Below are 64,581 nucleotides of genomic sequence, written 5' to 3' on the forward strand. Positions count from 1 at the left end.
TTTATTGATTTTTGATGATTTTGGTTAGTTAAACTAACCTGGTTAGCTAAATCCTGGTTAAATCAGCTAACTAGGTTAAGTTTATTAAAGGGCAGCACTAACTGAGTCAGAAAACTCAGTTAGTGACTAACCCAGTTAGTCAAAGCTAACAGTTATAAAAAGAAGGGATTAAACCGCATTGAACGGGAATCGAACCCGGGTCAACGCCCTCTCAAACACGCGCATTAACCAGTTGAGCTGCAGCTTCACATCTGTTACGTCTTGACTCGAATTATACTTAACATCTAATTAATGCTCTGAATTTAAATCAGTAACCGCCCTTTCCTATTCATCTTCTCTTCGACCTTTGACATGTTACCGGAAATCGACCCTTCATGTCTGTAACTTATGGCCGACCATCACTTTATATAAACCCGATCAAACCTCTTCATCATTTTCGTTCACCCGTCGATCCCCGAAACTGAAACAAACCGATCGAAGCAAAAATCGAACCCGAAACCGTTCGTCGCCGGAACCACCTTCGCCGGAGTTCATAACCGCCGCACCACCACCATTCGCCGCCGTCTGCCGTCTCCGGTTACCCCGTCCGGTACGAGTTTCCGAACCCGTTTTCTTTCTTTTTTTTTATTTTACAGTTCCAGTTTTATTATTATTATTATTATTATTATTATTATTAATATTATTATTAATATTAGTATTATAAACAGATTATATTTATTATTAATATTAAACAGAAATGATAATATATTTTAAATTTTATAACAGAATTATCATTTCTGTTAATTCAGAATTTATTATTTACTTAAATCAGAATTTAATTTTATTTTAATCAAAATCTATATTATTTATTTTAAATCAGAATTTATATTTTGAAAATCAGAATTTTTATTTTTATTAAATCAGAATTAACATTTTATATATATATATAAATAATCAGAATTATTATTTAATTACTATTTAAATCAGAATGATTAGTTTAATAAATCAGAATTTATTATTTTATTTTATCTAAATCAGAATTATTATATAAATAGATTTACTATTTAGATTAGAACTATTATTTTATATAATAATCAGATTTATTATTTTAAATCAAAATTATTAATCTATAATAATTATATACATATCAAAATTTTTATTTATTTAATCCAACATCTTAGTAATAATATTTATAATACTTTGGTAAAATCAGTTATAATATTATTACATAACAATCAATATTTATTTTTACTCATTTATTTATAGGATGTCACATATTTCATTAGATATAAAAATATGGGACATATGATTGTTATTTAGAAATATTAATATTATTTTTGCCTTGATTATTTTAATAATCTCTAAATTCCCAATAATTAACAAACCTCAAAATTAATAGGGTAATTCTCTTGTGCACATCCTCTTGGGAAATCTATTATTCTTATATTCCAAGAAATACGCAACGCACTCTAAGGTAAGTATACTTGACCCATTTTCCATTTTACACTTTTGGGTGTAGTATGCATTTCCTATATAAAAAACACTATGTTAAACATTTTTGCACTATCTGTAACGCCCTGCGTTTTCAAACTTCCTACATTTAGAAACCTTACGTGAAATTCTATCTTTGGAAATCTTGTGTTCTTATAACCATTCTTTCATCGTAATCGTTGTAAAATACGGAACTTGCTTCGTAAATAAAACTTGTACATTACACTTTTTACCTAGTTAAATCATGTTTTATTTCATATTTCACCTTGTTACAAGTTAGGGGAAACATTATTGCATATTACTACACAACTTAATTAACAAAATTACTCATTATAATGTTAAAAAAAAAAAATAAATAAAGAAATATGGCAGCCCAATTCAGCAAAATTCAGCCCCATATAGTTGGGTTTTGTGGGCTAGTTTCAAGGTGTAACCCCTTCTAAACACTTCCAAAGCCCAACCCATTGAAACCCTAATCCTTCCCCCTATAAATACCACTTATAACCAGCCTCCCTACCACTTTTGCAACCCTAAAAACTCACAAAACATCCACCAAACCGTAGCTGAAAGCAAGGGTTCGAGTAGATTGACACCCCTTCACGAAAATGAGCATAACTCACTCAATTCTTATCCGATTCACTCGATTCTTTTTCCTACTTGCTTGTATAATCATGGGGTTCGATTCCTAGACTTCTCCTTGGAGAAATCAGACCTGGAAATGCCCCGAAATAGTCCATAAACTTTCTGTTTGTTTTTATGTTCATCAAAAACTTGTTTAAACCTATGCAACTTGTGTCCAACACATCTCATACCTATGTCCTAATGCTTACAACTTATCCCATGGTTGGTTAAGCTTAAAAACAAGGTTGAGACATTTAAAATCAGAGGATTAAACCTCATAAACTTGGTGTTTTGTTTAGGGTTTTTAACCCACAAGTCATGTCAAACTTTGTCTTTGATACATGAGTGATTATGGAACAACTTGGGTTGTCCAAACATACAATCCTCACATGATTTGATGATTTCTCTTAGTTAGTGTGTATATTTCTTATTCTTTATTGTATGTTCATGACCCTCCTTGGTTGTTTTTTTTACATCAAGTGTAGTGGTGAACACATAGAGGTGCCTAAATGGAAGACTTGATCTTCCTACCTCCTACATGACTTCTATGACATTTAGAGGTACCAAAATGAAGATTTTAATCTTCTACCTCATGCTTGAACTATTGGACATATATTATATAACCTAAATATATTATTCGAATAATCGAATCTTTGATGATGAACTAGTGTTCATATGTCGGGGTACTAGATTACATCATCCTAGACTATGATAACTTGTCACGATTCTAATGGAACCTTGTTCCATGAAAACATCTAAACTCCTTCGAGTTTCCTAGTGTCAAGAACAAGCATCATATGTACTAAATGATTATTTTCCATGTTATTCTCATATCTTATTTTTATGTTGTTTTAAACACCGAATCTCGACTCTAAACATACTTGAACCTTAACCCTTATACATTCGGACTCTAAATCTCTACTCGTCAACAATTGGATAATCGGAAAACATATGCAAACTTTGTGAGTATACTCGTATTTCCCCCTTTTTACTTTTACCACTTTTGGGGTGTAACATGTTTACCTATTAACTTACACATGAACACTTTATTAAACACATGAACGTTCCTATAACATGCTTGTATACGTGATGACTTGATACTTTAAACTTGGGTTATTCTTATGTGTTGAACTTATCATTAACTTCGTACGAGCCAAACCTTGACATATGTAGCGCTATAGGATTAACGACCCGCCCGTAAACTTGAGGTTATGTCTTGAGCATATTGCGTTTTCTTGGTTTGACATGTTAGACACATGCCATGTTTAAATGTTTATCTTGAATCACATGCTTGCTATGAGGAATTGTTCAAACTTATCTTTTGCTATGTACGTATCAAACTTGTATACTCGCCTTTGCTTTTGCATTGAACTTTATTTTAAACATGTTACAGGTTGAGGACGATGATGCTATGAAATGAAGTAGCGTTGATGCCTAGATACACATATAGACGTTAGGGTTTAAAATGTTGTATCAAAATTTTGTTATGTTATCATGTTGTTTTGTTAAACTTGTCGTATTTGAATATCTTGTAATGTTGACTATTTGAAGTTATGAAATGAAATGAAATTTGGATTTTCTAAATATTGTCACAAATAGCGTTATGATGTCTCTAGCAATCTTCACACTTCGTCTCATCCCGATGTTTCCGCCATTGGTTGGGGTGTGACAGATTGGTATCAGAGCCATAACTATAGGGAATTAGGAAAAGTAGGAATGCTTTCACTTAGTCTATAGTTTTAGAGCCTTATTCGTATGCTTTGCTTGGACTACTACATGATACCTTATTTGTTACTTATTTATGCTCTTTTAAACATGTATGTTACTCATGTGTAATATTTGACATGTTATTCGTACGCATTAAAGCTTGTTCTATTATGTGTTAACACTTGTTTTATCATTTCATTATTTAAGTACCATTCTTGATATGCTTTCTTATGTGTTTATACTTGCTTGTGTATTTCCTTCAACACACACTTCCCTCATGCATTTTACTTGATTATTCTAAATCCGACAACACTCATATTGTACAAATGAGACGAATTCACCAAAATAGGCGTGAAACCCACAATTTAGTGAACGACTCTCAATCTATCTATTCTTCTTTTTACACGAGATATCGCCATTGAGCTAGGAGTGAAATCCACATCTAAATGGCAAATCTCAAATTTCAAATTCTAGTGGACCCTCGTCAACATGTCGAAATTTAAATTTTGACCCGACGAGTACCAACCACACTTAGGATACGAAATCGTCAAGATAGGGGTGAAACCCGCACCTTGTCGACTAGTTCCACTCCTTGATTTTTTTCATAAATCCCGCCAAGTCTCGAAATTTCGATTGATTTGGGACATGTAGTAACCGGAAGGGTAAATACCGTTAACCGACTTGTCGGCGAGAGTATTTTACCTATTAGGCCAAAACATGCTCCTCAAATTCAAAAGACTTTTCGACCACTTTGGTTAGTCAAAGTTCCATTTGGAACACTCCAAACTTTGGTCAAGCATGTGTTTCTATTGTTCATTTTATACGATGCAATCTTTCAACCTCGAGTTTACCTTTGATTTCTCTTTTCACACGCACAACGTATCGAACCTTTTCGATACATTTATATATGCATGATTTTCATATAATTTAAATTCATATTCCTTGCAACAACTAGTGGAGAGGTATCATCGAGATTAGAGTGACTTCCTTACCTTGACGATTGACTCCACCCCTCTTCCCTTAAAACGACCTCACCAACGAGTTAGGGGTGATTCCCTTACTTAGGTGACCGTTACCCAAAACTTATCTTTCAAAATATTTTATTATGCAAACCCGATCATGTTTTATACCTAAATCATTTATCATTATTCAAAATACCTACTTATACCGATTTCAAAATACATTGGTTATCAAACGTACTTCTTATTCTACCATCCATTTTCACTCAAATCATATACACGAGATTCTTAATCATGTCTTTACCGTTTTACTACACGAATTTCCAAACCTTACGAAATGCTACCTATCAATTTAATCGGTCTAATGAATCTCTTGCCCATGAACTTCACATCTGATTTATTAACTGAAACACGTTCACATTATATCATCATACTAGAGACTTCCACTCTTAATCGAAATCAAACTAACCTTTCTCAATTACTTATAAGACCTCATAGATGTTATATAACCGTTTACCAAATACTCTTTCCAACATCAATAAATCCTTTGTTAAAATTATTTCTAAACAATCACTAAGTTCTTTTACTAAATTTCTTTTCTAAGGGTCGACGTTTTCACAAGAACTTTCAAAGTCCAAAATTTTCATGTTTTGATGCAAATGAAACAAACCCGTTATTTTTAAAAAAAAAAAAAAAAAAAAAAACCTTCTATACAACGCTTAACTCGTCATCCAAATTTCGAAACACGTGGGCTAGAAGACTTCATGGGGACCGACAATTTTCAACATACGTGAACTCCTTTTTTTTAAACAAAAGTAGCATTTCAATCATTACAAAATACGTTAAGCATGACCAATGAGTACTTTATGTTCCTTTACATATACAAACTATATTCTACCTTTCAAACCAAGCTCAATCTAATTTTGATTCGACAAACTCAACGTTTTGTTTAAACAACTATACATGCACATCATCATACACATTTTAGTCGATATCTCGCGATAACATCATTTATATCGTTCGTATCTACATACTTAACCTTTTTTTCTCTACAATGTCTCAACGTACACCATATACGCAATATTTATTTTTCATACCTACACCTATGTTCATACGTTTTATGCTTGTACCCATACACATACTACTTATACGTTTTACGCTTCTGCTTGTACACATACTACTTACACGTTTTATGTTTATGCTCATACATACATGCGTATTCATACTTAAACTTATGCTCATACTTTCATCCTTACTCATGATTCGTACATTCGTACCTATACGCGAGCGTAATCCGAGGGATTCGCTTACGTGGGTCCCATACATGCTTAAACATAAACATGCTTACATACGACATTCTTCTACGTACACATTCTTATTTTCAAATTCATGTATACCTTGATTCATACATAACTAGTACAAGCTATGTGGATCATGCGACGATCAGTATAATCGCGGGTGCACACGGGATTATAGTGATAGGCGTATGAGAACCATAGAGTGTACTACTGTGTATGGTAAGACACGGAACGTAACATGACCCCGAGTAACGAAACGGACGTAATGTGGTTAAAACATGGTGGATACGCCACTGGTACTTCTTATATATAAGTGTTTTCACCATGTTACCAAACTTTCGTAAAACGTGCCATGAGAAATTCAGTGTGTTGCAGACCTTTTGGACCTAATACAACTTCACGCAACTCACAAACGCATTATATCCGATTATTCATGACGAGACTTCATCCTTAACACACTACGTTCATCTATCCAACACTTATGCTATTCACATACTTGTACTCTTTAAGAGTCATTCGTTCATTCTATACTCGTATTATTTTATACAAAACTCGTTCGCAATCCAGCTTGTTTAAACATTTGAGTCCTAACTTACCTTGTTACCTATAAAATAGCCTCCCTATTCTTGATTCTTGTGAAACTATACTTAGTATACCTCTATTGCTTTATTTAAAGTAACAAACCTTTTCGTTCCTCTCAATAAACAGGTTTTACGAAAGTATGATTTTTTTTTATACTATCCTTAAAAACTTCCCCTTGCAAATCTACCTTGACGTTCTCCAAAATTTGGTACTTTTCAAAACTTTCAAACTTCCCAAGTTTCAATTCTTAATGATCACCTTTATGCCAAAAACTCTTTCAAGCCTTCCTCTTGAATAAATTTCGGGACGAAATTTCCTAAAGGAGGGGAGACTGTAACGCCCTGCGTTTTCAAACTTCCTACATTTAGAAACCTTACGTGAAATTCTATCTTTGGAAATCTTGTGTTCTTATAACCATTCTTTCATCGTAATCGTTGTAAAATACGGAACTTGCTTCGTAAATAAAACTTGTACATTACACTTTTTACCTAGTTAAATCATGTTTTATTTCATATTTCACCTTGTTACAAGTTAGGGGAAACATTATTGCATATTACTACACAACTTAATTAACAAAATTACTCATTATAATGTTAAAAAAAAAAAAAATAAATAAAGAAATATGGCAGCCCAATTCAGCAAAATTCAGCCCCATATAGTTGGGTTTTGTGGGCTAGTTTCAAGGTGTAACCCCTTCTAAACACTTCCAAAGCCCAACCCATTGAAACCCTAATCCTTCCCCCTATAAATACCACTTATAACCAGCCTCCCTACCACTTTTGCAACCCTAAAAACTCACAAAACATCCACCAAACCGTAGCTGAAAGCAAGGGTTCGAGTAGATTGACACCCCTTCACGAAAATGAGCATAACTCACTCAATTCTTATCCGATTCACTCGATTCTTTTTCCTACTTGCTTGTATAATCATGGGGTTCGATTCCTAGACTTCTCCTTGGAGAAATCAGACCTGGAAATGCCCCGAAATAGTCCATAAACTTTCTGTTTGTTTTTATGTTCATCAAAAACTTGTTTAAACCTATGCAACTTGTGTCCAACACATCTCATACCTATGTCCTAATGCTTACAACTTATCCCATGGTTGGTTAAGCTTAAAAACAAGGTTGAGACATTTAAAATCAGAGGATTAAACCTCATAAACTTGGTGTTTTGTTTAGGGTTTTTAACCCACAAGTCATGTCAAACTTTGTCTTTGATACATGAGTGATTATGGAACAACTTGGGTTGTCCAAACATACAATCCTCACATGATTTGATGATTTCTCTTAGTTAGTGTGTATATTTCTTATTCTTTATTGTATGTTCATGACCCTCCTTGGTTGTTTTTTTTACATCAAGTGTAGTGGTGAACACATAGAGGTGCCTAAATGGAAGACTTGATCTTCCTACCTCCTACATGACTTCTATGACATTTAGAGGTACCAAAATGAAGATTTTAATCTTCTACCTCATGCTTGAACTATTGGACATATATTATATAACCTAAATATATTATTCGAATAATCGAATCTTTGATGATGAACTAGTGTTCATATGTCGGGGTACTAGATTACATCATCCTAGACTATGATAACTTGTCACGATTCTAATGGAACCTTGTTCCATGAAAACATCTAAACTCCTTCGAGTTTCCTAGTGTCAAGAACAAGCATCATATGTACTAAATGATTATTTTCCATGTTATTCTCATATCTTATTTTTATGTTGTTTTAAACACCGAATCTCGACTCTAAACATACTTGAACCTTAACCCTTATACATTCGGACTCTAAATCTCTACTCGTCAACAATTGGATAATCGGAAAACATATGCAAACTTTGTGAGTATACTCGTATTTCCCCCTTTTTACTTTTACCACTTTTGGGGTGTAACATGTTTACCTATTAACTTACACATGAACACTTTATTAAACACATGAACGTTCCTATAACATGCTTGTATACGTGATGACTTGATACTTTAAACTTGGGTTATTCTTATGTGTTGAACTTATCATTAACTTCGTACGAGCCAAACCTTGACATATGTAGCGCTATAGGATTAACGACCCGCCCGTAAACTTGAGGTTATGTCTTGAGCATATTGCGTTTTCTTGGTTTGACATGTTAGACACATGCCATGTTTAAATGTTTATCTTGAATCACATGCTTGCTATGAGGAATTGTTCAAACTTATCTTTTGCTATGTACGTATCAAACTTGTATACTCGCCTTTGCTTTTGCATTGAACTTTATTTTAAACATGTTACAGGTTGAGGACGATGATGCTATGAAATGAAGTAGCGTTGATGCCTAGATACACATATAGACGTTAGGGTTTAAAATGTTGTATCAAAATTTTGTTATGTTATCATGTTGTTTTGTTAAACTTGTCGTATTTGAATATCTTGTAATGTTGACTATTTGAAGTTATGAAATGAAATGAAATTTGGATTTTCTAAATATTGTCACAAATAGCGTTATGATGTCTCTAGCAATCTTCACACTTCGTCTCATCCCGATGTTTCCGCCATTGGTTGGGGTGTGACACTATCTATCCACATTTCTTGTGAATCTATTTGACTCATGTTAATCATGTTATGCTAATGTTAAACATTTATGGCTGTGTGTTCATTAACTTTGCAAGCCTCCCCTAACAATGGCAGCGCTGTAGGTTGAGAAACGCCCCTCCCATAATATTATGGGTATTGTTAGGATTTTTATTCTATGTTACCACCCTTTCGAGGGTTAGGCTATGTTAATTGCGTTAAACTTTGGTTTGAACACATAGTTTCATCGTTACGAGTATAACTGTTAATATGAAATCAGGTGTTCACGTGGATTTGATCATGTTAAACTATTTTAAATCTATTATGCTGTATTCAAACTTGTATACTCGCCAACATGTGTTGTTGACTTTATTTTAAATGCATACTGCAGGATGAGGAAGTCAAGATTGAAGAATTGATTAGGATGGCTTAGAAACCCACCTAGAAATAAATCATGTATTATGTTGTTATTTCCTTTTGGGACATTATGTATGAACCTTTGAAAGTTTAATAAATGAAATTTTAATTATTGTCACATTTAGTGTTATGATGTCTTTGAACAGTTTGTACGTCTCATCCTGATGTTTCCGCCATCGGTTGGGGTGTGACACAAATTGTATGTAAATGAAATTGTTTCATTACATGGAATACCTTTATCAATTGTTTCTGATAGGGATAGCCGTTTTACCTCCCATTTTTGGTCAACTTTCCAAAAAGCAATGGGAACCAAGTTGAATCTAAGCACAGCTTATCATCCTCAAACGGACGGACAAAGCGAAAGGACAATTCAGACAATGGAGGACATGCTTAGAGCTTGTGTAATTGATTTCGGAGGTAATTGGGACGATCACTTACCTTTAATAGAATTTTCTTATAATAACAGTTATCACACAAGTATCAATGTTGCACCATTCGAAGCACTTTATGGACGAAAGTGCAGAACCCCAGTCTGTTGGGCAGAAATTGCGGAAAAGCAACTATCTGGACCTGAGATAGTGCAGGAAACAACTGATAAGATCATTCAAGTCAAGGAACGACTGAAAGCAGCACACGATCGACGGAAGAGCTATGCTGATAACAGATGTAAACCGTTAGAATTTCAAGTAGGTGATAAGGTATTGTTAAGAGTCTCTCCTTGGAAAGGAGTGGTAAGATTCATCAAAAGAGGAAAGCTAAGTCCCAGGTATATTGGACCTTTTGAGATTATTAGAAGAATAGGACCTGTAGCCTATCAGCTACAACTGCCAGAGGAAATGGCAGGAATACATGATGTATTTCATGTATCTAATCTCAAAAAGTGCCTAGCTGATAAATCATTTGTAGTACCTTTTAAGGATATAGAGGTAAATGAACAACTCAAGTTTGTAGAGAGGCCTCTACAAATTGAAGATGGGAAAATTAAGAATCTCAAGCATAAGAGATTAGTTCTGGTCAAAGTGAAGTGGGACTCCAAAAGAGGACCTGAGTACACATGGGAGCTTGAATCAGAAATGCAAAAGAAATATCTGCATTTGTTCCAGTAGATCTCGAGGACGAGCTCTAAAACAAGGTGGGGAGGATATAACAATCCTCAAGAACACCGACACCCTCGTAATTTTTCCGACGCCCTAAAAATATTTAAAATGTCCTAATATGTCTTTAAGTATACCCCGTATGTGAAAACCGAGCCCGAAATATAATATAGCATTAAAAATAAAATAAAAATCAAAATTTTAAGTTAAGGCGGGCCGCGTAAGCCTCACCTTAACCTTACGCGGGCCGCGAGAGCTTAAAACCTGGCACGACCCTGGGCCGCCACGTGGCCCAACACATGTCGAGCCTAGTTGGTGATCCGGATGGGCTACGCATTGACCTAGCTTTGACGCAGGCCGCGTAAGCCTTGTGCTTGTTTTACGCGGGCCGCGAGAGACCCAGTTTTCAGCCCTATATAAGGAGGCCTCGGGATTTCATTTCCGATCGTTCAAACTTTCTTTCTTTCTCTCAAAATTAAATAGCGGGCATTATACCCGAGTCTAATACCCCCCCTAAATAGCGAGGTTCTGCTACGATGTAAGTATTATAACCCCTGGAGACATATTAGATACTCTACCCGATTGATCTAGGGTTCCGTAACGGCTGTCGTGGTTCTGCCCGACGTAGTCGTTGGAATGCCGTCTCGGGGAGAGTATTACTAATGTCAAAATGGGTTATTATACTAACACACGTGCATTTGTGTAAATTATAGATTATTCCCAGGAAATCCTTACTGAAAACCCTAAAATAGAAATGTGAGTTGATCCACTTTTGAAAACCTTATATTTATTGTTTTTACAAAACCTTAAATACCTTTCCATGCGAATAACAGTTATTGAGTATTTGTAAGAATACAATTATCGTGGGTACATTGGGGTTTTGTATACAAAATTTGTTACCACCTGGTCAAGGAGTAACATTTCCACAAGTCAGGTCTGACAGTACCGACGGGTGATAATTGGTATAACTTGGAAACAAATGTAATTGCGAGATCGCCCTCAATAATGTACACTGTGAAAAGATTTTACTTAAATTTGATTAAACTGGGATTCACTCACCAGTATTTCCCACTGACAAAATGTTTTTAAAACGTGTTTCAGGTAACAATATGTAAAAGCCAAATAGAAGCTAGCTGGACAGCACTGAAGGCTTGGAAAAGTGGCAATAAAGTTACCTAAGAATAAAATAGATGTTTTGTTAAATAAAATAGGATTTATTCCTATAAAAGTGTGTATATTGAAAACTTGGGTTTTACCCATGTGTTTAATATTATAAAACGTGGTGGTTTACTCTGATAACCTATTTCCTAACTACGGTCCTGATGAAAATTTCCGCTGCCAAATTGGATAATAACATGATACCACCAAAACTGGCTCGCGGCCGCCCGTTCCCAGGGATTAGGGATCAGGGGTTGCGACAGATTCTACCGGTTTTGAGTGCATTGAGTGTAAAAGAACGAGAAAACTTGTGGTTATTTCTTTCAACTCTTTTATCCTTTTGAAAATGTTCAGATCTATGCGAGATCGTTGTGAAATCATGTGGAAATCCTTTAGATCTGAGTTATTCTTGATGGAATGAGGTCAAACCTTGAAGTTCATAAGAACTTCATGATGACGTCACCCTAGAATACCCCAAATCTTGATGATTTCACGGTTAAAAGTTGAGATTTAAAAGATAGAAAGGTGTAGGAGTACGTGTAGATTAGAAATTACAAAATTTAGGACGAGATCTTACCAGAATTGAGAGAAATCTGAGAAAAGGTGGAGAGTACGAGCTGGTCGGTCAGAGAGTTTCCAAAAGTGGAAATGATGACAATGACAGGGATATTTATAGAGTTCCAAAAGAGGAAAGTGCTGGCCGATCGGCCAGGCAGCTCGATCGGACAGCAGTCCGGCCGGACGGCTGGTCGATCGGCTGGGTGCCTGAGCGATCGGTCGCCTTAGTGGGGAGTTCGATGCGATGATTTTTGATATTTCGATTTCGATTGCGAACGATGCGAATGCGATAGAGTTTACTATTCAAATTACTTTTAATCCCAACCACTCATATCTCGCGCTGTCTCTTCGCCACTAATTATCATACTATATCAACATACAATCATCCTCATTTCGTATTCGTTTTGTGATTGCGATTCGATTGTTTACCACACAATACATAAATAAACATGCACAAGTAACACATAGGGCACACACACACACGTATAGCAATTACCAAAAATGCGGTATTCGAGTTGCGAGCGCGATGTTGATTAGATTAGTTCGATTGGCGTTTAATTGGCTTTATCGCATTGTTACTTCCTATTATTCACAGTCGTAAAGCGGTTCGTAGCGATAAATATTCGATTACTTCGATTGTAATTAATTACTCCACATAATACAATTAACGTAAAACATAAAATAGACTAACTACAGTCAAGGAAGTCAAAACAGGGATTGAGCAAGGAGTGACAGATCGCAATTAGCGATCTTTTCTTCCTTTGACTTCAATCTTGACTTTGACTTTCGAAACACTGGGGTGTTACACATATCATAAAAGAAACCATTTATGAGACACTTGTCACGTTGTGTGGAACTATCATTTTTGTTTTGTTGCCCATATTCCGTTCCGAGTTGTAGATTTTGTTAGAGCATTCACATCCTATCCATCATTTTCTACCCTATAATTAACTAAAAACAACTATCTTTTCTCTCTCCTTTCAACTAAATAATATTTTTTATAACTTTATCATTACATTTTCTCTCACTTCCACTCACAACCACTTTCAAAATATATTAAAAAATTATAGAGGGTGAACAGTGTCGCCTCAAATATACAGAAACAGTAACATTTTCTCTATCCTCCACTCACAATCACCTTTTATACCTTTTTATAATATGAAAACCTTTTCTCACATATTTTGATGGCTAGGATGTGAATGCTCTTACACACGGTCCTCCATATTTGTTGACCCGAATTTAAATGTCATTTAATACCTAAAATTTAGCCGTCATTCGTTTGTTTCATTTCACTCCAAAACCCTAAACAAACACTCCATGATCCCTCAATAGCGACTCCTTCAACAACACTGATTTTCTTCAAGGTGAGTTTATGCTTCCAACAATCTACACGACTGCATTTGATTTTGTAATATTCATCTTCTCCGTTCCTTTGTTACATTGTTCCTTTATAAACTTTAATATTATTGCCAAAATTCAGGGTACCGTACCGCTGGGCTTGAAGTGGGTATTAGGCTGCATCAAGCAGTGAGACTTGGAAACTGTAACAGTTATAAGGTTTTGATTCTACTTGATTGTTAGGTGTTAACGATTTAACTCAATTTATTTGATTCTTATGGGTTGATTTATGGTATATTTTATGTGATTGAAGTTCTCTTGCTTGAAGAAATTGGTGCAGAATTGATTCAATATCAAGGGAAAATCGAAAGTATCTCATATAGATGATAAGGGGAGGAGGGGTGGTCACTAGTGATACAATTCTATCACTACCAAGCACCAATCAACTCATGCCATGTCATCACCCAATATTCTATCACTAGTGATAGAAATGTAGTGGGGGTGGTATCACTAGTGATGGAATTCTATCACTCCCAAATTTTTTTAATTTTCATTTTAAAATTAGAAATTAAACACTAAATTATAAATTTCATTAATTTTTTTAATTTTTTATTTTAAATTAGAAATTAACAATAAAACACTAAAATTAAAAATTTCATTAAATTTAAAACATACTACTTCAATTTAACATACTAGAAACATACAATTAAAAAAAACCTACTCCTCGTCCGAACATGAAACTCCAAACCTAGGGAACCTACTAGTTCGATTAAATCGTATCAACCGAAAGTGAGTTTCTTCATTACGCAATTCTAGATGGGTATTTTGTGGAACTTGAACTTGTGTAGGAGGATCTGGCACCCAATCCGGGATATTGCACGTCCGTCTTCTTTGATCATCATATTGTGCAATATGATACATGCATACACTATGCTATGTATTGATTTCTTGTTCGTCGCACGAACCGGTCGGTGTAGTATACCCCATCTACCCTTTAAAACACCAAATGCCCTCTCAACATCTTTTCTTGCCGATTCTTGTAATTTTTTGAACGCGATTTTTTTAGGCTTGACACGAAATGAGGGAGCTTTCACAAAAACAGACCAAGACGGGTAGATACCATCCACAAGAAAAAAGCCTCGTCTGTAATGTCGACCGTTAACATAGAAAGGAGAGGAAGGTGCGGTACTGATGCGTGTGTAGTGTGTATATAATTTAGATGTATAATTAAGCCCTTTTTACACCTTTAGCCAAGTTTTAAATTTATAAAAACACGATATTCACTAACACTAAACACACATATGGGCAAGTGCACCCATCGTGGACGTAGTATAGTGTTGGTAAGATACCGAGGTCGTCCAAGGACACAAGAGCTTTTAATACCGGTTTATCCTCAACGTCTAATCAAATCAAAAAGTGAGAAAAATGTGTTTAAACTAAGAAAATAAAAACTAACTAAATGCTGAAAAATAAAATAAAAATAAAAACAGATAGACAAGATGAATCACTTGGATCCCGAGACGACTCACACACTCTACGATGGACAATGGATGATGGTGGTGGATGATGGTGTTATGGTGGTGGTGGGTGGTGGATGAAGTGTGAGAGAGGTGGTGTGCCAAGGGATGAGTTGAAATGAAGTCAAGCACTCCTATTTATAGGCTGAACAGAAGCCTGGGCACGGCCCCGTGTCCGCTGGACACGGCCCCGTGCCCGTCTGACACTCTCTCTCTTCATTAATTGTAATTCGCAATTACAATAAATGCACCTGCAGCACTCTGACCACGCCCCCGTGGTGGGCAATAGAAGCTTCTACCACTTTGTCTTTTGTGCCAGGGCTGACCATTCTAGACACTGCCCCGTGCTCGCTGAGCACAGCCCCGTGTTGAGCTGGACACGCCCCGTGTTCGCTGGACACAGCCCCGTGTTCAGCTGGGCACAGCCCTATGCTCAGCTGGGCACAGCCCCATGCTCAGCTTTCTTCTTGTTTTTGCTTTGGGAGATGCTGTCGAGGAGCCGGGCATGCCACGTGTCTTCCTTTTCTTTGTATTTATGTTGGATTTGGCTGTATTTTTGCTTCTTTTGTTCATTTAAGCTCTTTTAACCCTGAAAATACAAAAGGAAGACAAAAGCACACTTTTTCCAACATTAGTACTTAAAAAGGGTTAGTTTTATGCCTCATTTGATGTAATTTATATGTTGCATTTTACACACATCAAATACCCCCACACTTGAATCTTTGCTTGTCCTCAAGCAAAACTCTTTAATATGTGGCTTACACTCCCAAACGGAATGGGTAGAAGAGAAGGTTTTGGGCTTGTCTTGAGTGTCGGGAATCCAAGATCTTTATTGGGTTTTATTTTTATACTATTTACAATCCTATTCGTTATGATTTATTTAGAACGTTTCATAAGAGAAACTACTTATTTGGGCATAACATGCCTCTTTAAAATTTCATTTATATACAAGTTCACATACCTCACGGGAGAAATCACTCACACTCGGCCGAAGGTGTATTTTTTTAGTGAATCACTCGAGAGCGGCATGGAACTTATTTCTACCATAAGCTTGCCAAGCAATCAATCCTCCTCCTTTTTAACTTTATACCTTTGTAAATATCAAGAGGACTCTTTTTTTTTTTTTTTTTTTGTTTTTTGGGTGAAGGGTTAGGCTTGGGCTAAAGGTGGGTGGTTGGGTTAGTGGTTAGTAAAAGGGCGAAAAGCGTAAAAAGCGTCGGTTTTCGTAAGACTTTTTTTTTTAATGAAGCAATTTTTCAAACAAAGTTCTTTTTGATAACCTTGTTTGTTTATTTCTTTTGGCTTCATTATTATCATCATTTTTTTTTTGATAAGGAAGTCATAAGAAAAACCGCGCTTTGTTACTAAAATAAAGGGTTTAAAATGAAAAAGGGGTTTTGGTGGGAAAAAGGGTGTTTGTTTTGGGTTAAGAAATGAAAAGGTTTAGGCTCAAAGGGGTTAACTAGGGGGATTTTGGGTAGGTGGTAAAAAAAAGAAAAATAATGGTGTAGAAATAAAAAAGGGTTAGTCCTAATGCCTCCATCATTTACTTACTCGGGTTTAAGTTGGTAAGGACCGGGAATGTATCGTCGTGGCAAGTTCTAGAGTCGTAAGAAACCAAGCGGCTATTCACACAAGAAACGAAAAATGAGCATTTAGTTTAAAGATGTAAATTTATATGCTCAATAAAGGCCCAAAACTCACTTTTGTGGGAATGGGTTTTTATGTGATCGAGTATGTATAATCAAATTTTAACTAAGCTTGTCATGCCGTTTCATAATTTTCTTATGTTGGTTCTTGTTATCATTGACGCTCTCGGTTGTAAATTTGTAAAAATATAACCTTTTTAGAATTTTGAAATTCCCAAATTAAACCAAGACAAGTAAAGAAAAAAATGAAAAGTTTTTTTAAAAAAATTTGGGGTGTTTAGCGGTTCCAATAGAGCTTTGTGTAAGGCTTGTAATTAGGACTTACAAAATTCAAGGTTTTAGCATCCCCCCACACTTAAATTACACATTGTCCTCAATGTGTCCCAAAAATAAATTTTTAGGTTGATTGGATGTGTAAAAGTGGGTTAAAAACAAGATTTTATGTTACTGGGTAGCTGAACACGGGGTGGTGTTGGCTGAGCACGGCCCCATGTCTAGACTGCCAGTACCAAAAGTAAACAGAAGGTTGGGCACGGGGGCGTGATCAGTGAGCACGGCCCCATGTCCAGATACCTGAACTGGGCATTTCTGCAGAGTTTTGGGCACGGGGGCGTGTTGGGTGAGCACGACCCCGTGCTGAACTTGCTGCAATGAAGAAAACTTGTCGAGAGGCTCTGTTTTTGTGCATGGGGTGTTGGTTCAAGCTTCCCTTAGTATCCTTCACCATCCCAAGTGTGTTTTATTCCTGCAAATTAAAACTAAACTAGAAAGCATAAAAGTTAAACTAATCTAAAACTAAGGATAGTTCCGCGGAATGCCTCCGTGGTGCGCCACGTTTATAAGGGTCCTTGGCTAGACCCTCCTTATCGGGTGGTTCTGGCTCATCTTCAATTAGGGGGTCATTATTGCTAAAAGGATATTTCATTGAACGCTCAAGATCTATGCTCCTTTTGAATGCCCCTAACTGAAGAGGTAGATTGTTGAATTTCCGGTTTTTCAAAGCTTTATGAGTTTGTACAAAAGGTTTTCCCAAGACTAAAGGAGCGTCATCGAGGATGACAAAGTCGGTTGGAATAACCAATTGATTTGTTTGAACCAAGACATCCTCAACTACACCGATTGATTTTAGCACTTTCCGATCGGATAGAAAAATGGGTATTTGAAGTGGAGCAAAATCACTAATACTTAATTTTTCGAAAATGTAGTTAGGCATTATGTTAACACAAAGATCTTTATCAATGGTGATATTACTAATAAAGGAATTTTGAAAGAAACATGGAACCGGTGTAATGTTAATTTCAAAAGGGTATTCTTTTATTAGCGAAGTTTGATCATTAGTTAACTTAACACTTACCATTTCTTCAATTTTAGTGCTAGTGTTTAGCTCTTTTAAAAACTTAGCATGAGTGGTTACTAAACAATGATTTTCGAAAGAAGGTGACAAGAGATTAATTTCTTCAAAATTAGACTCTTCTTGAATTTTAACATTATCGGCCTCACCTTTTTCGTTGTTTAACTCATGTGTCGGTTTCTCACTTTCTTGTTCTTCCATTTTTACATTTTCAACTATCTCTACGTTATTATTACTATTTAACTCTTCTCTTGCGCGGGACTCCTCTTCCCTTGCGCGAGATTCTTTCATGTAACGTTCGATAGTTTTAATATGTTCTAATATCCTATTGGTCACTTCGGTGAGAGAAAACGAATTTGGATCCTCAAAGCTTGAATCCGGTTGTTCGATCCTTGGCTCCTCATAGTACTCATATGAAGTAGATGGTTCACACCATTGTTCTTCATTGTAAGTATATGATGGATAAGGGTCGAAACTTTGTTCTTCATAGTACTCATATGAGGTGGGTTGTTCACGCCATGGTTCCTCATAATAAGAGTATGAAGGTGGTGGCTCATATCTTGAATCTTCAAAGTATGAGTATGAAGGCTCATACCTTGGTTCATCAAAATATGAGTATGAGGGAAGAGGTTCATACCTTTGGTCTTCATAGGATGTATATGAAATTGATGGCTCGTACCTGGGTTCCTCATAATAGTTGTATGAATTGGATGGTTGATATGAAGTATTATATTGAACCGAGCGTGCGTTACGACAATTAGTGCAATAATTACCCCTATAATCATCCTCATCATAGGTGTAGTTGTAACCTCTTGAGTATTGATCCATAAGAATCACTCAACAGACCACAACTGAGTCTCGGGACCAGAAAACAAAAATAAGGACGGAAACAGAAGCTGGACACGGCCCCGTGTTGGGTGAACACGGCCGCGTGTTCAGGGTCTGTATCTGGGTGTTTTAATTAAAGTTACTGGTCACGTTGAGCATGGGGGCGTGTTTAGCGAGCACGGCCCCGTGGTCAGACTCTGTATCTGGGTATCTAACTAAAAATATGCAGCACGGGGGCGTGTTCAGTGAGCACGGCCCCGTGTTTAGGCTACTGTAAATGCAAACTAAACAAAAATGCAGAAAAATGTGCGCGCGTTTTGAAAAGGTTTTGAAAAACTGATTAGGCCGTCGATTTTAAGCTTTCTTAAAATCCTTGTGTCCCCGGCAACGGCGCCAAAAACTTGATGCGTGTGTAGTGTGTATATAATTTAGATGTATAATTAAGCCCTTTTTACACCTTTAGCCAAGTTTTAAATTTATAAAAACACGATATTCACTAACACTAAACACACATATGGGCAAGTGCACCCATCGTGGACGTAGTATAGTGTTGGTAAGATACCGAGGTCGTCCAAGGACACAAGAGCTTTTAATACCGGTTTATCCTCAACGTCTAATCAAATCAAAAAGTGAGAAAAATGTGTTTAAACTAAGAAAATAAAAACTAACTAAATGCTGAAAAATAAAATAAAAATAAAAACAGATAGACAAGATGAATCACTTGGATCCCGAGACGACTCACACACTCTACGATGGACAATGGATGATGGTGGTGGATGATGGTGTTATGGTGGTGGTGGGTGGTGGATGAAGTGTGAGAGAGGTGGTGTGCCAAGGGATGATTTGAAATGAAGTCAAGCACTCCTATTTATAGGCTGAACAGAAGCCTGGGCACGGCCCCGTGTCCGCTGGACATGGCCCCGTGCCCGTCTGACACTCTCTCTCTTCATTAATTGTAATTCGCAATTACAATAAATGCACCTGCAGCACTCTGACCACGCCCCCGTGTCCACTGGGCACGGCCCCGTGGTGGGCAATAGAAGCTTCTACCACTTTGTCTTTTGTGCCAGGGCTGACCATTCTAGACACTGCCCCGTGCTCGCTGAGCACGGCCCCGTGTTGAGCTGGACACGCCTCGTGTCCGCTGGACACAGCCCCGTGTTCAGCTGGGCACAGCCCTATGCTCAGCTGGGCACAGCCCCATGCTCAGCTTTCTTCTTGTTTTTGCTTTGGAAGATGCTGTCGAGGAGTCGGGCATGCCACGTTTCTTCCTTTTCTTTGTATTTATGTTGGATTTGGCTGCATTTTTGCTTCTTTTGTTCATTTAAGCTCTTTTAACCCTGAAAATACAAAAGGAAGACAAAAGCACACTTTTTCCAACATTAGTACTTAAAAAGGGTTAGTTTTATGCCTCATTTGATGTAATTTATATGTTGCATTTTACACACATCAGGTACCATCCGTTACGGTTTAGAACAACGGCGATGTCACAACCCCCGATCCCTGGTTCCCGGGAACGGGCGGCCGCGAGCCAGTTTCGGTGGTATCACGTTTATTTATCCAATTTGGCAGCGGAAATTTTCATCAGGACCGTAGTCAGGAAATATTTAATCAGAGTAAACCACCACATTTTACAATATTAAACACATGGGTAAAACCCAAGTTTTCAGTACACACAGTTCATAGGAATAAATCCTATTTCCTTTAATAAAAACATATATTTTATTCTTAGGTAACTTTATTGCCACTTTTACAAGCCTTCAGTGCTGTCCAGCTGGCTTCTATTTGGCTTTCACATTTTGTTACCTGAAACGCATTTTTAAAAACATTTTGTCAGTGGGAAATACTGGTGAGTGAATCCCAGTTTAATCAAGTTTAAATAAGAAGTCACAGTAAACAGTATTGAGGGCGATCCCGCAATTACATTTGTTTCCAAGTTATATCAATTATCACCCGTTGGTACTGTCGGACCCGACTTGTGGAAATGTTACTCCTTGACCAGGTGGTAACAAATTTTGTATACAAAACCCCAACATACCCACGATAATTGTATTCTTTCAAATACTCAATAACTGTTATTCACATGGAAAGGTATTTAAGGTTTTGTAAAAACAGTTAACAAAAGGTTTACAAAAAGTGGATCAACTCACAAAAATGAGTATATAAAAAGAGGATTAACTCACATTGCTGTCTTAGGGTTTTCAGTAATGATTTCCTGGGAATAATCTATAATTTACACAAATGCACGTGTGTTAGTATAATAACCCATTTTAACATTAGTAATACCCTTCCCGAGACGGCATTCCAACGACTACGTCGGGCAAAACCACGACAGCCATTACGGAACCCTAGATCAATCGGGCAGCGTATCTAATACGTCTCCAGGGGTTATAATACTTACATCATAGCAGAACCTCGCTATTTAGGGGGGTATAACACCCGGGTATAATAACTCTACTTCAGAAATTTAGATTGAAAGAAAGAAAATGAACGATCGGAACTGAAGGCCCGTTGCCTTCTTATATAGGGCTGAAATCTGGTTTCCACGTGGCCAGCGTAAAGCACAGGCCAAGGTTACGCGGCCCGCGTCAACCTTGGTCAACACAATAGCTTGGCTCGGTCATCTACTAGGTTCGACACGATATCGACACGTGTCAGCTCAGGGTTGCGCCACAACTTAGGTCACTCGCGGCCCGCGTTAACTATCGAGAACTATTACGCGGCCCGCTTCAACTTAAAGAAATCAAAGGAATCCGGTTTACACCTTCATACGGCCCGCGTGAATGGTTGGGGTGGGTCTACGCGGCCCGCCTCAGCTTAAGATTTATTGTTTTTAACTTATTTTATATGTTATAATCTAATTTGGGCTCGGTTTTCACATACGGGGTGTAATATAAGACATGTTGGGACATTTTTAAAATATACTAGGGTGTCAGAACTATTATGAGGGTGTTGGTTTTACCGAGGGTTATTACATCCTCCCCACCTTGTTTTAGAGCTCGTCCTCGAGATCTACTAGAACAAGTGCGGATATTTCTTTTGCATTTCTGATTCAAGCTCCCATGTGTACTCAGGTCCTCTTTTGGAGTCCCATTTTACTTTGACCAGAACTAATCTCTTATGCTTGAGATTCTTAATTTTTCTATCTTCAATCTGTAGAGGCCTCTCTACAAATTTGAGTTGTTCATTTACCTTTATATCCTTGTGAGGTATTACGAGTGATTCATCAGCTAGGCACTTTTTGAGATTAGATACATGAAATACATCATGTATTCCTGCCATTTCCTCTAGCAGTTGTAGCTGATAGGCTACATGTCCTATCCTTCTAATAATCTTAAAAGGTCCAATATACCTGGGACTTAGCTTTCCTCTTTTGATGAATCTTACCACTCCTTTCCAAGGAGAGACTTTTAACAATACCTTGTCCCCTACCTGAAATTCTAACGGCTTAGGTCTGTTATCAGCGTAGCTTTTCTGTCGATCACGTGCTGCTTTCAGTCGTTCCTTGACTTGAATGATTTTATCTGTTGTTTCCTGTACTATCTCAGGTCTAGATAGTTGCTTTTCCCCAATTTCTGCCCAACAGACTGGGGTTCTGCACTTTCGTCCATAAAGTACTTCGAATGGTGCAGCATTGATACTTGTGTGATAACTGTTATTATAAGAAAATTCTATCAAAGGTAAGTGTTCGTCCCAATTACCTCCGAAATCAGTTACACAAGCTCTAAGCATGTCTTCCATGGTCTGGATTGTCCTTTCGCTTTGTCCGTCTGTTTGAGGATGATAAGCGGTGCTTAGATTCAACTTGGTTCCCATTGCTTTTTGGAAACTTGACCAAAAATGAGAGGTAAAACGGCTATCCCTATCAGAAACAATTGATAAAGGTATTCCATGTAATGAAACAATTTCATTTACATATAATTTAGCTAATTGTTCCATGCTAAAGGTTTCCTTCATCGGTAGGAAATGAGCTGACTTGGTTAGCCTATCTACAATCACCCAGATTGTATCATTACCTTTTCTTGTTTTGGGTAACTTGGTAACAAAATCCATTGTTATCAATTCCCATTTCCAAACTGGCATTTCCAATTGTTGTAATAAACCTGAGGGTTTCTGATGTTCAGCTTTAACTTGTGAGCAAGTTAAACATTTAGAAACATAAGCTGCTATATCCTTTTTCATTCCTATCCACCAGAAATTTTTCCTTAAATCCTGGTACATTTTATCATTTCCTGGATGCATCGTATATTTAGATTTATGGGCTTCTTCTAATATATGGTGGCGTAAATTTCCTAATTTAGGTACCCACATTCTCTTTTGATGAAATCTCCAAATTCCATCTGTTCCTTGTTCTAATTCCTTAATCATTCCTCTTAATTTTTCAGTATCTTCCTTGATTACTGATTCTTGTGCTTCTCTAATCTGATCATTTAAATCTACTTATAGATTTAATTTAAGAGAACGTACCCTTTTCGGCCTTTCGTGATACTTTCGACTTAAAGCATCAGCCACCACATTGGCTTTTCCTGCATGATACTGAATATTACAATCATAATCGCTAAGCAATTCCATCCAGCGTCTTTGTCTCATATTCAATTCTTTTTGCCCAAAAACATACCTTAAGCTCTTATGATCTGTGAATATGGTAAACTTACTACCATAAAGATAATGTCTCCAAATCTTAAGGGCAAAAATTATGGCTCCTAATTCCAAATCATGGGTTGAATAATTCTCTTCATGATTCTTAAGCTGTCTAGATGCGTAAGCTATAACCTTTTGACGTTGCATCATAATAGACTACAAAGTCTTCAGTTCCTTCTGGTAATGCTAGTATGGGTGCTTGGGTTAATCTTTGCTTAAGGATTCTAAAGGCTTCTTCTTGTTTTGGTCCCCATTCAAACTTAATAGATTTACAGGTTAACTTAGTTAAAGGAATGGCTATTCTAGAAAAATCTCGAATAAATCTTCTATAATAACCGGCCAATCCTAAGAAACTTCTAACCTCGGTTGGTGACTCAGGAGTTTTCCATTTGGTAATTGCCTCTATCTTTGTTGGATCCACATGAATTCCTTCATGATTAACTAAATGTCCAAGAAATTGTACCTGTTCTAACCAAAACTCGCATTTTGAAAACTTAGCATAAAGCTTTTCCTTTCTTAATAACCTTAAAAGTAAGTGCAAGTGCTTTGCATGTTCCTCTTTACTTTTAGAGTAAATTAGAATATCATCTATGAAGACAATTATGAATTTATCCAAATATGGCTTACATATTCGGTTCATCATGTCCATAAATGCGGCTGGGGCATTGGTTAAACCAAATGGCATGACAGTAAATTCATAATGACCATACCTTGTTCTGAATGTGGTTTTAGGAATGTCCTCTTCCTGTACCTTTAATTTATGATATCCTGATCTTAAATCAATTTTAGAGAAAAATCGAGCTCCTTGAAGTTGATCAAACAGATCATCGATCCTCGGTAATGGATACCGATTCTTAATCGTGACCTTGTTTAATTCACGGTAGTCAATGCACATACGCATTGATCCGTCCTTCTTTTTAACAAATAATATCGGTGCTCCCCATGGTGATGAGATTGGCTGTATGAATACTTTCTCCAATAATTCGTCTAATTGGTTTTTCAGTTCCTGCATTTCAGCGGGTGCCAAACGGTAAGGTGCTTTAGCAATTGGTGCTGTCCCTGGTAGCAGGTGGATTCTGAATTCAACTTCCATGTCTGGCGGTAGTCCTCGCAATTCCTCTGGAAAGACATCTGAAAACTGGGACACTACTGGAATATCTTTTAATTCTTTTTCTTTAGTGTTAGTGATTATAGAAATCAAATACACTATAGATCCTTTTCTTATGTAGCTTGCAGTTTTCATCACAGAGATGAATTTAGTGGATCTAGATGGCTTATCTCCTTTAATTGTGATCTTTTCACCCTTTGCTGACTTTACTTGAATTGACTTTTGATCACATAAAATACTGGCTTTATTGGCTATTAACCAATTCATTCCTAACACAACATCAAATCCATCCAGATTCATTGGGTAAAGATTTGCAATAAATTTTTGATTAAAAATTTCTATTCTTGCTCCCTGCAAGATTTCAGAAATCCTAACGGTTTCTCCATTTGCTGTCTCTACGAGACATTCTTGTGGTAGTTTAGTTAATGATTGATTTAGGAGTTTGCAAAACGAAGTATTAATAAAACTTTGGTTTGCACCAGAGTCAAATAATACTTTAGCAAAACTATCATTAACTAAAAACGTACCAGCTATGACGTCCGGAATCATCCTGGCTTCATCTGCAGTTAGAACAAATGCTCTAGCATTTTTAGTGTTCTTGTTGTTTGTAGCTGGGGCTAACTTCGGACAGTTTGGCTTGATATGACCTTTTTCCCCACAGTTGAAGCACATTCCATTACTGGTTTTTCTCCTGCAATCTTCTTCCTTGTGTCCTGGTGCCTTACAATAATTGCAGTGAGTGGAGCATTTTCCAGAATGCTTCTTCTTGCAGATCCTGCAGTATGGTGCAGAGGTAGAACCTACATTCCTACGGTTGGAATTCCCAGAACGGAATTCTTGAGTAAGCCTTTGGGTCAGGTTTCTCCTCTGGTCTTCTTCTCTAGTACGGATTAACTCATCTGTCAAGGTATTAGCTAGTTCTACAGCTTCTTCTATGGTTTGGGGTCTAGCTGCCTTGACTACATGTCTAATTTCTCCAATTAATCCCCAGAGGTAACGGGAGATTAATACCGGCTCAGGTGATGCAAGGGTTGGTACTATCCTAGCATATTCAAAGAATGTGGTAGTATAACCCTTACTATCTACCCCGGTCATTCTAAGATTCAGAAACTTATTTGCTATCTGTTCCTTTTCATTGGGAGGGCAGAATTTCCTTTCTACCATGTTTTTGAATTCTTCCCATTCCAGGTTATAAATCCTATCACTTCCTCTTGACTGGAGGATAGTGTTCCACCATTCTAAGGCTGCATTTTTAAACAGATTCGAAGCAAACATTATTTTATCTTCTTCAGCACACTTGCTTATTTTCAGAACAGCCTCAGTTTTCTCTATCCAGCGTAGAGCTGCAATGGGTCCTTCATTACCCGAGAATTCTATTGGTTTACAGGACAAGAATTCTTTATAAGAACAACCATATGACATGGTTCTTCTTCTTTTGGGAATGGGCGCTTGAAGTACGAGTCCATTGTTCACGTTGTGTTCCGGTTCACTTGGTCGCTTACTGCTATGCTTACTTTTATTATTCGCTTCTTGAACTGTTTGAATAATAAATGGCATTGCATCTATAATTCCTTGTGCCACTATGTGTTGAACGGCACTATTATCCATTTGGTTTCCATTGTTGTTTGGATTCTCATTAACCACGTTATTGTTACTCTGGTTATCGTTATTCAGATTATCTTGATTTCCCTCATCGGCGATCTGAATTTTAAACATTTACCAAATATTAATATCACAAATAATATTTGAATATAGCCAGTCACATGACACGCACTTTTAGTCAAAAGCGTCGAGCATTGCGACTTTTACTCTATTCATATAGTATGCATCATTACACACCAGTACTGAAATTAAAATTTACAATACCGACTGAAATGTAAAGCTACAATACTAGTAGTATGCATCCATAGATTTTTTTTCTAACACGTACACATATATGTTATTATATTATTATTACAACTACTACCGTTTCCACCATCACAATTACTGAAATGGATTCATCCAAAAATCCATATTGCGCTCGTCGTATTTCCATACGAGACGCTCTCCCACCTGTCGCATTCTCTCACTGCTTTCTAAAATTTCCTCACCGAAAGTCCTAAGTTCTTGTACGTTTTCTGCACTCATTGGAGGTGCAGGTTCTAGGACTGGGTTTGGAATCTGGGGTGCGGGTTCCTGGTACGGAGGGATAGGGGCCTGGTATGGGTAGGGATTCTCTAAGATCTCCCTAATGTATGCATCACTAACATTATAGGGATCTTGAGGATCTAACCTTGGGTAGGCTCCTAAGTTGGGCATTGGCACATTTTCCTGTATCGGGTTTTGTTGCACATAATCCCTAACATCGTCCCACCAGGGGTCGTAGTCGTTTGGGTCTAGGGGATTTGGTGCAGGTACCCTAGGTATCTCTTCCGGGTTGAAATCATGCATTTCTACTTGATTTCCAAAGTTTTCTATTTCCATGGGTTGATCAGGAATTTGTGGTTGTGGTTGAGGTGCTAGCATTTGTTCCAGGTTCGGGTCAGCTGCAGTGGTTGCTAAAATGTGGATATTAGCTATACCCCTATTGAGCATATCTTGGGCATAGGCATCAGTTTCTCTTTTAGCTGCGGCTAACACTCGCTGTTCCTGCAACTTTTTCATACGCTTTCTACGCTTATGTGCTCCCCTACTGAACCATCCCCTCTTTTTCTGAGGAAATGGCTCTTCAGACTGAGCCTTAAACACAAAGATTCCTTCTTCTGTATCAGCAGAGTACCCTGAGAGGGCAGGCTGAGAAGAGGAGGTGCCTTCGCTCCTAGGCGAACCAGACAATTGACGGTACGCGTCAGATGGTCCTTGGTCGCTCATACTGTAAACTAACAGATAGTCAGATAACACATAACAAGAAAATACAATTATGCACGTATTTCCGTAATTTCCTAACACTTTGAATTATGATGTCAGCAGAACACTTCTGTGGCTGAATCAGTGGCATAGCTCTGATACCACCTTCTGTCACAACCCCCGATCCCTGGTTCCCGGGAACGGGCGGCCGCGAGCCAGTTTCGGTGGTATCACGTTTATTTATCCAATTTGGCAGCGGAAATTTTCATCAGGACCGTAGTCAGGAAATATTTAATCAGAGTAAACCACCACGTTTTATAATATTAAACACATGGGTAAAACCCAAGTTTTTAGTACACACAGTTCATAGGAATAAATCCTATTTCCTTTAATAAAAACATCTATTTTATTCTTAGGTAACTTTATTGCCACTTTTCCAAGCCTTCAGTGTTGTCCAGCTGGCTTCTATTTGGCTTTCACATTTTGTTACCTGAAACGCGTTTTTAAAAACATTTTGTCAGTGGGAAATACTGGTGAGTGAATCCCAGTTTAATCAAGTTTAAATAAGAAGTCACAGTAAACAGTATTGAGGGCGATCCCGCAATTACATTTGTTTCCAAGTTATATCAATTATCACTCGTTGGTACTGTCGGACCCGACTTGTGGAAATGTTACTCCTTGACCAGGTGGTAACAAATTTTGTATACAAAACCCTAACATACCCACGATAATTGTATTCTTTCAAATACTCAATAACTGTTATTCGCATGGAAAGGTATTTAAGGTTTTGTAAAAACAGTTAACAAAAGGTTTACAAAAAGTGGATCAACTCACAAAAATGAGTATATAAAAAGAGGATTAACTCACATTGCTGTCTTAGGGTTTTCAGTAATGATTTTCTGGGAATAATCTATAATTTACACAAATGCACGTGTGTTAGTATAATAACCCATTTTAACATTAGTAATACCCTTCCCGAGACGGCATTCCAACGACTACGTCGGGCAGAACCACGACAGCCATTACGGAATCCTAGATCAATCGGGCAGCGTATCTAATACGTCTCCAGGGGTTATAATACTTACATCATAGCAGAACCTCGCTATTTAGGGGGGTATAACACCCGGGTATAATAACTCTACTTCAGAAATTTAGATTGAAAGAAAGAAAATGAACGATCGGAACTGAAGGCCCGTTGCCTTCTTATATAGGGCTGAAATCTGGTCTCCACGTGGCCCGCGTAAAGCACAGGCCAAGGTTACGCGGCCCGCGTCAACCTTGGTCAACGCAATAGCTTGGCCCGGTCATCTACTAGGTTCGACACGATATCGACACGTGTCAGCTCAGGGTTGCGCCACAACTTAGGTCACTCGCGGCCCGCGTTAACTATCGAGAACTATTACGCGGCCCGCTTCAACTTAAAGAAATCAAAGGAATCCGGTTTACACCTTCATACGGCCCGCGTGAATGGTTGGGGTGGGTCTACGCGGCCCGCCTCAGCTTAAGATTTATTGTTTTTAACTTATTTTATATGTTATAATCTAATTTGGGCTCGGTTTTCACATACGGGGTGTAATATAAGACATGTTGGGACATTTTTAAAATATACTAGGGTGTCAGAACTATTATGAGGGTGTTGGTTTTACCGAGGGTTATTACAGGCGACGTGTGCAACACATTGATGTCGTTGTTTGAACCTGGAACACCGAAATACGAATGCCAAATCCATAAATCATTCGACGCCATCGCTTCTAGTATAATGGTTGGTCTTTTGATGTCTCCCCTAACATACGCCCCTCGCAACTCTCTTGGACAATTTTTCCACTCGATATGTGTACAATCGATGCTACCGAGCATCCCGGGAAAATGCCATCTAGCCTCATGTGCGGTGTAAATACGTGAGATGTCGTGGCTCGTCGGTTTACGTAAAAACTCGTTAGCATACAACTTAATGACCGCGTTGCAAAAAAATTGCAAACATTCACGTGAAGTTCTGGCCGACATAGCTAGGTATTCATCATATTGATCGGGAGGGTTACCTGTCGCTAGTTGGCGAATGGCGGACGTGCATTTTTGTATCGGCGTGAAACTTGGTTTGCCCCTCGCATCGTAACCTTCTTGAAACCATTCCTCGCTTACTTCGATGTCTCCAACAATCTTTAAAAATAATTTTTTGGGTAAACGAAACCGATCTCTAAACGTTTCGGCATTGTAGATCGGATTTCCACAAAATAATCGTTCATCAAAACTTCGTTGGCACGTATACGATCACGGTCGACCATCTTCTTCTTTGGGCGGGACGACTCGGCATCAAGCTCGTTATACACCGACACAAAATATTTTAGCGTCTCGTTGTCGGAAGACGACTCGGTATCGCTATCGCTAGACATCGGAAACGTCGAATCCGTAGGGAATTCCATTTGAGAAAGATATAAAAATTGTGTGAAATGGGTTTAAAATGGTTAAAGATGTAGATTGGTGTTTGTAAAATGGTTTAAAATGGAGATATAAATAGATAAATGGTTTAAAGGTTTTTTTTATTGAATGTAACCGTTTAATAACGGTCAAAATAATCAAACGGTCGAATTTTTCAAACTTTTCAACGCGTGAAGGATTCAACGCGTTTTGTTTTCCACGCGTGATGGTGGGTGCGGCGGCGGTGTTCGTTGTGCTATCACTCGTTATGGGGTGGCCATAACGGACCACCCCGCCTGCTCTAATGTTGTGTGGAGGTGGGTTTTGTGAGTTTATTAATTGGTGGTTAACGGTCGAATTTATAGGTACACACCAGCTGTTTGATAAAATATTTGTTTGAAATTTGAAAGTTTGTATTTCAATTTCACCAAATCGGTAACTTAAAAGGTTCATGCTATCATCTTAAATCTTAGGTAGCTTCTTTGAGGGGGAACCACCTGGTCCAAAACATGTTTACTTTAAGACCTTCTCAAAACTCGCATGATTCAAGTAGCTACCAACCTTATACAGTCAACATCGTTGATCATCTTCAGGAGAGTGTATTCTTAAAATTGTCATGTTAGAAGTGTACTTTGCTAATAGTGTATTAAAGCTCTATCTTTTGTTTATCCAAAACTACTAGGCACCTACTTTGTACTTTGATTAATTTTAGCGGTGAAAATGGACGGGTGGCGGGGATAGTCAATTTTGTAACCACTTGACAATATCCTAATAATGGTTTCATCATGTAAGTTTACCAATTAGTAATACATGATTACTTTATTCTGGGATTTTTCATGTATTTCAAATTGTTTCATGGCAGTATCTTGAAACATCATTATCTCTTCTCAGTTCTAGGCATGTAAGTAAAAACTAATATGGATGCTAGAAACTTTTGCATCGCTTCAATATTTAGGGAATGTTTGTTTACCTTTTAATGAGGCTCTTAATGGTTCAGACCTCTTACTGGTTCAGCAGTTAATGGTTTAGACTGTTTGTTTCACGAGCAGATGTCTGAATGGTTCAGACATTTGCCTGTGAATGGTTAAGATTTATATAGAGTCTGAATGGTTAAGACCTCCAATCTGAATTAGTCAGACATTTGCCTCTGAACGGTTAAACATTATATAGACTCTTAATGGTTCAGACCTCTTACTGGTTTAGCACTTAATAGTTCAGGCCTCTTACTGGTTCAGCACTTAACCGTTCATATGTTACCAAACAGCCCCTTAAATTCTGAAAAATACATGGTAACTGAGATGGATATTTACCACTTTGGAGTAAATAATAAACATTTGTGCTTACGTGGTACGAGTGTATGGATATGTTCATTAGTTTGTTGTTTGTTTTCATTGACATGGATATTTAAAAATTTGGAGCAAATAACAACTTATTGGGCTTTTTAAGAATGCTTTGTAACATTATATTTCTAACTTTTTGTAACTTGTTAATATAATTGTTTTATTAAGTTATCTATCTTGTACACAAAGTAACCCAAAAAATAAGAAAAAATGGGAAGAAAGATCACATCCGTCGCGCCTACCCTTCTTATCGTGGTCATATCAATGGCTACCATCATTTCACTTGCTCGTTCTTTTCGTCGCCCTATATGCTCCACTTCTTCTTTAACCTCCAAACACCTCAATAAATCTCGCATCTGCCCCCTCTGGTCTCCTTCCTTCTTCCGCTGCCTCCCTCCTCCTCATCGCACCACTCTCCTCCGCCACCGCCACTCTCCGCCTCTCACCGCCGTCAACCCCCTACGCGCTTCACTTTCCTCCGCCACCATACCGTCCACAATGTCAACGGTCTCCGATGATAATCCTCTCTTGAAGAACTTCGACTTTCCTCCGTTCGATTCGATCGATGCCAGTCACGTGCGCCCAGGCATGCGTGCCTTGTTGAAGAAGCTTGTAAGTGTGTCATTGATTATTGATTATTTTATTGTTTGATTGTTGTAGAAGATTGTAAGTGTGTAATTGATTGTGGATTTGTGCTTATATGATTGTTGATCTGTGCTTATTTAGTTGTTGATTTGTGCTTATTTGAGTATAGATTTTTGATTATTTGATTGTTGATTTTTGGGGAAAATGATACAGGATAGTGATTTGGTGGAATTGGAGAAAACTGTGGAGCCTTCGTGGCCGAAACTGGTCGAGCCGTTGGAGAAGATGATGGATCGGTTGACTGTTGTTTGGGGAGCTGTTAATCATCTCAAGGCGGTTAAGGATACACCTGAACTTCGTTCTGCAATTGAAGAGATTCAGGTTTAGGTTTATTACTATTGCTTTTGGTTGATTTGACTTGGTTGTATTTGATGTATAAAGTGTATATATTGAATATTCTGTTTGCAGCCAGAAAAAGTGGAATTTGACCTAAAATTGGGCCAGAGTAAACCTTTATATAATGCTTTTAAGGCGATAAGGGAATCAAAGGATTGGGATGGATTAAGTGATGCTCAGAAACGCATTGTTGAATGTAAGTATTAGTTTATTGTGCACGTAGTTAAGTTCATGTTGTTTATTTCATTGTGTGGTTGTAGGGGTGATGCTCCAGTTGATGTTAACGCGGCTGGATAAAATTAAGGAATACTTGTAATAAACTAATAATATTTGTGACGTAAAGGCGAAACTTGTTACATCTTGCTTTTCATACCGCTCAAACAGCTTAAATATTATATATATCATTATGTTGATCATTCGTATATCAAAAGTTAACACCTTGTTTTACAAAGTTAAATATTGGAATCTAGTAAATAAAAGGTGCAACCTAAAGTGTTTCTTTAACGTTATCAAAAGCTATCTATGATTTTCTATATACCGAAGTTCAATTTATTTTTCAAAGCTCCTTTTTACTCTTCATTTTTTTATTCCTTATTTCAGTGGTTCAAACTTTTTCTTTCCTCTTGTCACTACTCAGTACTGATGAAAGCTAATGTATGCTTACTTGGTCCACAACACAATATAAAATTACGAGACATCTCATTACATAAATGAACTGCATCACTTGAAATTTTATCACTGCAAGCAAGTCTAGATGCATACTAGTTCATCCAAAAATATAATATTACATTTTTATTTTTGAATTTGTCTGACATGCCTTGACTTTGTACACATGCAGCATCAATAAAAGAGGCTGTTCTTGGTGGTGTTTCCCTTGAAGATTCTAAGAGAGAAGAATTTAACAAAATTGAACAGGTATGCTCTTTTTATTTTTTACGTCACTCAGATTTAACAAAACATATCTACATGGATTTAGTGTTTTTTCTCTTGTCATGCATATTGATACGTATATTTTGATCCTAATTGGGAGACTTTAGCTTCTGCTATGTTTTTTTTATCAAGGTCACTAACTATCTTGGCATCTACTAATCACTGCAGGAATTGACAAAACTTTCTCGAAAATTTGATGAGAATGTTTTGGATGCCACTAAGAAGTTTGAAAAACTAATAACAGATAAAAAAGAAATTGAAGGATTGCCGGCTACAGCTCTTGGTTTGGCTGCACAAACTGCCTCGTCTAAGGTTCTATAAGAAATCTTGTTACTTGTGCTCACTGTTCTATGCTTTCACCCTTTTTAAGTTTTTATTAACACACCAGTGTATCACTAGTCTTTATTTCATAGTACATATTCATTTTCAGGGTCATGAAAATGCGACGGCTGAAAACGGGCCATGGATGATTACATTGGACGCTCCAAGTTTTATGTCAGTCATGCAACATGCTAAGAATCGGACTTTAAGGGAGGAAATCTACCGTGCTTATGTAACCCGTGCTTCTAGTGGAGAATTAGATAATACTCCAGTTATTGAACAAATTCTAAAACTTAGATTGGAGAAAGCTAAGCTTCTTGGGTACAATAACTATGCAGAGGTCTGCTTTTTTTATTCATTCGTCTTATTTCTATCTAATTTGGCTTCTTATTTGCTTTATTTGATTGGTTTGTTGGTTGAAAATTAATATCAGGTAAGCATGGCAACCAAAATGGCTACTGTCAGTAAAGCTGAAGAATTGCTAGAGAAGCTCAGGAGTGCTTCATGGAATGCTGCAGTTCAAGGTAATATGGTTGCTGCCACATTTACATTGTTTATACTTTATATTCGTATCAGTAAAGTTCTGTTTTAAGAGACTTAAAACACTCGTTATACCAATATTTTCATATCTTGTAGATATGGAAGATCTCAGGCAGTTCTCCAAAAGTCAAGGTGCTCCTGAAGCTAATGAGTTGACCCACTGGGATACCACATTTTGGAGTGAGAGGCTACGTGAATCAAAATATGAGATAAACGAGGTTCTATTTCAGATTTTTGTTTACGTAAAGTATAAACATCTATTTTGTTAGTGTAAATGTTACTCAGAGGTTAGTTTCTTTGATACTGCAGGAAGAACTGAGACCGTACTTTTCATTACCTAAAGTCATGGATGGTCTTTTCAGTCTAGTGAAGATGCTATTTGGCATTGATGTTGAACCCGCTGACGGTTTAGCACCAGTAAGATATCTTATTACCTTTTGCTTAAGTTTAACTACCAGATGTGGCGGTGGCGGGACTTAACATGTTACATTCTTTTGTTTTTGCTTATGCTTGTAGGTTTGGAATGCTGATGTCAGATTTTACCGAATCAAGGATTCATCAGGCAAACCTATTTCATTTTTTTACTTTGACCCGTATTCTCGCCCAGCTGAAAAAAGGGGCGGTGCATGGATGGATGAGGTTGTTGCAAGAAGTCGAGTACTATCAGATGACAAAACCTCTGTTAGGTTACCCATTGCCCATATGGTCTGCAATCAAATGCCACCTGTTGGAGATAAGCCAAGCCTTATGACATTTCGCGAGGTACATATAATCATGTTCAAGTGTAAAATTTAAACATTTATGCTGCTTAATAGAGTAAAATGCCATTTTCGTCCCTGAGGTTTGGCTAGTTTTACGACTTTCGTCCAAAGGTTTGTTTTTCCGCATTTGGATCCAATAGGTTTGAAATCTTGCAATTTTCATTCGGCTCGTTAACTCCATCCATTTTTCTCTGTTAAGTCGGAGGTGTTTATGTCTTTTTACCTACTTTGTTTTGTTTTAAATACTTATGTCAAATGGTTTTACATAAAGTGAAAAAGACTGAATTGCCCTTTAAGGTAACAAAAAAGATGAAAGCACCCCTGACTTAACGGAGAAAAATGGATGGATCTAACGAGCCGGGTGAAAATGGCAAGGTTTCAAACCTTTAGGATCCAGATGCGGAAAAACAAACCTTTGGACAAAAGTCGCAAAGCTGGCCAAACCTCAGGGACTAAAATGGCATTTTACTCTGTAATACAATGTGGAAAGTATTGTAAAATTTTAAAAATTTATGTTGTTTACAGGTGGAGACTGTGTTTCACGAGTTTGGTCATGCACTTCAGCACATGCTAACAAAGCAAGATGAGGGTCTTGTTGCTGGTATACGTGGTATAGAATGGGATGCTGTTGAATTACCTTCTCAGTTTATGGAGAATTGGTGCTACCACAGGTATTATATTGTTAGATTGTCGCTAGGGCTGATGTACAATTAAGTTTCAAACAAATGTAAACTAAATGGCGGTTGCAGGGATACACTGATGAGTATTGCAAAACATTATGAAACTGGAGAGACTCTCCCAGAAGAGATATATCAGAAGCTTCTTGCTGCTAGGACTTTCCGTGCTGGCAGTCTTAGCCTTCGTCAGGTGAGTACAAGTGTATGACATTATTATTTTATATCTAAGATTAATAAATTCATTTGTTCAATTAACATCTTATGTTAATATGTAGCTAAAATTTGCTACTGTTGACCTGGAGCTGCATAGCAAGTATGTTCCTGGTGGGTCTGAATCAATTTATGATGTCGATCGAAGGGTCAGTGAAAAAACTCAAGTAATCCCTCCACTTCCAGAAGACAGATTCCTGTGCAGTTTTAGCCATATTTTTGCAGGTTGGTTATATATAATTGTTAGTTTGCAGATGAAATTTTTTTCGTTATTATTACACTATATCGTAATTACAGTCTCATTATGATGTGGTTTGCCATTCACAGGCGGGTACGCTGCTGGATATTACAGTTATAAGGTATTTTTCATGTCCATGATTATTTGTGAAGTTTGTATGGTTTCCCCGAATTAATCCACAAGTAAATAATTTGATTACTAGTTATACAATGGTTATGTTTTCTCTCTTGACACTATTTCTGATTGCAAACACAATTTGTACAGTGGGCGGAAGTTTTGTCTGCTGATGCTTTCTCGGCTTTTGAGGATGCTGGATTACATGATGACAAGGTATGGTTCTGTGAATACACATGGTATTGTTTTCTTTTTTTACAACTACAAGTTTTACTGTGCAACTGTGTATGACTTGTTAATTAGAATTTAAAAACTTTAAAGTACCACCCCTTTCAGATTCTGCTAAATAATGTTAATTCATAGAAATACTTTTTTTTTGCAACAGGCGGTCAAAGAGACAGGGCACAGGTTCCGTGAAACTATTCTTGCACTAGGTGGTGGAAAAGACCCGCTAACGGTTAGTTCATTCAGAGTTCATATATTATAGAATCTCAACCACTAATTTTAGAAGTAATTGTGCATTTAAGATGGAAAATGGGCCACTTTCAATACTAAGAAAAAATTCTCTTTTTAACTGTTACGATATCTTTGTTCTTTAAGTTTGTTAGTTTAGGACAACTGACCGACTTGATAACGGTGTAATGGAAAATACAGGTTTTTGTTGAATTCCGTGGGCGAGAACCCTCACCTGAGCCACTGCTCAGGCACAATGGTCTGTTACAAGCTGCAGCATGATTCATAATTTGGCTCTAGCCTCAACAGGAACAGGTTCTCCATCCGAAACTTGGGTTTTTTGTTGGATTTAAAACAAGATTGCAGTTGACAAGGGTTTTTTTTAATCATCAGTTGCACAATGAGAATCTCTCTTTTTTAGGACCTGTCATAGGGTGGTGTAAATTTCCTTCTCTACTTTAGCAGTGTATTTTGATACCCCAAGCTGTTTGGGTGCTTCACTCGGTTGGCAACTCTAATTAGCATCTAAAATTCCAAATAAAGTAATTTAAAAAGGCATAACATTCTGTAGCAAATTTCCTGACATCTTATCTTTCTGCCGTGTATGCTAATGATATGATATCAACATACTATTCTGGGCTAATATTTATGAGTGGTTTATTTGTTTTTTTTATATACAAGTGTTGGTAAATTTTATTTTTAATTTAACAAGGCACCTCTTATGACTTTATCAAAATTAAATTGTTTTCATGTTTTACCTTTCAACTTCCGTGCCTTTTTTGTACTTTAAAATAAAAGTTGAGAACATTTTAAGCATTATTAGCCCATTTAAGCTCTTCAACCAATTTGACTCGTTCATTAGCAATCAATATATTGTTTGACCGGTTGTCAAACTAAAGACAACCAAGATCTATTCATTTTCATATAATAATTGAAACTGCAACTAGGGGTGTAACTAAACCGAGTCGGTTGTATGCTACCTGAGATTGGCTTACTAAAAGCTTAAATCAAGCCTAGCTCAAATTAACTTAAGCCTAGAAATAAGTTTGTTTAATAGCAAGTCTGTTCTATTTATTCAGCTAGAGTAGCCTACAAAAACCTGTTAGAGCATCTCCAATAGGAGATTTTTACCCATTTTTTAAGCCTACGTGGACATGGACGTTGTTTTTAGTTATTTTGGGCTTCATTTTTACCACTCATATTTTTGAATCATTTTTGTACACAAATGAGAAAAAATGAGAAGTGGTGGAGATTGTGTCAGAGGGTGGATCCGGGTGGGAGGGTTGGGTGGTAATGTTAAAAAAAAAAGAATTCTTTTTATTAGAAATAATGATGAGGTGGCATTGATTTTGGATGTTTTTAGATTTTGTTATTGGGTGGATTTTTGATGTTTTTGAAGGATGAGTGTTTTTTTGATGTGGCAGCGGACTGAACATGTTTTTAGGTGTTTTTATTGGTTCTTATTGTGGATGCTCTTAGTATGTAGGTTTCAAATAACATGTTTAAAAGATAATTACATTAGTAGTATTATATATAAAACTAGTAAATTTCCCCGATGGGGCGGGTCCAAATTTAAAGCAACTTAGATTTGTACAATAAAGACCTGAATCAAGTAACTTAGATTTCTACAATAAAGACATGAATCGGTTCTGAAAAAAAGTTACGTCAAAACGTAGACAAACTGAAGATGTACACAAAAATAAGCACGGAAATGTATCATATATGGCCCGACTTATTTGCAAAAGAAATTTACGTCAAACACCAGCTTGAACACCGACATGTACATAAAAATAAGGAAAAAATAACTTTTTTAAGTTAAAAATGGTACCGTGCGTTGTGGTGGCGCCGAAACGTAAAATAAGTCGAATTTGTAAAGTCTAATGAAAACATATTATATTTGAACCAACTTGTTAGTAAAACAAAAAATATGCCAAAACGTAAATCAACTGAAAATGTACAAAAAAAAAAAGCAAAAGAAAAATATTATGTCTAAGCCTACCCATTTTCAAGAAATGTAATCAAATTGAATTTATACCAACACGTACATAAATATAAGAACGTAAAAAATGATTATAATTTTTTTTAGAAAATTAAAGAGTTGTAAGTGTAAATACTAAATGTTGAAAAGTAAAGGTTAAAATAAACAAAAACTTACTAAAAGACAAAAAAAAAAGTTAGAAAAAAGTTGATCAATGGCCAGCTGCCATGCAAGTAGCATGGCATTGGTCATCTAACTTCTATTTGTACTCACAAGCAGAACACGACTCGTACTGTACTCACAAGCAGAACACGAGCTTTAGAAAAAAAAAAACTTAAAATAAGCGAAGCTTAACTTAGACTAGATCAGCTCATTTACTCTTTTAATTGAATTGCGACCAATAATGAGTAGCTTATAGCCTAATAATACCTCTATTTCTGCAACATTAATTCGAATATGAAAATGTGTTCTTACTAAACCCACTTATGTAAAGTATGAGTCAAAATTACTGCTCACGATGGGTATAATACGTTTTTTTGAAAACTTAAACCAATATTTCAGGTAGGCTGACTTGTGTTAAAATCCCCTAAAGAATCTTCAAGTGTTTAGAATTTAGATCGGATGTGTTCATACAAATCACCTTTTATGTCCCAACCAGTCTGGTCGGCCCATTTGCCATAAACATAGTTCATGTCCCATCCAGTCATGATATCACAACTTATCAGCTGTCATGGTCGAGCATAATCTAGTGACATGCAGGGTCAGCCCTAGGGATGGGCAAAATGAGCGACTGCCCAAGGCCCACTGATTTAGACTAGGAAGTGGGATACGAAATCGGACCTGTTGATTCACACAGAATACCAGGAACAATTCTTCCAAAATTCGTTGATTCTTGTGGAATACCGAAAATTGGGGGTTTCACACTCAAGACACTCACAAGTGAATTGGGAGTAAAAATTGACTTTTCATAAAACTCAAAACTGATTATCTTCTTCCCATTACATTCATATAAATAACAACGTAAATTCAAAACGGGCCTCAAAACACACTTGGGCCAAAAGCTAGAACCAAATAAAAGTCCATGAAAAGCACTAAAAAACATAAAAATATAAATAACTCATAGAAATAAGCGGTTTTGGGTCTGAACGTTGACCCAAACCACCTACGGTTGTTTGTAGAAAGATGGGCTTCGTTCTCACGATCGTTTCGCCTGGTCGCACGCCCAAAACGGACTCCTGTAGGCTGTAGCCCAAGTTAGAGCCATTTTAGTGAAGCCCCTTTTGTCACGCGATCTTGGGCCTCCAAATACAAGATGGCCCGTTCCTCCACACTTGGGCCCGCATCATTCCCCCCTGGATAGACAAAATTCGCCCTCGAATTACCAACAGGTTCATCATCAGAAGAATCACCATAATAAGGCACTAGATGCTTCACGTTAAACACATCAGAACAACGAATGTGACTCGGCAGCTTCAGACGATACGCATTCGGATTGATCTTCTCCACGATTTCAACTGGGCCAATCTTCTTGGCTGACAACTTATTGTATTCCCCAACTGTAAAACGATCTTTAGTCAAAACAGCCCAAACAAAATCACCTTCCTCAAACTCAACATGCCTACGCTTCTGATCAACAGCTTGCTTATACTTCATATTAGCTCGGGTCAAATGATCATACACAGCACTATGAACTTCATGTAAACCTTCTACAAAATCTTGAACTTTCTTTGGGACAGATCCAGAAACAGAAAGAGACATCAAATCAAGTGGTCCCCGAGGCTGAGATGAGTAAACTACCTGAAATGGGCTATACCCGGTGCTCCGATTAACAGCATGATTATGAGCAAACTCAGCTTGGCATAATTTTTGATCCCATGCCTTCACATGATCACCAACCAAACACCTCAGCAAATTCCCAAGGGACCGATTAACAACTTCAGTTTGGCCATCAGTTTATGGGTGATAAGCACTACTGAAGTTGAGTTGAGTATTCACCATCTTCCACAAACTACGCCAAAAATGACTCAGAAAGCGAGTATCCCGATCAGACACAATAAAAGAAGGTAGCCCATGCAAACGGTACACGTCCCGAAAAAAGAGTTGGGCCACATTAACAGCATCAGTCGTCTTCTTGCAGGGAATAAAATGGACCATCTTAGAAAACCGATCCACAACAACAAAGATAGAATCATTACCCCTCTGAGTACGAGGTAACCCCAACACGAAATCCATACTAATATCAACCCATGGCTGTGAGGGAACTGGCAAAGGCATATAGAGACCCGCATTGGTAGCCGTCCCCTTTGAAACTTGACAAATACGGCACCTCTTCACATAACGATCCACCTCTTTCCTCATAGTAGGCCAATAATAAGAAGCTTGCACCAGCTGTAAAGTACGATCACGACCAACATGCCCTTCACCATGTAACTCTTTAATAATCTGTAAACGAAGACTAGAATCAGGAATACATAGTTGATTCCCCTTGAACAAAAAGCCATCATGTAATAGAAAATCTGACTTCTTCCCAGTTTCCACATCCTGCAAAATAACTGAGAAATAAGGGTCAATGGCTAACTGCTCACGAATGACCTCCAGACCCGGCACATCAACCCTCATAGAAACAAGCAGATTACTCCTCCTGCTTAAGGCATCAGCAACTCTATTTGAAACACCAGTCTTGTGCTTGACCACAAAAGTAAACTTCTCAAGAAAGGCCAACCATCGCCCATGCTTATGAGATACCTTGTCTTGAGTACGAATATGCCTTAGGGAATCATGATCAGTGAATAAAACAAACTCCTTTTGAAACAAGTAATGACGCCAATGCTTTACAGCTTGGACCACTGCATAAAACTCTAGATCAGAAGTACTGTACCTCAACTAAGAACCCCACCAATTCCAACCTTTGAGGCATCAGTATGAAGTTCAAAAACTTGACAAAAATCAGGCAATACCAGAATTGGTGCTGTAGTGAGCTTCTCTTTCACAACTTGAAAAGCCAACTCTGCTTCATCAGTCCAAACAAACGTCTTCCCCTTCATACAATCTGTCACTGAGGCCATAATAGAACTGAAGTGTGGAATAAACCGCCTGTAAAAAGAAGCAAGCCCATGGAAACTACGAGCTTCAGTAATGGTAGTAGGAGTTGGCCAATTTTGAACTGCCGCCACCTTGGATTCATCAACCTGTATCCCATCACCAGAAACAACATACCCCAAGAATAACACTTTAGGGGTCATGAACACACACTTCTTGGTGGCTGCATAAAAACGGTCCCTGCGAAGTAAGGCCAAAACTTGCCTCACATGCACAACATGGTCACTGAAAGAAGGGCTATAAATGAGAATGTCATCAAAATACACAACCACGAACTTCCCAATAAAAGGTCTAAGCAATTGATTCATAACAGGCATAAAAGTACTTGGTGCGTTTGATAAACCAAATGGCATCACCAACCATTCATACAACCCTTCACGAGTCTTGAAGGCGGTTTTCCACTCGTCACCCGGTCTAAGACGAATCTGGTAATACCCACTCTTCAAATCTAACTTTGTAAAAATAGTAGCACCACTAATCTGATCAAGTAAATCATCAAGTCGAGGAATAGGAAACCTGTACCTCACAGCAATCTTGTTGATTGCTCGACTGTCAACACACATACGCCAAGTGCCATCCTTCTTTGGAGTCAATAAGCCGGAACAGCACAAGGGCTCATACTTTCACGAACGTGGCCCTTAGAAATCAATTCCTCAACCTGCCTTCGCAACTCTTCATGCTCGCCAGGGCTCATCCTGTAATGCGGTCTATTGGGTAACTGTGACCCAGGCTCCAAATCAATATGATGTTGAATGTCACGCAAAGGTGGCAATCCATCAGGCAATTCATCAGGGAAAACATCAAAAAATTCTTCAGGCAAAGGAACCATAGCATCAGGAATGTTGACCCCGTCAACCACTTCCTTACCAATCAACACAAAAACATCATCTCCTACCTCCAATTCATTCTCAAACTGAGAAAGAGTCAACAGGGTACCAGTGGGCTTGGCGGCTACTTCCTTGGGTTTATTAGGCAACAAAGTTATCTTCACATTATCAAACATAAAACCGTAGGTATTAGAACGCCCGTTATGCTCTACGCATCGATCATATTCCCAAGGCCTCCCCAACAATAAATGACAAGCGTCCATAGGTACCACATCACACCACACATTATCCTTATATGTTTTACCAACAGAAAAAGAAACAAGGGTATGCTTACTGACTTGTACCTCGCCTCCCTTCTTGAGCCACTGGAGCTTATAAGGTTTACAGTGGTTCTCCGTCTTCAGACCTAGCTTTCTGACAGCCTCTTCAGAAACTAGATTATCACAACTCCCTGAGTCAATAACAAAGGTACAAACCTTTCCCAACACAGTACATGTCGAATGGAAGATGTTATGCTTAAGCCAATCATCATCACTGGCCTTTGGTGTATAACATGAGCGCCTAACCACCAGATTCAACTCCACATCTCCAGCAACCTCCTCTTCTTCATATTCAGGCTCCTCATCATAAACCGGACCGTCTTCATAAGTCTCACCCACCTCATCATCATTTTCCCATCCATCAGGCTCATTAAACAAGTGTCTCTTCCCAGCCTTCTTGCACTCTGCCTGGCGATGACCCGTCTCTCCACAATTAAAACATTTCATGTTACTAGTACCGGCCCCTTTTGAACTAGAACCAGAAGCGCCACCACCCGGTTTTGCTTGGTTGGGCATAAAACGAGACGCCACATTGCCCGAACCCGAACTACCTCCTGTCAAGGCAGATGAGGCTGAACCACCACTACGTCGGTTTTGCTTTTCAAAAACCAGGGCACGCTAATGTGCATCAGAAATAGTCATCGGATCAAACAAATTCACCGACTCCATAATCGGAAGCCTTAGCCCACCAATGTAACGAGAGACAAGTTGATCTTCAGTCTCTTGAATATCATTTCGAGCCACTAACTGATAGAATTCTGTTGTGTAATCTTCAACCGTTTTGGATCCCTGCTTTAAATTCTGTAACCGCTGGTACATTAAACGCTGATAATTATGAGGAATAAAGTTGGCCCTCATGCACTTCTTCATCTTCCTCCAGGTTGTGACCTTTGACTTTCCCATCCTTTCACGAGACACTTTCAGTTGTTTCCACCAAGCAGATGCCCTATCACGTAACCTGGTAGCAATCAAAGGAACCCTTTTGTCTTCGGGTACCTCTTTGAATTCGAACACCTCTTCAACCACAGCAAGCCAATCAATGAAATTTTCTGGATTCAAAGTGTCACCATCAAATTCTGGAATGCTAGTACGCATCCCCGTCTCCCAACGCCGATTACCGTCTCCACGTTCACCCCTTGGTTGCCCCTCCTGTTCGTCTTCGGAAGTCGAATCATCACCAAATGGGTTACTAATTTCAGAACCATACCCGTCATTGGGTCTCTGCCTCCTACGATTGATCAAGTCGGCCATCCGGTCAGTCAACTGATCGACCACTTGGTCCAACCGTTGATCCACCCTCGCCATAAGTCGCTGCTCCAACTCCCGTTCATACACTTCATCGAGAGGCCTGTTGTTGTTTCTCCTTGGAGGCATTCTGAGCCAGGAATTCGGCTCTGATACCAACTGATGTAGACTAGGAAGTGGGATACGAAATCGGACCTGTTGATTCACATAGAATACCAGGAACAATTCTTCCAAAATTCGTTGATTCTTGTGGAATACCGAAAATTGGGGGTTTCACACTCAAGACACTCACAAGTGAATTGGGAGTAAAAATTGACTTTTCATAAAACTCAAAATTGATTATCTTCCTCCCATTACATTCATATAAATAACAACGTAAATTCAAAACGGGCCTCAAAACACACTTGGGCCAAAAGCTAGAACCAAATAAAAGTCCACGAAAAGCACTAAAAAACATAAAAATATAAATAACTCATAGAAATAAGCGGTTTTGGGCCTGAACGTTGACCCAAACCACCTACGGTTGTTTGTAGAAAGATGGGCTTCGTTCTCACGATCGTGCGCCTGGTCGCACGCCCAAAACGGACTCCTGTAGCCCAAGTTAGAGCCATTTTAGTGAAGCCCCTTTTGTCACGCGATCTTGGGCCTCCAAATACAAGATGGCCCGTTCCTCCACACTTGGGCCCGCATCACCCACTCTTCTAGAGTCTAGAATTTTTTTAATTTTTTTGTATTCTATATATAAAATTTTAAGATAAAAGACTAATTAATTTTAAAACCTAATTTGTGTGTTGAACCCGTTAACTGTTGGTTTAGTTTAGGCCCATTAAACAACTAAACCTATTTTTCAATTAGCTAACTAAACCCATTAGCCTAATATTGTTTTGAATTTACACTTTTAAACCCAATTAAATAAATCTGGCAAGTGATATTAACAAAAAAATAAAGCGACAATTGGATTGACGAACTCAGGGGCTCGTTTTTTCTACTTGCACAACCAACACAAGCCCTCCGAGTTCTCAGGGGTCCTTATGGACCACCCTAACGTTTTGTATTCAAACATTTGAATCATCATAATAATAAGCATATGAATTATGTGGTTTGATTGTTTTGATAAGTTTGAGGAGATTGTTTTCAATATCAAGTCCTTAGGCTTTTTGTGGCTCAGTAATAGATCAAAGTATAAGTCGTTAGCTGGTTGGATTGGTGTAAATTCAATGTTTTGTATGTAGCTGTCCTGTTTTCGGTTGCCCCTGTTTTTGGTGGGCGGGCCATGCGAATGAAATTTGCCTTTCAAAAAAAAAAAAAAAAAAAAAAAACTTAACACAAGAGTCCCACCATATTTATAGTTTAAAACCCAAGAGATAAACCAACTAACAAATATGAAACACCAACATAAAATAACTTCATCTTATATTAGTAATACAAGTACCTGTTACAGTGTCCAAACTGCACAAAATTAATAACACTTTCACATTGTCTGGCAAAAAATACTACACTTGAACAAAAGAAATTACACTCTGCCAAAAAAATACTACATTTGAACAAAAGAAATTACACTTTAAACCTTCTAAACTCAAACCAAATCTCATAGTGATTGAAAAGTAAACTATCATGAGTATGTTTTCCCATATATTCAAGCCCTAAACTTTTAAGCCTCTTACTACACTCGTCCCCTCCCAATCTCGAACAAAATTTCACATTGTGCGACACAAATATTCTTCCATCCAACGGTTTTAATCTACCAACCAATCGTTCTAATCCAACCCACACAAGTTTATCAGGCATATGAAGAAACACAGCACTAGCATATATCAAGTCATAATCGAAACCCGACCCGAATCTTTCAAAAACCATATCTTCACCTTTTACAATCAAAGGGCGTTTTTGAAGTAACCCGTGGGCCGGAAGTTCATACCTAAATGCAGCCATAAGAGAGAGCTCGTCTCTTTCAAGACAATGAAAGTGTTCTGGGATCAAGTAGTCGATAAAATGCAGCCCAACGCGAAGGGTGCCGCAACCGATTTCGAGAACGCGTGATTCAGGGGTGATTTTGGAAGATTCTGCAAGAAATTCGAAGACGTCTCGGCCACCAGCCCAGGGCTCACCGTAGTTACTGTGGTGCTCTTCCACTAGAAGTTCATTAGGGCATGGTAATGATGTGTGGTTCTTTGCTGCTGCTTCTTCTTCATAGTGTGATATTCCTTTGTACCTGTTGATGATGGTTTTTAGTTTTTAAAAAATTAATAATAGCTACGATTATGATTCTGCTTATCAGGATCATAATGGTCGGATTTATCAGTTGTTACTAGGGCTGCAAATGAATCAAACGTTCGGCGAACAGTTCATGAACCGTTCGGCGGGAAGTTCGTTCATTTGTTAAACAAACGAACACGACAAGAATTTTCGTTCGTTTGGTTAAATGAACAAATATGAACAGAGGCCGCGTTCGTTCATTTATGTTCGTGAACGTTCGGTAACATGTTCGTTTGTGTTCGATAGTTCGTTAGTGTTTTTAGCTTTTATATTTTATTTAAATACTTCAAAAATCCGACAAATAAAATATTTAATAAGCGTCAGTGTATTAAACACTTTGTTCTTGAATGCTTGTTTGTGTTCATTTGTTTCCATTTGTGTTCATGAACATTAGTTTATGCTCATTTGTGTTCATCAACGTTCGTTTTGTCCATTGCCTAAACGTTCGTGTTCGTGTTCATTCGGTTCGTTTGCAGCCCTTGTTACTGTAAAAAATAACTCGATTTAAACCCTAATTCAATCTACCGCTCGACAATATGTATTTTTATATTCATCTACTTAACCGCTAAACATGAAATAGGGGGCGCTATTTCTTCGCTATTACTACAAAGCATATAAGTAACTTGTCTCTACCATTGTTAGCTATTGACAACTATGATCTCAACAGAGCAGGTTGTAATTCGCTCGATTTAAACCCTAATTCACGAGACTGTAATCTCAGGAGACTAGATTTAATGTTAGAATACTAATTTCAACAGAGCACATTGTAATTCACTCGATTTAAACCCTAATTCACGAAATCTCAATCCACGTATACAATAATGTATGATTAGAATACTGATCTCAACAAAGCATATTGAAATTCGCAACTATATACGCATTAACTTGAAACAAATTCAACAAATCACAAAAACAAAATCAAAGAGACGGAATGAAGTAATATTACTGGATCAAATCCTGGAGTTGCTGAGCACGAGTGCGAGGATTAATGCCTTTACGAAGAACATTATCTTGCATATGAAGTCCGTTGACTTCGATCTGAGATTTGACCCATTGTATATCCTCCGCCGTTGCAGAGATCTGTTTCTGATGTTGTTGAGGGCTAGTTTGGACGGTGGGACAAGAACAGGGTGGAGGAGAGTATGAAAGGGAGGACATGAGGAAGAAGATGAATATGACGGCGCCGGAGACGGAGAGGATCAACGTCGGAACGGTTATCACGACGGTTTTCGATGGCGCCATGTGGTAGCGGTAGTGGTAGTGAGAGTGGAAAGAAAAGATGTGTAGATCTCGACAGGGTGGTTTTATCATTGGCTAACAAAATAAAAATCTAGAGAAATTACAAGTTTTGTTCTTTATTTTTATATTAAATTGCATGCGTTGTCTTTTATTTTTAAAATTGATTAGTTTTGTACTTAATGTTTCAAAATCTTACATGTTATGTCCTTTAGGCCAAACCCAGTTAAATTTTTTTGGTTAAATCTGGTCATCTGTCTTGCACATGAAGGCACTTTTGTTATTTTATCTTCTCAGAGACTATTTTGTAAAGTATCTTATATTTAGAGGCTAGTTTCAAAAAAATAAAAAGATTTATAAAGAAGCCATCTCTCTCCTTATATCATACGCAGATGGTGGTGGATGGGTGGTTGAATGGTGGTTACTGATTTCTATATAAACAAGAGAGAGTGAAAAGAGGTTTCGGGTTTAAAGATGTTGGTGGTGCTCGGAACAAGATCACTGTTCGTCGGATCTGAGGAGTTACACCATCAAGCATCCTCCATTGCAGATCCGGTGGTGCTTGGAACAAGAGAGATTGAAAAGAGGTTTCGGTTTAAAGATGTTGGTGGTCCTCAGAACAAGGCCACCATACAACCACCTCCGCTGCAACAAAACCGACTCCAAACACCATCACCGCACCACCGGTTACCGCTCATACTCACCGTCCCATCACCACCACCATCTTCCAGATATGTTTCTGAACTTAATGTAATAAAAAGGGTGCATCAAACTTAGTCATTTTCTGGGTTACCTTTCTAGAGTGTCTGGCGTCTTTCTTGAGGCAAGTGGCTAAATGCATCAAATTGGGATTATTAATCTAGAAATTGGGTGTTGAAAATTTGGAGAATTGTTGAATAATAGGGATGAAATTTGGTTTGGGAAACAGAGAATTGGGTTGGGTAACATGTTTTGATTGGTTTTAGGGGTTTTTAGGTAGGGGAGTTGATTTGGAGATGATAGTGGTTGTAGATGATGGAGGGTGGTGGCGGTGGTGACTGACAGCGGTTGTTGATTGATGGTGGTGGTGGTGGAGGGTGGTTTTTTTTAATAATACTAAATAAACGGGGTAAATAGACTAAAATACCCTTGGGGTGACCAGATTTAACAAAAAATCTAACTGGGTTTGGCCTAAAGGACATAACTTGCAAGATTTTGAAACATTAAGAACAGAACCCGTCAATTTTAAAGGCAAAGGACAACGTCTGCAATTTGATGTAAACATAAAGGACAAAACTTGTAATTTACTAAAAAATCTAATTGAAAAAAGAAAAAGTTTTTTTTCGACTCAATGTAAATTTACGTCCAATTGGTTTACACCAAAACGCAGAAAAACTCTTATTTGAAAAAATGCAATAATCAAGTCCCTGTGATTGTTGATTGCGTTCATTTGAAATACTTGACCCTTACTCGACCAGACATCAACTATGCAGTTCAACAGGCATATGGTCATATGCATGCTCCCAAAACAGACCACTGGAATGCTTTGAAGCGTATTATTTGGCATGTTCAAGGTACTACTTCTTTTGGGCTTCTTCTAGGCAGCTCCCGCAACCCGAACTTAATGGCTTACACAAATGCAGCAGACTAGGCGAGTTTCCCGGATACTCATCACTCTACTAGTGGTTAATGTGTCTATTACGATGATAATATTATTTCTTGGCCGTCTAAGCGGTAACCAACGATTTCGCACTCTAGTGCTGAAGCCAAATATCGTAGGGTAACTAACGTGGTTGCCGAAATTTGTTGGTTAAGGAACTGCTACTCGAGCTTCAATGTCCTTTATCACGTGCTACACTAGTATATTGTGACAATGTCAGTGCCATTTATCTTTTAGGTAATCCGGTACAACATCAACGAACAAAGCACATTGAACTCGACATTCCATCCGTGAACATGTTCAACGCGGTCAAGTACGCAATGTACGTTAAGCTATTTTGTACGTTAACTGACCCCTCTCTCTCTCTCTCTCTCTCTCTCTCTATATATATATATATATATATATATATATATATATATATATATTAAGTAATAGAGAAGAGGGGTCATTGATCCAATTACAACCCATATTGCCTACTATCAATTACACTCACGTATAACTGTATAAGACTCGGAGATGTTTCTGCTCTTTGGTTCAACAATTGATTTGGTAATATTATGAAAAAGTTGTATGATTTTTGAAAAATTAAAAAACTAATAAATAGGAAAGCGTGTGAAATTATTGGGATTGTCTATTTAGAAGGCAGATATACCTTTTAAAAGTTTGTCTTTGATTAACGTATCTTCAAACCCATTTATACAATAACTCAACCCTAAAAAGTTGCAATAACAATAGTTGTTTACCCTAGAATTAATAGGGAAAACAAAGAATTATGATTTAAATTTAATGCCTACCCTAGAAATAACAAGGAAAACAAAAAAAAATATTTAAATTTAAATCATCTTATGTAAAGGGCAAAATCGGAAACGAAGAAGCACCTTGCCTGACCGTATCATCACAATTAGGAATGAGCACACGGGACTTGGTACCGGTACTTAATTTTCCGTACCATTTCTTTTCCGGTAGAAAATTGGTACCCAATTTTTAGTGTTTTCGGTACCGATACAGTACCGGTATTTTACCTTCAAATAACGGTATTTTAACGAATTTTATCTTCAAATACCAGTATCGTCCCAGTACCCATACTGTACAATACCGAATATTTTCGGTACAGGTACCCATATTTGACAAATTTTGATACGAGTATCAGTAAAAAGCTTATCCCTAGTGACAACGTCATCGTTCATTAGGTTTGTTCAAATCGTCCGTCGCTCATCGCTCGCTCGCCGATCGCTCGGAAAACGCTCGGAATATACTCGCTTGGTTTGGTTCGACTCGAATTAATTTTTATTAAATTATTACATATATAATTGTATATGCACACACAAATTACATGTATATTCATATTCTATACATACCGCTCTATTAGATTTGTACCACTATACTCAAATATATAATTATACTAGTATTAAGCCCCTACGTTGCAGCGGTTGTCATAAAACTGTGTTAAGTAGTATCAATACTATACCATTGTCAGCGACCATCAACACCGGAAAAGCTCGAAAAAACAAAATAAATAAAAATGGGAAAAAAACGCCGAGCGAAAAGCAGACGTAAAATCTTTGAATCACGCACGCTCGTTGCTGAGAAATTAAACCGAAACGTAAAACATAGAAAAAAAATAACTAAGTCCATCAAGGACCCGCGTGTTGGACGAACTTGTCAAACGCAGAAAATTATATGTGACGCGAAGGGCCAGTCAAACGGGAAAAAAATATACAAAAAAATGCTGAACCCCACACGCACGTTGCGGTGCGTTAACTTACAAAATTTAGAACGAAACGAAAAACTTGGGAAAGATGAAAAATATGTTGGACCAAAATTGAAAATAAAAAAAGAGTTGAGATTAAATTGCAAAAGATGAAAAACTTTGGGTTAAAAGTAAAAAACAAATGGTCTAAATTGCAAAATTGAAGTTATTTATTAATTTTAGATAAAAATAAGGATAAAAATAAGTGATATCTATATATTGGTTATTATTTAATATTAATATTAAAAAAATTATTAAACGAATATAAATAAAATTTATGAGGTTGAAAGAGAGAATGCCATGTGGCATTATTTGTAATCTTTTATTATAAGTTAGATTATATTTATCCATATTAGCCTAATCAAACCAATATAAAATTTAACACCAAATTTAAAACTAAAACTCTAAGTCATGAAGCGACAATATTTGACATCTTTCTCTTATCAATCGTCAGTTGTCAATCGTCTCTCGCTCTCACCATATGCATTGTTCATTGTTGTATATTTTCATCGCCTCACCTGCCTCAATCAAAGCCTCATACTCGGACGATCCGACCTCAATCTTATTGTCATACTCGGACAGTTGGACCTTAGTCGTGACCCGATAGCGGAGACATCGGAAGAAACGTGCTAAATCTATGGTTGTCCAAATTACTCGTCACTCGCTTCTCGCTCGTGGCTCGCTCGGAAAATTACGCGCTCAAATATGCTCGTTTGGATTTCGCTCGATTGTAAACGAGCCAAGCACGAACAAAGATCCGCTCGATTCAGATTGACTCGTGCACAACCCTATCGTTCATCGACTCACAGCGAAATGGGTTTAGAAGAGGTTTTACCCAAACGACACCGTTTGACCGCATTCCCCTGTTCCAATTATCCAAACATTATCACCCTCACTCAGCGCCCAAATATCCTCTTCTCGCACACCAAATCACATCTCCGACCACCACCTGGATAACATGACCACCCTACGAGGTTTCGACGCCCCCATCTCCACCGTCTCCGCCGCCACAAACCCATCTCTCTTAACTTTGCCTAAAACCCCCTCAACCCTCTTCTTTCCCCATAAACTCCGATTATTCACCAGACTCAACAGATTCCAAACTTCCAGTAAGTTATCTCAATTTCAAATGAATTTTATGTGGATTTACTTTAATCCCTATTAAATAAATATTGTAATAATACTAATAATATCGTTTTGAAATAGAATTTGTTTTTTTTTTTTGGTATAGAGATTTTGTGTGGGAATTTGACAACGGCAGAGGTTGGGGATGAGGAAGAAGTTGAAATTGCTGAAGGTTATACAATGACTAAATTTTGTGATAAAATGATTGATCTGTTTATGAATGAGAAGCCCAAGCCTAAAGACTGGATGAGTTATTTGATTTTTAGAGAGGATTGGAATAAGTATAGGGAGAGGTTTTATAATCGGTGTAAAACACGTGCCGATAATGAGAATGATTTCACCGTGAAGCAGCGGTTGGTCACGTTGGCAACAGAAGTGAAAAGGGTATGATCTTCAAACATTTGGCTCATGACATTACGGTATTAAATTGTCGTGTTTTGAAAATTAAAATATGAGATTGCAGGTTGATGATGAAATGGAAAAACATGCAGAGCTTCTTAAGCAGATAGAAGATAGCCCTATGGACATAAACGCCATTGTTACAAGACGGCGTAAGGACTTTACGGGGGAATTTTTTCGTTATCTGACTGTCGTTCAAGAAACACATGACAGCTTGGAGGACCGCGATGGTAATGTCGAATTTACAGAAGGCGTGTGGTCGGTTGTTTTTGTTTCTCATACGGGTTGTTTACGCAGCTGTTGCTAGGCTTGGAGCAAGATGCTTATCTGCAGTGAGTGCTTTTGACAACACGTTAGAAACTGTGGAAACATTGGATGCTGCACAGGCCAAATTTGAGGATATTTTGGACTCGCCTTCGATAGAAGCCGCATGTGCCAAGATTAAAAGTCTTGCGAAGGCGAAAGAACTCGATTCCTCTTTGATTTTGCTAATAAACAGTGCTTGGGCCTCTGCAAAAGAATCTCCTACCATGAAAAATGAGGTAAAAATGACGGCTTTATCGTCTATGTTTTTCAAACAAAGAATTCTTGATCTTATTTAGCATAAATATGCAGGTGAAAGCGATCATGTACGAGTTATACAAAGCCACCAAGAGAAGTTTAAAGAGCATAGCACCGAAAGAAATAAAGCTACTTAAGTACCTGTTAAACTTCACAGATCCAGAAGAGCGTTTCTCAGCTTTAGCAACTGCGTTCTCTCCTGGTAAAGACAACGAGGCCAGGAATCCGAATGCAATATACACGTAAATCACCTGCCGTTTATTCTTTTTATTTTGCTTACTGTGAAAAATTTTAAAACTTGCACTAATTTGTTTAATGTTCGGAGCAGAACTCCAAAGGAGCTGCATAAGTGGATTACGGTCATGCTTGATGCATACCAACTGCATAAAGACGAAACTGATATTGAGGAAGCCAAGGAGATGAATTTACCGATGGTTATCCAGAGACTTACGATTCTCAAAGAAACGATTGAAGAAGAATATTTGGAAAAGGAAGCCTCTGAAGCCAAAAAAGACATAGACGTAGTTGCGGAAGAAGAAGACTAAGGTACTATTAAGTTTTTTTGTTATTTGAATTAGGAAACATAGAACTGTACTCTGTGTTGGATATTTGGATTGATTTAGGCTGTACAAATCTATCAAGTGAGTTTATAGACTCGTTAATAATATTAGTGTAACACCCCATCGCGACCAAGGTTAACACGTCACTTATACAAGATCAAGTTACAAACATTATTCCGTAAATGTCTAAACGTTACATAAGTTAATTTCCATGTCTTATCTTGGTTGCCTTGATAACCAAATGTACATGAAAACAAAAAAAAAAGTACGCTTAGCATAACGCTTAATGAGCTGATTACAAAAGTATCAGTAAAACATGAAAATTTGAAACTTTACTTGTTAGTTGTAAGCTTGTAAAACGAAATTTCTTGGATCATAACCATAAATTTTAAACCTTCAAAACATATTTTCCAGCTTATTGTGTTTTCTATATGTAATAAAACATTTTTAAGTGTTTAAATGAAAATAAAACATATTTACTTGTTTATGTTATACTTAAATAAACACTATTAAACAAATTGCATATTTGAACTTATCTACAATCATGTTAACTTTTCCTCCAGTTTCAAATTAACATATACTAAAATAATATAAAAACATTAGTTCCAATGAGGAGCTAAGTCAAAATCATATACTGGATTAAAGGTGTGATCTGGAAATGTGTGTTGAGGTTGAGGGTTTAAGTCAAAAGGCTTGTATTAAGGTGTAGATTTGGAATTAAAAGGGTGTGTGAATTAAAAAAATATAGTGGATTGAATATTAACTGTATATAATTTAATAACTTTTTTTATCACTTACAAAAATCATTATTCAATTTTTTTTTTTACTTTTTAACCCTATAGTTTTTACCTTTTACTAATGTGTCACAAAGAATTTGTTCATGTTTAACACTTATACATTTCAACTTTAAGAAATTTGTCCAAATAATTTTTCATTTTTAACCGTAACACTTTTCCACTTTCAAATTTGGTCACAATATTTTTTACGGTTTTAACGGGTCCTTCGCAATGCGCTAGTCATAAGTTAACTTAGTTATTCTTTTCTATGTTTTACATTTCGGTCTGTTTTTTTACGAGTTGACACGCCACAACGCACACGCGTGGTTTAAAGTTTTTACGTCTGCCTTTTTTGTTCGATATAACAGTCCCGACGCAAAGCGCGGGTCTTAAATCCTAGTTGTTTAAAAAATGCAATTAAGTAATCTTTTTACACGTGCGTACTTGATATTATAAATAAAATAAGTTCATTTACCTACTAAAAACAAAAAAGGAAAGAATGTTTTGCAAGCATGGTTGTAAAAGTCTCGCCTAACCTTCGAGTACTCCCCGAGTACTTGCGACAAAGTAGGTTGCCGAAGCCCGAGTACTGTTTGCCTAGGCCAATTACTCCCCGAGTAATCTCCGTCTAGCTCAAGTACTTCCCGAGTACTCCCAAATCCGATTTGGAAGCACCTGATAACTTTTGCAACCATAATTGCAAGTATAAATAAAATAAGTTCATTTACATACTCAAAAACAAAAAAAGGAAAGAAAGTATTGCAAACTAGTTTTTGCCCCACCCGCGTTGCGGGGCACTAAGTCGAATATTTCTCTCTCGTAACACGATCTCAAAAAATTACATCGAGTCAACCAATTAAAACAAAACATTACCATACTTTTCCTTTCCTGAAAAAACTAAAACAATGGAAATACTATAATTTTAGAGGGAAAAATTGTATTTTTTCAGGACAAATGAGCGTGTGTCAGGCAGCCGTCTAGCACAAATAAAAATTACACCGAGTCAACCAGTTAAAACAAAACACTACCATAGTTTTGTCAAAAAAGAAAAAACTAAAACGATTGCATGACCGTAATTTTACACCGGGGGCAAATTTATAATTTGACGGGGAAAAAATAAAAACGATGACAAAACTGTAAATTTAAACTGAGAGCAGAATTATAATTTAGTTGGGAGAAAAAAAAAACAAAACTAATAGCAAAACTGTAAATTTCAACAAAGCAAAATCGTAGTTTTATTGGACCTGTCTGACACTATTGGCCGTCGCCCATTTTAACCAATGTCAAAGAAACATATTCCCTACAATGATTTTTGTTGTTATAGTAAATAAATAAATAAATAAATAACTTGAGGCGTCTTCCTACTCTTTCTTTTGTTTTATATAAGAAACTAGGTTATAACCCAGTGCATTACACGGGTTGAATAAATAAATTTTATATACTAAATGATAAAACAATATATCTTTAAAAACCTCATTTATTGCACGGGTTGAATAAATGCAATTTTATTTATTAAATAATAAAAGGTTATATCTATAAGAACAATATTGTACGGGTTGAATAAATGTAATTGTATAACCAAATAAAAAAGTTATATCTTTAAAATCACGTGTATTACACGGGTTGAATAAATAAATTTTATATACTAAATAATAAAACAATGTATCTTTAAAAACCTCATTTATTGCACGGGTTGAATAAATGTAATTTTATATACCAAATAATAAAAAAATTACATCTTTAAAAATATATATATTACACAGTTTGAATAAATGTAATTTTCTGTACTAAATAATAAAAAATATATATATATCCTTAAAAAACCCTGTGTATTGTACGAATTGAATAAATCTAATTTTATACATTAAATAATAAAAAGTTATATCTTAAAAAACCTCATGTATTACATGGGTCGAGTAAATGTAATTTTGTATAGTGAAAATAAAAATATTTTATATATTAACACAAAGTTTGGTTTTCGTGATAAAATAGATTATTCTGTTTTTGCAAAATTTGTTAATGAAGTCTCAATAAATTAAACCCTTTATTTAAAACTCCGTAAATGGATAAATGATAAATAATATTAGTTAATTTTATTTTAAATTTCGTAAAATCTATTTGATACCAAACTATACAAAATGTTCAAATATATAGTTAAGATCAAATTAGATAATTAAGTTTGAATTTGAAGTAAATAGATAAATATAAAAGTAATAATTGATTCAAATAAATAATATTATAAATGAGAAGAAGATTAAACTAAATAATAATTATTAATAAGATATTGAACTAAATAATATTTAGTAGGAGAGTTATTTATAATTAATTAAAAAGATTAAACTAAAATAATAATTATCTATAAGAGATGACCTAATATGATGACAAGTGTCCCCAAAGTGGTTTCTTTTATTATATAACTAGCGGTAAGACCCGTGTGCAAACACGGGTCGTTTCTTAGAAAACCATGCATAACACATATTGACAGAACATATAGATATGTGTATAGATATTGTACCAAAACGTGTTATTTATTATAGCTAAAAGACAACTATAAGTAAATATAAAAGATATTTAACAAAGTTAATAAAAAATGTCTAACAAACTTAAAGCTTAGATTGTGCAAACACCGGTCGTTTCTTAGAAAACCATGCATAACAAATATAAACAATGATTATAGTTATATTTATATAGACTTATAAATAAAATAAATAAATAAATAAGTCAGTCAGTAAATATACTTAAAGTTTAGAGTATAAAAACTTAAAGTTTAGATTGTGTTGAGTCTTGTTTTCTTCCGTAAATGTCTGAAAAACCATTTTGATGATGTAATCTTCTTGAGCCTTGTCTTCTTTTGTTAATTCATCCATCTGCTTTTCTTTCCTTTTTTGATAAAGGATGCTAGCATGTGGAGCAGTGGGTCTCCTGATTGGCAATTTTTGTTGTTTGACTGGAACCACTGCTTCCGGATAATCAGGCTTTTTAGGAGCAGTGGGATCTCTCTTCCATAACTCTTCCAACTTTTTGTAGGTAGCAAACACCTTTTCTTCTCTCGACCTTGTAACCTGGTTCCTTGACCCATAATCAGCAGTTTTCAGCTCTTCTTTCATTCTTTTCAGTTTCAAGGTCCTTTCTGGTACATTTTTCTTGTAATTGGCCCAAACCGGAGGAGTTTGCTTTATCTTGTCTTCAATCATCTTTTGAATTATGGTTGTCTCCTCTTGCAGTTCACTGATGGTCCATTCTTTGTATTGATACTTTTCTGCCCTGTACTTCTTGTATGCTATTATGTATTCAAGATAGTCATTTCTCATGCTTTCATCATCTTTTTCTGATAATTTCTGACAAAAGACTTTTGAGAACTGCTCTAAAGTTCTAACTTTGGTGAGCAGGTATTGATAATTTCTTTGAATCTCTTTATCAGACTTTCCCTCTGTATCTCTTTTAGATATATCCTCTACTTGTTGGGCCTTTATTTTGAGATATTCTTCTATATTTCTTGGCAAAGGATAACCTTGAACAGATGGGAGTTTCCTTTTTTCAAGATCATCTTCAGAGTAGAAGGATTTGATTTCCTCCCTGACTGCTGGAAGATCTAGAGGATATTGTACTCATGCAGGGTCAATGGCAGTGTTTTGATTGAAGAGTTGAACTGAAGATAATGGAACAGGGTTTGGAATGGTGACAAGGGACAGTGGTTGGGTAGATGTTAGAGTTGGGGAAGTGTCATCTTCCAGTACAATGTTTGTTATCTTTCTCCTTTTGTGCTTTGGAGAAGTTGGTGGTGTATTTATGGGTTCAGTGGCAGTGATTGAAGTAGTTGGTATCTGATTAGCAGCTGTTGAAACAACTGGTTTTTCAACCACTGTGGTCACTACAACAGTTGATGTGTCAACTGTTGTTTTCTGCTTTTTGGCAGCTAGTTTTTGTGGTGGTGATATTGTTTTTGGTATGGCAGTGGATTGAGTGTGGGTTGATGTAGTAGTGATGGCAGTTGTTGAGATAACATCTGTTGAAACAACTGAAGTACCAACAACTGTTGATACAACATGAGTTTTAACATCTGTTGGTTTGGAGGTTTGATGAGAGGAACTTTTGGGAATTTGAGGAGTTTGTTTGGTGGTTTTGGAAGGTGTGGTTTTGTGTTGACTTACTTTTCTGGTAGGTTGTCTTCTTTTAGGTTTAGAAGTACCCTGCTCTTCTTTTTCCATCAAAACTTTCTTCTCTTCCTCAAACCTTTTAGACCCTTTCATGTTTACCTTTAATGCAGCAAATGCATTTTGAGTCTCATAAACCTTTTTGGAACCATCTGGCCTTGTGATTTCTACCACAAGTTTGGACATTCGATCTGGTGGCATGTATAAACCATCTTCTTTTCCCTTCTTCCCTTTAGTTTTCTCCCCATTTTTGAGATCATCAGGATTTTCAACATAGATGATTGAAGGAGGAGCAGTGCCAGTAGTTTGAAGCAGATGAGCTTTAATGGCATTTATATTTGCTTGAGTATCTTTGTGCCTAGCTTCCATGACATTTCTGACCATTTGAAGTTGACCTTCATGCTGTTGATCTGCATATTGTCTTTGTTTGTGAAACAGAGGTTGAAACAGATGCCATAGCTCAGCAGCGGATGGATCAGATGTTGCGGATGGTGCAGCAGTGGGTGTAGCCTTTTGAGCTTGTAACAACTGTTGCAGCATAGTTTTGATTTCCGCAACAGATGTGTCAAGTTTATCAACCTCTTCCGTCAATTCTTTGTACTTTAAACCATCACCCAAGTTAATGGGATCATCTGATTTCCCACCAGTGGTGGTTGTATCAGTGGTTGACTTAGGAAAAGTTTCCTAAAAATCATCCACTGATGCCCCTTGTTCTCGGTACTGGGGAGTTCTTTCTTCAGCAGAGCTTACCATTTTAAGGTCACCAGCGTATAATGGAAACACTCCAGTGGACACTATGGTTCCCAAAGAAGAAATTGCCTTCAAGGGAGTCTCACTAATGAAACTACTGTCCAGGTGTAAACCAGTGGGTTCAACACCAGTAGCAGCTGCTGCTCCACTTGAACTACTGACAAGAATTACTTGTAATTCTTGCAGTGTAGCCTTCTCAACTGTTGGTGGGTTAACAGAGATAGAGACACCAGACTCAGTCACTTGTTGTGGTATATTCTCATTGACAGGTGATTGAGAAGAACTGATTTTTATCTAAGCTATATCAAGTGCATCCAACAGAGGTATCATTGATTGTGGTGTCCCTGTTGATACAACCTGATCCTTTTGAGAGGATGCAGGAGGAGTTTTAGGCTCAGGTTGAGATCTTTCTTCCATCTGCTGTGAGGAAGTAGCAGCGGTGGTTTCAGGTGACTTTTGTGTTGTCACAGGTGTTACCTCTGGGATCTCGTCTTACAGAGTCACCTTTTTGGTGGGTTTGGGGGGCTTTTGGATAGTTTTCTTTTTGGTCTTTTTGGTGATTTTTGGTGTGGGTTTCACAGATGGGGTTGTGCTTCTGTGATCACCAGGAGCAGTGGGCTCAACAACAGGGGTCTAAGGAGCAGTTGTTGCTGCTAAATTCTGCTCAGGTACCTCTGTTTGGGTTTTTCAAGGTTTTGACAGCCTTGTGAATGTTTCAGAAGTTAGACTGTTTATTTGAATAGGATTTTCTTGGATAAGCACATGTCATTATCCTTTGAAAATTTCTTTTGAAGATAAAAACTTAAAAACCTTGGAAACAATAAAAATGATTTTTTATTAATATTCTTAACCATATCATTGAAAATTTCCTGAGAGTAGTTAAAATTTTGTTCAGCCATGATAACATAGCCCAGGTATTGAATTTTCAATGGTATTTCATTAAAAGCTGTTGTTTTATTTGACACACACATCAGGAGGGTATGGAATAAAAACCTCAGAGCAGGAGGAAAACTGCCCTTTTCTAAAGTATCCTTTTTCATTTCTTCTTCATACCCTCTCTCAGTTAAATCAGTTTGGTACTCTGTTTTTGGGAAAGATCTTTTGCCTATAAGATCATTGATTTCAAAAACCTCTGAAATGGTTTGAGGTGTGATGACCACTGGAATTCCCCTTATTGATGAAGTAATAGCTAAGGTCTTTTTGTCCTTAGTTTCAAGCTTTACATTTTTCCAGAACTCTTGTTGGGTATCCACGTAGATGGTTTCATTGCAGGTCAACAAAGTTTTGTACTTTGAAGATGAGAGTGCATCAATCACGGAATGAAAACCTGTGTTTTTACTTGTTTTTGCAAGTGTACACACGTAGTTATGACGGATTTTGAATGGCAGATCCATGATAAATCAAAGGTAGTTAAGAACGAAGGAAGAAGATGAGTGATTTGAGAGAATTTGATGAAAACTGCTTTTGAAAGGAATTTTGAATTCGACTCGACAGTCAAAACCCTGTTTGGGGTTTTGATCAGGGTTTTATAGGTGGAAAAGTGAATGCTGACATGGCAGCGGTTACAAAAGATCTGACGGCTAAGTACTGTCCATGTGAGAACCTCTGATGAATCAATATCAGTAGTTTACAGTGCTGAAAATGAAAACAGTAACTGACTATAACTATCAGTGGATAGACTATCAGTGAATTAAAACACTGACCTTTAACAACAGTCATTATATAAATAGTGGTTCAAGCATGTTCCTTCTCCTAAAAAACAATATTTTAACCCATCAGTCGTTTCAATCCCCTTCAACCTCCACAAAACACTATTTTAACCCAACACTGGTTTTAAACCACAGTTTTCTCAACAGTAGTTCCAAACATCTATTTTCATGCATCTGTTGATCAAAGTCAATAGATGTACCAACCACTGTTTTATTTTCAAACATCTGTTCCCAATAACAGAGCTTTGATCATTTAAACCTACCTTTGCCAATATTGCACTGCTGAAAATGAAAACAGTAGCTGACTATAACTATCAGTGTATTAAACACTGAGCTTTAACAACAGTCATTATATAAACAGTGATTCAAGAATCTTCCTTCTCCAAAAAAAAACAATATTTTAACCCATCAGTCATTTCAATCCCCTTCAACCTCCACAAAACACTATTTTAACCAAACAGTGGTTTTAAACCACCATTTTAACCAAACAGCAGTTTCAACCACAGTTTTCTCAACAGTAGTTTCAAACATCTGTTTTCATCCATCTGTTGACCAAAGTCAACAGATGTATCAACCACTGTTTTATTTTCAAACATCTGTTCCCAATAACAGAGCTTTGATCATTTAAACATACCTTTGCCAATATTACAAGCTTTTACACTCTCAAACCTAAATATTTATTTACTTAATTTAAATAACAAACATGGTTAATAATTTTAACACAACTAATTATATAAAAACTACAAGTGTCAAACAGCATACAAAGTTCATCCATCTGTTGACCCAAGTCAACAGATGTATCAACCACTGTTTTATTTTGAAACATCTGTTCGCAATAACAGAGCTTTGATCATTTAAACAGATCTTTGCCAATATTACAAGCTTTTACACTCTCAAACATCAAGATTCATTTACTTAATTTAAATAACAAACATGATTAATAATTTTAACACATCTAATTATATAAAAAATACAATTATCAAAACAGCAAATAACATTCAATAAAATACAGGATCCTAATTCCTAATCAGTTGGTGAAACAGTAGTCTCGATAAGTAAAGCTCCTTTCGGACCATTGTAGTTGTCAACATGTTGGAGGTATTTCAGAAGTTCGTTGCTCATATCAACTTCAATCATATCCCCCCAGATGCTTGTTATCAGCCACTTGTTGTCTTCAATTATATTAGTCCTTCGGCGCCTATCTACATAATCAACTACACGAGGATTATTGAAAACAAACACCTTCATCCAGCCTTCTTCTTCATATCTGAGCAAATCAGCAGTTAGCTCAGCAGACTTTCCAATAACAATCAAATGCAGCCTCTTTGCGATGGTCAAAAAATGCCCTTGGCAAGGATTGACTACAATACTCCCGGGAAAATGAAGCATTCTGAAAGTCTCACTCAGAACATCAAAAGCAACGATGTTCGTCTCACCTAGTGGATACCAATAATTTGAAACCATAAAATATATGGTTTAATCAGCATAAACTCCTGTAGACCATGAATAACCACTTGAACCATAATTTTTTACGCTACCGAAATTTATTGTTCTCCATGAACCACGACGTCGTGAGTAAACACGAGCAACAGTTACATTACGGTAACATCTAATGTTCAGCACTTTCAGATCATTGAACTGATCAAAATAAATTCCACCAGTATCAGAGTTTCGATGATGATTGTAATTGAAGTAGTAATCACACAAAACCTTATAGCGCAGTAGTTGGATTCCAAAGAATCAACTGACAGCAAATCCCTTCATTGTAAACTAACAACAAACCATTAAATGACGATAGAATACGTAAGTTGCTAGGGTGGACATTGTTAGGAAAACTTAAGGTTTTGCTTCTAACAACATCCAAAGTACCAGCAACTACGTCGTCAATGACAATTGACGTGTCTTTAAAGGATAGTAGTTTCTTTTGTACTGAATCTCCACTTCGGAGAGCATGCATCATCTGAAATGTATGACTTGACAATTCGCTATAAAAATTCTTGGAAAGACATTTGAAACGGCCAATATCTTTTACAGAGAGCCTTGTGAAAATCTCGTCAACAATCACTTGAAACCCAAATTTTTCCATTCTGCAGAGAGCCTTGTGAAAATCTCGTCAACAAACTTTTGAAGATGATTGAGTAGATGGATGAAAACGGTAATGATCAAAACCACTGCCCAATGTATTTTATATACCCAATGAAGGCGGTTATGACTAAAGAATATGATGCGACACTCGTTAGGCTTTTAATGCATTTACATGGGAAAAATATATAAAATTAAACACGTTATTATAATTACAATTAACTTATTCATTTACCTATAAGACGCCTTTACCATAAGACAGAAGTGATTGAGTGACATGCATTAATTGCAAAGTACATATCTCGAGGCATTTTGAATTTGAAATTACCGGCAATTTCAAAACCACTGCTATGGTATATGTTTTCCAAAGGAAACATCTTCTAAGTTATACTTTATTGGCTATGGGCAGTAGTTTGCACTCTTGAATGTGGGCCAGACCTTTGACATTTAAATATAGAGTAGTAGTTTGAAATTAAATGTATTTTAACTCAGATAAAAAAATCTCAGATAAAAAATTGACACATCAGCAATCATCATTTAGTCATAACTCAGATAAAAAATCTATTCATTTGGAATACAAAGATATTGCGAACATCTGTTAAAGCCTCTCCTGTTTCCAACAGTAGCAAGTCAAACAGAAGTTGGCAACAACAGATGTTAGCAATTGACAACAGTAGCAAGTCAAACAACCGTTAGATCAGCAGATGATGATTTAGAGCTGATGTTCTCTATACACTAACAGAAATTGATACAATATCAACATAATCTAATTAAACTCAGAAACAATTTCACTTCTACATCAAAAGTACCAATCTGCAATAATCAGATGATATTAAAAATTACATAATAATACTTATTCAGCTTAAAATTACAACGAAACTTTAAAATCTAACAACACCACCAAGAAATTTACGAACCTAACAACAAAAATTTAGTGCTTTTAGCTTAAAATTTAGTGCTTTTAGTTTTAAACTCCATCAATGTATGTCTTCGACAATCGCCATGAACTCCACGGAAGTACTCAATGCATCAACATCAGGTTTCTAGAAACCTGATCTCTCGTGAACAGATCAAGATGCAGTACATGAAAACACTTCTTCAGCTGTTGAAGAGTAGCCCTGTCCTCATATACGTAATCCTTAACTTTGTTCATAAAGTGCTGTTTTAAACCAAACCTTATGCTTCTTTTAATACAAAAAAGGCAGGAAAGACCATTACTCTAGTAAGATAAAATCTTATCTTACAGCAGTAGCAGATCCTTTCTTGCGTTTAGTAGGAACTACTGCGGGTTCTACATCATCATCATCATCTGCCCAAAATCATATATATAATCATCATTTAAATGTACATTATTAATAATCTTTCTTTGTGTTTAATTTAACTTTATGCTTCTTTTAATACAAATCTATAATAACTCGCAGCAGATTGTATGAATTTCAAACAACTGTGATTAGACTGAAATATA

At 37.0% G+C, this 64,581-nt stretch overlaps 4 protein-coding genes across 4 annotated transcripts; 3 read left to right on the forward strand and 1 right to left on the reverse strand.

Annotated features, from left to right (window-relative positions):
- The first annotated feature begins 31,519 nt into the window (after positions 1-31,519).
- Positions 31,520-37,297, forward strand: LOC110903771 (probable cytosolic oligopeptidase A). The gene is made up of 17 exons (XM_022149560.2): positions 31,520-32,037; positions 32,224-32,391; positions 32,479-32,602; positions 33,245-33,321; positions 33,505-33,648; positions 33,767-33,997; positions 34,091-34,181; positions 34,294-34,415; positions 34,507-34,614; positions 34,714-34,959; positions 35,484-35,629; positions 35,708-35,825; positions 35,911-36,070; positions 36,173-36,204; positions 36,348-36,413; positions 36,583-36,654; positions 36,852-37,297. The coding sequence occupies exons 1-17, from the start codon at positions 31,636-31,638 to the stop codon at positions 36,930-36,932; spliced, it is 2,388 nt and encodes a 795-aa protein (XP_022005252.1). The 5' UTR covers positions 31,520-31,635; the 3' UTR covers positions 36,933-37,297.
- Positions 37,298-45,554: 8,257 nt separating this feature from the next.
- LOC110903770 lies at positions 45,555-47,680 on the reverse strand. The gene is made up of 2 exons (XM_022149559.2): positions 47,322-47,680; positions 45,555-46,331 (listed from the first exon to the last, which is right to left on the reverse strand). The coding sequence occupies exons 1-2, from the start codon at positions 47,615-47,617 to the stop codon at positions 45,674-45,676; spliced, it is 954 nt and encodes a 317-aa protein (XP_022005251.1). The 5' UTR covers positions 47,618-47,680; the 3' UTR covers positions 45,555-45,673.
- A 405-nt stretch (positions 47,681-48,085) lies between these two features.
- On the forward strand, positions 48,086-49,241 carry LOC110907399. The gene is made up of 2 exons (XM_022152389.1): positions 48,086-48,361; positions 48,981-49,241. The coding sequence occupies exons 1-2, from the start codon at positions 48,086-48,088 to the stop codon at positions 49,239-49,241; spliced, it is 537 nt and encodes a 178-aa protein (XP_022008081.1).
- Positions 49,242-51,856: 2,615 nt separating this feature from the next.
- Positions 51,857-53,755, forward strand: LOC110903769 (uncharacterized protein At4g37920). The gene is made up of 6 exons (XM_022149558.2): positions 51,857-52,109; positions 52,232-52,509; positions 52,589-52,754; positions 52,822-53,066; positions 53,140-53,327; positions 53,414-53,755. The coding sequence occupies exons 1-6, from the start codon at positions 51,959-51,961 to the stop codon at positions 53,628-53,630; spliced, it is 1,245 nt and encodes a 414-aa protein (XP_022005250.1). The 5' UTR covers positions 51,857-51,958; the 3' UTR covers positions 53,631-53,755.
- Positions 53,756-64,581: the final 10,826 nt, after the last annotated feature.

Source organism: Helianthus annuus, chromosome 14 (genome assembly GCF_002127325.2).
Source record: "Helianthus annuus cultivar XRQ/B chromosome 14, HanXRQr2.0-SUNRISE, whole genome shotgun sequence".
In the NCBI taxonomy this organism is placed as follows: domain Eukaryota; kingdom Viridiplantae; phylum Streptophyta; class Magnoliopsida; order Asterales; family Asteraceae; genus Helianthus; species Helianthus annuus.

What these genes read in the sequence shown, in the direction of transcription:
- LOC110903771 (XM_022149560.2), top strand. Translation starts at nt 31,636, where the DNA reads ATGGGAAGAAAGATCACATCCGTCGCGCCTACCCTTCTTATCGTGGTC. An exon ending in GAGAATTGGTGCTACCACAG is followed by an intron (nt 35,630 to 35,707) that starts GTATTATATTGT and finishes TGGCGGTTGCAG; the next exon opens with GGATACACTGATGAGTATTG. An exon ending in CTGGATTACATGATGACAAG is followed by an intron (nt 36,414 to 36,582) that starts GTATGGTTCTGT and finishes TTTTTGCAACAG; the next exon opens with GCGGTCAAAGAGACAGGGCA.
- LOC110903770 (XM_022149559.2), bottom strand. Translation starts at nt 47,617, where the DNA reads ATGGCGCCATCGAAAACCGTCGTGATAACCGTTCCGACGTTGATCCTC. An exon ending in CAACTCCAGGATTTGATCCA is followed by an intron (nt 46,332 to 47,321) that starts GTAATATTACTT and finishes CATCATCAACAG; the next exon opens with GTACAAAGGAATATCACACT.
- LOC110907399 (XM_022152389.1), top strand. Translation starts at nt 48,086, where the DNA reads ATGTTGGTGGTGCTCGGAACAAGATCACTGTTCGTCGGATCTGAGGAG. An exon ending in GATATGTTTCTGAACTTAAT is followed by an intron (nt 48,362 to 48,980) that starts GTAATAAAAAGG and finishes ACCAAAACGCAG; the next exon opens with AAAAACTCTTATTTGAAAAA.
- LOC110903769 (XM_022149558.2), top strand. Translation starts at nt 51,959, where the DNA reads ATGACCACCCTACGAGGTTTCGACGCCCCCATCTCCACCGTCTCCGCC. An exon ending in CAGCTTGGAGGACCGCGATG is followed by an intron (nt 52,755 to 52,821) that starts GTAATGTCGAAT and finishes TTGTTTACGCAG; the next exon opens with CTGTTGCTAGGCTTGGAGCA. An exon ending in CTCCTACCATGAAAAATGAG is followed by an intron (nt 53,067 to 53,139) that starts GTAAAAATGACG and finishes ATAAATATGCAG; the next exon opens with GTGAAAGCGATCATGTACGA.